General features: G+C 41.6%; 1 protein-coding gene across 1 annotated transcript; it reads right to left on the bottom strand.

Annotated features, from left to right (window-relative positions):
* Positions 1 to 50,815: 50,815 nt before the first annotated feature.
* Positions 50,816 to 54,017, bottom strand: LOC143975611 (vomeronasal type-2 receptor 26-like). Its single transcript, XM_077478089.1, has one exon. The coding sequence runs from the start codon at positions 54,008 to 54,010 to the stop codon at positions 53,120 to 53,122; it is 891 nt and encodes a 296-aa protein (XP_077334215.1). The 5' UTR covers positions 54,011 to 54,017; the 3' UTR covers positions 50,816 to 53,119.
* Between the last annotated feature and the right edge of the window lie 18,072 nt (positions 54,018 to 72,089).

Below are 72,089 nucleotides of genomic sequence, written 5' to 3'. Positions count from 1 at the left end.
CAATTAAGATCAAAATCTACATTAAGACCATCAGGATAAAAAGACCTCATAGTAAAAATCCACCTAGATTCCTTTTGACTAATAGTTCGGATTTTGTGGCTACCCCTCCAAGAGGGGTTATATCTTTCGATGCCCCAAAACTGCAAATGGGAGGGGTCTCGATTATGTACCTGATCGAAATGCCTAGACACACTGTGATTGGGAAACCCCTTGAGGATGTTCTGTATATGCTCTTTTAGCCTAACTTTCAACGCTCTTTTTGTTCTCCCAATATATTGCAACTTGCAACTACATTGGAGGCAATATACTACACCCTCCGTATGGCATCCAATAAAGTCACGTATATTGTGTATTTGTCCAGTGGTAGTACTAGCAAAATCACTTTTTTTATTTTGAAATTTTTTGGCATGTCGACATGCAAAACTGTTTTTACATGGATAAAAACCTTTCCCTGTAAAAAAAGAAAAATCCCTTTTGGGGGGTGGTTCAACAACAGATTTGGCAATAATATCTCTCAGGGTGGGAGCCCTTTTATAAATAACATTCGGTCTTTCAGGTAGGATTTTACCCAAGTCCTTATCATTTTTAAGAACATGCAAATGCCGACTTAATACTCTGGAAACCTCTTTATACTGTACGTTATAGTCAAGAATAATAGAAGGAACCTCGTAATTGTATTTAAGTCTCTTATTAATGTTATCTTGGAGCATGGTACATCTATCCATGCATTTGACATGTTCAATTTCCCTTTTTAGTTGTGAGTCTTCATAACCCTTTTCTTTGAATCTGGTGGCAATTAAGTTAGCCTGTTCTAAAAAGTCATCGGTTTTAGTACAATTCCTTCTTATTTGAACCAACTGTCCTTTAGGTATGTTGTACAACCATGGCTTGAAATGACAGCTGTTAATGGAAATGTAGCTATTCGCATCGACACTTTTAAAATGCGTTTTTGTAATTACTGTGTTCTTATCCAGGGAGATGTTTAAATCTAAAAAATTCATACTTTTTGCATCTATTACCCATTCCAAATGAATATTTTTATCATTATTATTCAATTTGGTAAGGAATTTTTCCAATGCTTCACGGCTACTGTTCCAGACAATAACAATATCGTCAATAAATCTTTTATATAGCGTCAACTCTGCAGGGGTGTCTTTATATACGGCCTTCTCTTCCCAGTGGGCCATAAAGGCATTGGCCACACTGGGCGCAAATTTAGCGCCCATGGCTATCCCAACTGCTTGTCTGTAATAGGTTTGGTTATGCCAAAAAAAGTTATGTTTCAGGCAAAACTCAAGACATTTAATCAGGAATTTCCTATGTTGACACCTCAGTGTGGTAAAGGATCTTAAAAGCCATTTTATAGCAGAACATGCTTCATGGTGTGCCACAATCGTGTATAAGGATGATACATCCGCAGTGGCAAGAAGTGTTCTTCCTTCCAACACTGTCACTGTTTCCAATAGCTGTAGAGTATGCTTCGTATCTTTTAAATAAGCACTGTTTTTTTGCACTGCCGGTTGGATGAAAAAGTCTAAGTAGTCTCCCAGTCTCGATGTGAGTGATTCAATGCTGTTGACGATCGGCCTACCAGGTGGGTTAATTCTATTCTTATGGATCTTTGGAATGATATAAATGATGGGTGTCCTACATAATTCTGGGATAAGATATCTGCTTTCTTTCTTATTTAGAATTGCTTTCTTATTCCCTAGATGTATTAATTGCTCCAATTCCTTCTTATATTTTGTAGTAGGGTTACTTAAAAGTTTAATATAAGTATTGCCATCTTGAAGTTGTCGATCAAGTTCACTCAAATATGCTTCTTTAGCTAGTACAACGACAGCCCCTCCCTTGTCCGCCGGCCGAATGACAATGTCTTTTCTTTGCGTTAAGGATTTGATGCCCTTTCTAATATGACCAGGATCACACACTTTCTTAATTTGCAAAGCTTCCAGATCATTTAGCACCAATTTTTTAAAAACCTCGACATGTTGATTGTTGGTCATTTGAGGGTTAAATACTGAGTTGTTACGTAGTGAACTAAATTGTACAGGATTTTGTTCATTCATTGTTCTAGTAGTGGATTTGATGGGGTTGTTCATAATATACTTCTTAATATTTATCTTCCTAATGTATTTTTGGATGCCTATATAAGTATCAAACTTATTCAGATTTTTAACAGAGGCATACTTGAGACCCTTATCCAAGACTGCTAGCTCTTCTGGGGACATGAGGGTGTTACTTAAATTCACAACACCTTCCCCAATCACTCTCTTTTTCGCTTGGACTCTCTTTCCCGCTCTGCAGCCTCTCTTCTTTCGGGGCTGTTTCGAGTTCTGTCGTTCTCGATCCTTCTTGTGGGAGAGTGATGTGGTTCCTGTAGTGGTCTTCTTGGGGGAGATTCTCTCCTCCAATAAGTCTCTTGAGGTCTTCTCGGAGAATGATCTCTCCTGTCCCGGTCTAAAAAATGATCTTGTGTGTCCCATGAATAATGATGGTAGGGATGCTCATAATAATTCTGTTCGGAGTAATTTCTGATAGGTTCATATCTGTTAGATGTAGGTATGGGACTTCTGTCTCTCCTTCCTTGGTTATCATACTGATAACTAGGTCTTCTAGTATCTCTCTGATGCCAGTTGTTGTTATGCGATTTCTTAAACTTCTTGAAGGGCTTTTTCCAACCTTTTTTGGGGGTTTGTTGTGTGTGGTTCCCCCCATATGTATGATAATCATATGGTACTGGTGTGGTATACTGATTAGTATAGGATGGGTAACGCAACAGGAGGCTTCCCTGTGTCATACCTGGCATTATCTTTTTCCCACATCGAACCATGATTCACATGGGAGGATGTGGGATCCTGTATCCTAACCTCCCTTTCCGGAGTGGATTGTGCAGACTCAGGAATGGCTGGTTCTAATTTCCCTTGCCATTTAAATACCTTATTAGTCTTGTAATCAGTAATATCGCGGTGATATTTTTTCATTTTGCGCTGCTGGACCTCTAGATCTTTAGCAATAAGATCTTTATTGAGTTGTGTAGCCATTTTATTAAAATCTGGCGATTCCTTATGCGACTCAAGTTTAGTTTTAATTTCCTCAATCTGTTTTTCAATCATATGGGTCTTTCTCTGCTTTCTTTTTAATAGAAATGTAACACATTCAATACTTTTGTTGGTAAAAAATTCAAACCATTCCTCCATAGACTCCTTATCGACAAGACCATCATTAGGTGGTAATTCCCACCTGATGCGTCTCTGAGCTATATTTTCTCTAATGTATTGATCAAAAGTGATAGTGTCCCACCATAAACTAATCTTTTTTTCCATATGGTGTCCCAATTTTCTCATTAAACTATCAAGATCAGAATTACGTGCTTTATTGTGTGAAAATATTTCATCTAAATTAATGTTTCTATTTTCCAAAAATGTGAACACTTCCATAATGGCAGCAAAGGAAAAATGTGTCAGAACAAAAAAATGAAAGTGGTCAGCCTTCGCGCCGCTAAGTGGTAATGAGTGACTCAAGTGAAACAAAATCCAAAATCAGAATTAATGAAACACAGATGCTGTGAAAAAGAACCTGAGTGATATAAAGTGCAAATGCTAACTAAAAAATGCAGCAGGACAAAATAGTGAACACAAACTATCAAATAATGGATATAAAGGGGTGGATCCTGCGCAAATCGTGCCACTCAAATAAAATACACAAAATCAAACTAATATAAATATGTGCATACATATAATTGCGTGAAAAATATAGTCCATAAAACAGCACGGATAAAAATATAGTCCATAAAACAGCACGGATAAAAATATAAAAAATGGAGAAGGGATCAATGATAGAATAATGATAGAATGTCCGCTACTCAAGGCTCCCAGAACTCTCACCTTCAAACGAAGTGAATAAGCAAATCAAACAAACTCCAGGATTCTCTTATTTCATTCATAAATAATAGCCATCAGGAAATCCAAAGGAGGGATGTAGTGATACAATTCCGCCAATAGAGGGCCAGTCCCAGCTTATAGAATAGGTAATATGGATAATATGGATATTCACTTCTATTCCACACTGTATGGCTCAAAATAAGAGAGAGGAGGGGGAGAGAGAAAAACAGGAGACTTCCATAGTGTAGTAGTTTAAAAAACAGCAGGTAGATTTATTAAGAAGCAGTAAAGACTCTCACATTTTGATTGCAAAAAACAAACACAATCAGGAAGAGGGTGTAATGCTGTCTTACTCTACTTCCGGTTCGTCCTCTGGCCACTCCCTACACGTTACGTCATGTGACTTCTTCATGGGGATGCTGATAGGACGTTTCTGGCCTCCATAAGTATAATGAGAACCGGAACCGGAAATGCCAGTTCGGCCATTTTGGAAAATGGTAACGCTAGAGGTAAACAAGCGAAAACCGGAAGTGCTGTCTCCGCCATCTTGCTACTCCAACATTACTAGACGGAAGTGTAGAAAACTGCCATCTTGGAGTAGAAGAAAAGCACAGAAATGCAGAAAAAACTAAAATATCCAAAAAATATAAATTACTTTAATGATAAAATTAGCATACATCTTATATCCCAAATGTATCTAAGAAGCAAAACGCTAATTTGAGATTCAGAAAAGCATGACATCATTTAGACTAAATGATCTAGCTTCCTATAGAGGGATAATAGGGAGATAGGATAAAAAATAAATAAAATAGATTGCAGAATGGCAAACCCGCCGCAAAAAAAAAAAAAAAACTAGGACAAGTATATAAAAAATCTGTATATCAATGTATAATAGTAATCATACTAATAAAGGGAAAAAAGAAAAAAAATTAATTTAAAAATTAAAATCAAATTATTAGTAATTAATAATTAAATAAATATGCATACGTGAGATAAATAAAGTCACATACTGGAAATAGAGTAGGATTTTACAAAAATTATCATATAATAATCTATCCGCAATTACATCAATAAATAATCACAGAAAAAAACATAAAAATCGAAAAGATAAAAATATTAATAATTAATTCCATCAATATTAAAAATTACTTAAAAAACAATTAAGATCAAAATCTACATTAAGACCATCAGGATAAAAAGACCTCATAGTAAAAATCCACCTAGATTCCTTTTGACTAATAGTTCGGATTTTGTGGCTACCCCTCCAAGAGGGGTTATATCTTTCGATGCCCGAAAACTGCAAATGGGAGGGGTCTCGATTATGTACCTGATCGAAATGCCTAGACACACTGTGATTGGAAACCCCTTGAGGATGTTCTGTATATGCTCTTTTAGCCTAACTTTCAACGCCCTTTTTGTTCTCCCAATATATTGCAACTTGCAACTACATTGGAGGCAATATACTACACCCTCCGTATGGCATCCAATAAAGTCACGTATATTGTGTATTTGTCCAGTGGTAGTACTAGCAAAATCACTTTTTTTATTTTGAAATTTTTTGGCATGTCGACATGCAAAACAGTTTTTACATGGATAAAAACCTTTCCCTGTACAAAAAGAAAAATCCCTTTTGGGGGGTGGTTCAACAACAGATTTGGCAATAATATTTCTCAGGGTGGGAGCCCTTTTATAAATAACATTCGGTCTTTCAGGTAGGATTTTACCCAAGTCCCTATCATTTTTAAGAACATGCCAATGCCGACTTAATACTCTGGAAACCTCTGGAGGGATTTGGAGGGGTAGCCACAAAATCCGAACTATTAGTCAAAAGGAATCTAGGTGGATTTTTACTATACTTTTTATCCTGATGGTCTTAACCTCCCTAGCGGTATGATTCAGTCTGGAATAAGGTGCTGAAAGCGGTACAATTATTTTGCACGGAAATCTGGCTTTTATTTTGTAGTCCTGTAATTCTTAGGAATAACGCTCTTAAATCTGTTCAAACAAGAGTCTAGCAGACATCCCGGGTATGAAAAAGTTTATAATATAATAAAGAATAATAAAATGTATTCAATAATGTAATAACATCCTAAAACACTGAAAAATTTACACTTTTTGGTTGCTATGGACAATCTCACAATTCCAGGCAGTAAAAAACAGTATTTATAATATAAAAGTGCATGCAGGGCATTGCACAAACCACTAGGGACAAAGGGGGTGTGTATTTTTTAATACAGCACTGTAATCTGTAAGATTAAAGTGCTGTGTGTGTTTAGTGTGTTTTAACTTTTTTTAATTTGCCACCGTTCTCCGATCCCGTGCACCGTAACGTCGCAGGGAACGGAGCTCGGCGGCATTCGGCACTATGAATCGAGCGCAGGACGGCTCGATCGCACAGCGCGGCGGACATCGCTGGATCCAGGGGACAAGGTAAGTAACGATCCCTGTGTCCTCCCCTGCATCGAGCGAAGTCATCCGAGTCTGGCTCGGGGTTACCGCTCCTATCAGTATATTCCTACCCCGAGCCAGACTCAGGATTACCGCTAGGGGGGTTAATGTAGATTTTGATCTTAATTGTTTTTTTAAGTAATTTTTAATATTGATGGGATTAATTATTAATATTTTTATCTTTTCGATAATTATGTTTTTTTCTGTGATTATTTATTGATGTAATTGCGGATAGATTATTATATAATAATTTTTGTAAAGTCCTACTCTATTTCCGGTATGTGACTTTATTTATCTCATGTATGCATATTTATTAAATTATTAATTATTAATAATTTAATTTTAATTTTTAAATTAATTTTTTTTCTTTTTTCCCTTTATTAGTATGATTACTATTATACATTGATATACGGATTTTTTATATACTTGTCCTAGTTTTTTTTTTTTTGCGGCGGGTTTGCCATTCTGCAATCTATTTTATTTATTTTTTATCCTATCTCCCTATTATCCCTCTATAGGAAGCTAGATCATTTAGTCTAAATGATGTCATGATTTTCTGAATCTCAGATTAGCGTTTTGCTTCTTAGATACATTTGGGATATAAGATGTATGCTAATTTTATCATTAAAGTAATTTATATTTTTGGGATATTTTTGTTTTTTCTGCATTTCTGTGCTTTTCTTCTACTCCAAGATGGCGGTTTTCTACCCTTCCGTCTAGTAATGTTGGAGTAGCAAGATGGCGGAGACAGCACTTCCGGTTTTTGCTTGTTTACCTCTATCTTTACCCTTTTCCAAAATGGCCGAACTGGCATTTCCGGTTCCAGTTCTCATTATACTTATGGAGGCCAGAAACGTCCTATCAGCATCCCCATGAAGAAGTCACATGACGTAACGCGTAGGGAGTGGCCAGAGGACGAACCGGAAGTAGAGTAAGACAGCATTACACCCTCTTCCTGATTGTGTTTGTTTTTTGCAATCAAAATGTGAGAGTCTTTACTGCTTCTTAATAAATCTACCTGCCGTTTTTTAAACTACTACACTAAGGAAGTCTCCTGTTTTTCTCTCTCCCCCTCCTCTCTCTTATTTTGAGCCATACAGTGTGGAATAGAAGTGAATATCCATATTATCCATATTACCTATTCTATAAGCTGGGACTGGCCCTCTAGTGGCGGAATTGTATCACTACATCCCTCCTTTGGATTTCCTGATGGCTATTATTTATGAATGAAATAAGAGAATCCTGGAGTTTGTTTGATTTGCTTATTCACTTCGTTTGAAGGTGAGAGTTCTGGGAGCCTTGAGTAGCGGACATTCTATCATTATTCTATCATTGATCCCTTCTCCATTTTTTATATTTTTATCCGTGCTGTTTTATGGACTATATTTTTATCCATGCTGTTTTATGGACTATATTTTTCACGGCATTATATGTATGCACATATTTATATTAGTTTGATTTTGTGTATTTTATTTGAGTGGCACGATTTGCGCAGGATCCACCCCTTTATATCCATTATTTGATAATTTGTGTTCACTATTTTGTCCTGCTGCATTTTTTAGTTAGCATTTGCACTTTATATCACTCAGGTTCTTTTTCACAGCATCTGTGTTTCATTAATTCTGATTTTGGATTTTGTTTCACTTGAGTCACTCATTACCACTTAGCGGCGCGAAGGCTGACTACTTTCATTTTTTTGTTCTGACACATTTTTCCTTTGCTGCCATTATGGAAGTGTTCACATTTTTGGAAAATAGAAACATTAATTTAGATGAAATATTTTCACACAATAAAGCACGTAATTCTGATCTTGATAGTTTAATGAGAAAATTGGGACACCATATGGAAAAAAAGATTAGTTTATGGTGGGACACTATCACTTTTGATCAATACATTAGAGACGCATCAGGTGGGAATTACCACCTAATGATGGTCTTGTCGATAAGGAGTCTATGGAGGAATGGTTTGAATTTTTTAACAACAAAAGTATTGAATGTGTTACATTTCTATTAAAAAGAAAGCAGAGAAAGACCCATATGATTGAAAAACAGATTGAGGAAATTAAAACTAAACTTGAATCGCATAAGGAATCGCCAGATTTTAATAAAATGGCTACACAACTCAATAAAGATCTTATTGCTAAAGATCTAGAGGTCCAGCAGCGCAAAATGAAAAAATATCACCGCGATATTACTGATTACAAGACTAATAAGGTATTTAAATGGCAAGGGAAATTAGAACCAGCCATTCCTGAGTCTGCACAATCCACTCCGGAAAGGGAGGTTAGGATACAGGATCCCACATCCTCCCATGTGAATCATGGTTCGATGTGGGAAAAAGATAATGCCAGGTATGACACAGGGAAGCCTCCTGTTGCGTATCACAATAGGGGCTACCCCGAAACACCTAGAAGGCGTTACCCATCCTATACTAATCAGTATACCACACCAGTACCATATGATAATCATACATATGGGGGGAACCACACACAACAAACCCCCCAAAAAGGTTGGAAAAAGCCCTTCAAGAAGTTTAAGAAATCGCATAACAACAATTGGCATCAGAGAGATAATAGAAGACCTAGTTATCAGTATGATAACCAAGGAAGGAGAGACAGAAGTCCCATACCTACATCTAACAGATATGAACCTATCAGAAATTACTCCGAACAGAATTATTATGAGCATCCCTACCATCATTATTCATGGGACACACAAGATCATTTTTTAGACCGGGACAGGAGAGATCATTCTCCGAGAAGACCTCAAGAGACTTAGTGGAGGAGAGAATCTCCCCCAAGAAGACCACTACAGGAACCACATCACTCTCCCACAAGAAGGATCAAGAACGACAGAACTCGAAACAGCCCCGAAAGAAGAGAGGCTGCAGAGCGGGAAAGAGAGTCCAAGCGAAAAAGAGAGTGATTGGGGAAGGTGTTGTGAATTTAAGTAACACCCTCATGTCCCCAGAAGAGCTAGCGGTCTTGGATAAGGGTCTCAAGTATGCCCCTGTTAAAAATCTGGATAAGTTTGATACTTATATAGGCATCCAAAAATACATTAGGAAGATACATATTAAGAAGTATATTATGAACAACCCCATCAAATCCACTACTAGAACAATGAATGAACAAAATCCTGTACAATTTAGTTCACTACGTAACAACTCAGTATTTAACCCTCAGATGACCAACAATCAACATGTCGAGGTTTTTAAAAAATTGGTGCTAAATGATCTGGAAGCTTTGCAAATTAAGAAAGTGTGTGATCCTGGTCATATTAGAAAGGGCATCAAATCCTTAACGCAAAGAAAAGACATTGTCATTCGGCCGGCGGACAAGGGAGGGGCTGTCGTTGTACTAGCTAAAGAAGCATATTTGAGTGAACTTGATCGACAACTTCAAGATGGCAATACTTATATTAAACTTTTAAGTAACCCTACTACAAAATATAAGAAGGAATTGGAGCAATTAATACATCTAGGGAATAAGAAAGCAATTCTAAATAAGAAAGAAAGCAGATATCTTATCCCAGAATTATGTAGGACACCCATCATTTATATCATTCCGAAGATCCATAAGAATAGAAGTAACCCACCTGGTAGGCTGATCGTCAACAGCATTGAATCACTCACATCGAGACTGTGAGACTACTTAGACTTTTTCATCCAACCGACAGTGGAAAAAAACAGTGCTTATTTAAAAGATACGAAGCATACTCTACAGCTATTGGAAACAGTGACAGTGTTGGAAGGAAGAACACTTCTTGCCACTGCGGATATATCATCCTTATACACAATTGTGGCACACCATGAAGCATGTTCTGCTATAAAATGGCTTTTAAGATCCTTTACCACACTGAGGTGTCAACATAGGAAATTCCTGATTAAATGTCTTGAGTTTTGCTTGAAACATAACTTTTTTTGGCATAACCAAACCTATTACAGACAAGCAGTTGGGATAGCCATGGGCGCTAAATTTGCGCCCAGTGTGGCCAATGCCTTTATGGCCCACTGGGAAGAGAAGGCTGTATATAAAGACACCCCTGCAGAGTTGACGCTCTATAAAAGATTTATTGACGATATTGTTATTGTCTGGAACGGTAGCCGTGAAGCATTGGAAAAATTCCTTACCAAATTGAATAATAATGATAAAAATATTCATTTGGAATGGGTAATAGATGCAAAAAGTATTACTTTTTTAGATTTAAACATCTCCCTGGATAAGAACACAGTAATTACAAAAACGCATTTTAAAAGTGTCGATGCGAATAGCTACATTTCCATTAACAGCTGTCATTTCAAGCCATGGTTGTACAACATACCTAAAGGACAGTTGGTTCGAATAAGAAGGAATTGTACTAAAACCGATGACTTTTTAGAACAGGCTAACTTAATTGCCACCAGATTCAAAGAAAAGGGTTATGAAGACTCACAACTAAAAAGGGAAATTGAACATGTCAAATGCATGGTTAGATGTACCATGCTCCAAGATAACGTTAATAAGAGACTTAAATACAATTATGAGGTTCCTTCTATTATCCCCCCTGATGGTATTCCCGAGTCTGACTCGGGGTGGATTTTTCATACCAAAAGCGGTATCCCCGAGTCAGACTCGGGACTGCATCGCTGGATCCAGGAGGAGGTTTACTTACCTTCTCCCTCGGATCCAGCGTTGTCTCCCCGCTGTACGAGCGAGCCGTGTCTCGCTCGATGCATCACATCGCCGATCTCCGTGCCCTGCGAGCGTTGCGACGCACGGGCACGGAGATCGGCGCCAAATTCAAAAAGTGAAACAAACAGTAAACATACAGTATAATGTAATCTTACAGATTACATTGCTGTATGTAAATATTTCACATCCCCGTTGTCCCTAGTGGTTTGCCCAGTGTCCTGCATGCAGTTTTATATAATAAAAACTGTTCTTTATGCCTGGAAACTGGAGATTGCCCATAGCAACCAAAACTGTCACTGTACATCAAAAATTATTTTAGACCAGCTAGAAAACAGCGATAATAAATTAGAATCACTCGCAGAATTGAGCGATAGCGATTTGTGGGGAGATTCGTCATCAAATACTGAAAAGTAATGACAGTGACAAATCTGCAACTGAGCAAATTTCAGTGTTTTTGATTTGATTACATTATTGAATAATTTTTATTATTGTTATATTATTATTTGGTACAATTATTTATAATTATTTATTATATTATAATTTATGATTTAATTTTTCAAACTTTATCATACCCGGGATGTCTGCTAGACTCTGGTTTGGACAGATTTAAGAGAGTTATTCCTAAGAATTACAGGACTACAATATAAAACGCCAAATTTTCATGCAAAATAATGGTACCGCTTTTAGCACCTAAAATCCGAAATAATCGTACCGCCAGGGAGGTTAATCTTGACTATAACGTACAGTATAAAGAGGTTTCCAGAGTATTAAGTCGGCATTGGCATGTTCTTAAAAATGATAGGGACTTGGGTAAAATCCTACCTGAAAGACCAAATGTTATTTATAAAAGGGCTCCCACCCTGAGAGATATTATTGCCAAATCTGTTGTTGAACCACCCCCCAAAAGGGATTTTTCTTTTTTTACAGGGAAAGGTTTTTATCCATGTAAAAACAGTTTTGCATGTCGACATGCCAAAAAATTTCAAAATAAAAAAAGTGATTTTGCTAGTACTACCACTGGACAAATACACAATATACGTGACTTTATTGGATGCCATACGGAGGGTGTAGTATATTGCCTCCAATGTAGTTGCAAGTTGCAATATATTGGGAGAACAAAAAGAGCGTTGAAAGTTAGGCTAAAAGAGCATATACAGAACATCCTCAAGGGGTTTCCCAATCACAGTGTGTCTAGGCATTTCGATCAGGTACATAATCGAGACCCCTCCCATTTGCAGTTTTGGGGCATCGAAAGATATAACCCCTCTTGGAGGGGTAGCCACAAAATCCGAACTATTAGTCAAAAGGAATCTAGGTGGATTTTTACTATGAGGTCTTTTTATCCTGATGGTCTTAATGTAGATTTTGATCTTAATTGTTTTTTTAAGTAATTTTTTATATTGATGGTATTAATTATTAATATTTTTATCTTTTCTATTTTTATGTTTTTTTCTGTGATTATTTATTGATGTAATTGCGGATAGATTATTATATAATAATTTTTGTAAAGTCCTACTCTATTTCCGGTATGTGACTTTATTTATCTCACGTAGGCATATTTATTAAATTATTAATTATTAATAATTTAATTTTAATTTTTAAATTAAAAATTTTTCTTTTTTCCCTTTATTAGTATGATTACTATTATACATTGATATACAGATTTTTTATATACTTGTCCTAGTTTTTTTTTTTTTTTTTTTGCGGCGGGTTTGCCATTCTGCAATCTATTTTATTTATTTTTTATCCTATCTCCCTATTATCCCTCTATAGGAAGCTATATCATTTAGTCTAAATGATGTCATGCTTTTCTGAATCTCAGATTAGCGTTTTGCTTCTTAGATACATTTGGGATATAAGATGTATGCTAATTTTATCATTAAAGTAATTTATATTTTTTGAATATTTTTGTTTTTTCTGCATTTCTGTGCTTTTCTTCTACTCCAAGATGGCAGTTTTCTACACTTCCGTCTAGTAATGTTGGAGTAGCAAGATGGCGGAGACAGCACTTCCGGTTTTCGCTTGTTTACCTCTAGGTTTACCATTTTCCAAAATGGCCGAACTGGCATTTCCGGTTCCGGTTCTCATTATACTTATGGAGGCCAGAAACGTCCTATCAGCATCCCCATGAAGAAGTCACATGACGTAACGCGTAGGGAGTGGCCAGAGGACAAACCGGAAGTAGAGTAAGACGGCATTACACCCTCTTCCTGATTGTGTTTGTTTTTTGCAATCAAAATGTGAGAGTCTTTACTGCTTCTTAATAAATCTACCTGCTGTTTTTTAAACTACTACACTATGGAAGTCTCCTCTTATTTTGAGCCATACAGTGTGGAATAGAAGTGAATATCCATATTATCCATATTACCTATTCTATAAGCTGGGACTGGCCCTCTAGTGGCGGAATTGTATCACTACATCCCTCCTTTGGATTTCCTGATGGCTATTATTTATGAATGAAATAAGAGAATCCTGGAGTTTGTTTGATTTGCTTATTCACTTCGTTTGAAGGTGAGAGTTCTGGGAGCCTTGAGTAGTGGACATTCTATCATTATTCTATCATTGATCCCTTCTCCATTTTTTATGATTTTATCCGTGCTGTTTTATGGACTATTTTTTTATCCGTGCTGTTTTATGGACTATATTTTTCACGGCATTATATGTATGCACATATTTATTAGTTTGATTTTGTGTATTTTATTTGAGTGGCACGATTTGCGCAGGATCCACCCCTTTACTGCCAGTTTAATGCCATATAGTTTTGCGTGTGATACTGCCAGTTTAACGCCATATAGTTTTGTGCATTACTGTAAGTTTACCACCATTTACTTCTGTGTGCATTACTGTAAGTTTAACGCCATATAGTTTTGTGCGACACTGCCAGTTTAATGCCACATGGTTCTATGTGCGTTATTGCCAGTTTAACATCATATAGTTTTGTGTGTTACTGCCAGTTTAATACCACATAGTTTTGTGTGTGTTACTGGCAGTTTAACACTACATAGTTTTGTGTGTGTTGCTGCCAGTTTAACGCTATATAGTTTTGTGCATAACTGCCAGTTTAACGACATATAGTTCTGTGTGCGTTATTCCCAGCTTAACGCCACATAGTTCTGTGTGCGTAATGCCACGTACACACGATCAGACTATCCGGCGGACTTAGTCTGGCGGACAAACCGCCGGAAAGTCCGCCAAATTTCCGAACGAGTGGACCTGCACACGCACAGGATTTTTCTGGCGGACTAGGTCCAGCGGACATATCCGCCATACTTTTGAAATGAACGGACTTGCCCGCACATGGAGGAAAATCTGTTCATTTTGAACGCGGCTCCAGGTAGCCGGGATTAGCAAAGGAAGTCAATGTGACATGTCGCTGGCCCCGTCACCTAGTATAGACTTAAAGGGGAAGCCCTACGCCGAAAAAACGACGTGGGGGTCCCCCAAGGTCCATATAAGACCCTTATCCAAGCATGCAACCCGGCCAGTCAGGAAAGGGGTGGGGACGAGCGCCCCCCTTCCTGAGCTGTGCCAGGCTGCATGCCCTCAACATGGGGGGCTTTGGGGAAGGGGGGCTGCACAGCCCCCACCCCAAAGCACTTTGTCCCCATGTTGATGAGGATAAGGGCCTCTTCCCGACAACCCTGGCCGTTGGTTGTCGGGGTCTGCGGGAGGGGGGCTTATCGAATCCAGGAGCCCCCTTTAATAAGGGGGCCCCTGGATACTGGCCCCCCACCCTATTTGAATGAGTATGGGGTACAATGTACCCCTACCCATTCACCTGTGAAAAAAATGTAAATAAAACACAACACCCATGTTTAAAAAAAAATGTATTGCACAGCTCCGGGGGTCTTCTTCCATCTTGGGGGTCTTCTTGCCCGACTCCTCTATCTTCTGCTAGCTCTTTTACTAGCGGAGGAGCCCGGGTTTTCTTCTTCTCCGCCACCCGGGGTCTGCTTCCGACTTCGGGGGTCTTGTCCCCCTCGTCGGTTCTTCTTCCTCCACTCCTTCTTCCAGCTCTTTTACTGGTGTTGGCTTGGTCTTCTGTCGCCAATGTCACTGCTGTCTTCGCCGACTTCTGTTCTTCCATTCTTCTCTTCTTCTTCTCTCACCCCCCCATGTTGAGGGCACATGGCCTGGTACGGCTCACAAGGGGGGTGCTCGCTCGTCCCCACCCCCTTTCCTGATCGGCCGGATAGCGTGCTCGGATAAGGGTCTGATATGGACCTAGGGGGACCCCCACACCATTTTTAGCGGTGTAGGGCTTTTCCTTTAAGTCCATACCAGGTGACGGGGCCAGCAACGTATCAATCTCGCCATCAAAGGCGGCAACATTGACTTCCTTCGCTAGTCCCGGCTATCTGGAGCTGCGCTCAAAATGAATGGACTTTTCTCCGTGTGAGAAAGTCCGTTCATTTCAAAAGTATGGCGTACTAGCACACACACGGCCGTATTGTCCGCCGGACTGCGAGTCCAGCGGACAGTTTTTGAGTCAAAACTACTTTTTAAGTCCGCCTGACTTTTCGGTAAAAAAAGTCAGCCGGAGCCCACACACGGGTGGATTTCCCAACAGACTCGAGTCCGCCGGATTTTTCCGCCGGATAGTTTGATTGTGGCATAACCTGAAGTTTAACACAATTTACTTCTATATGCATTACTGCAAGTTTAACGCCATTTAGTTCTATGTGTTACTGCCATATAGTTGTGCGCTACTGCCAGTTTAACGCCACATAGTTCTGTGTGCGTTATTGCCATTTTAACTTCATATAGTTTTGTGCATTACTGCAAGTTTACTGCCATTTACTTCTGTGTGCAATACTGCCAGTTTAACACCACATAGTTCTGTGTGCATTACTGCCTGTTTAACGCCATATAGTTCTGTGTGTGATACTGTCAGTTTAATGTAATATCGTTTTTTGTGTTACTGCAAATTTAACGAGATTTACTTCAGTGTGCATTACTGCCAGTTTAACACTACATAGTTTTGTGTACATTACTGCCAGTTTAACGGCATTTACTTCTGTGTGTGTTACTGCCAGTTTAATGCCATATAGTTTTATGTGCTATACTGCCAGGTTAACACCATATAGTTTTGTGTGTTACTGCAAATTTAGTGCCATATAGTTTTGTGTGTTACTGCCAGTTTAATGCCATAAAGTTCTGTGTGCTTTATGGCCAGTTTAACGCCATATAGTTCTGTGTGTTACTGCAAGTTTAACACCCTTTTCTTCTGTGTGTGTTACTGCCAGTTTAATGTCATTTAGATCTGTGTGTGTTACTACAAGTTTACTGCCATATTGTTTTGTGCATTACTGCCAGTTTAAAGCCATACATTTTTGTGCATTACAGCAATTTTGACTGCCATTTACTTCTGTGTGCGTTACTGACAGTTTAACGCCATATAGTTTTGTGTGTGCTACTGCCAGTTTAACGCCATATCGTTTTGTGCGTTACTGTCAATAAAACGCCATAGAGTTTTGTGCGTTAGTTTAATGCCATTTACTTCTGTGTGCGTTACTGCAAGCTTAACATAATATAGTTCTGCTTGTGCTACTGCCAGTTTACCACCATATAGTTCTGTGTGCATTACTGCAAGATTAACACCATATCATTTTGGTCCTTACTGGCGGTTTAACATCATATACTTCTGTGTGTGTTACTGCAAGTTTAATGCCATATAGTCCTGTGTGCGTTACTGCAAGTTTAATGCCATATAATTTTGTGTGCAATACTTCCAGTTTAATGTCATATAATTCTGTGTGTGTTACTGCCAGTTAACGCCATATAGTTCTGTGTGCTTTTAATGCCAGTTTAACACCATATAGTTTTGTGTGTTACTGACAGTTTAGTGCCATATAGTTTTGTGCGTTACTGCAAGTTTAACCCCATATTGTTTTGTTCGTTACTGCAAGTTTAACACCATTTACTTATATGTGCGTTACTGCAAGTTAAACGTGATATAGTTTTGTGTGTTACTGCAAGTTTAGCGCCATATAGTTTTGTGTGTTACTGCCAGTTTAATGCCCTAAAGTTCTGTGTGCTTTATGGCCAGTTTAACGCCATATAGTTCTGTGTGTTACTGCAAGTTTAACGCCCTTTTCTTCTGTGTGTGTTACTGCCAATTTAAGGCCACATAGTTTTGTGTATGTTACTGCCAGTTTAATATAATTTAATTCTGTGTGTGTTACTGCAAGTTTACCACCATATTGTTTTGTGCATTACTGCCAGTTTAAAGCCATACGTTTTTGTGCATTACAGTAATTTTGACTGCCATTTCCTTCTGTGTGCGTTACTGCCAGTTTAACACCCTATAGTTTTGTGTGTGTTACTGCCAGTTTAACGCCATATCGTTTTGTGCGTTACTGTCAAAAAAACGCCATAGAGTTTTGTGCGTTACTGCAAGTTTAATGCCATTTACTTCTGTGTGTGTTACTGCAAGCTTAACATAATATAGTTCTGCTTGCGCTACTGCCAGTTTAACACCATATAGTTCTGTGTGCATTACTGCAAGATTAACGCCATATCATTTTGGTCCTTACTGCCAGTTTAACACCATATACTTCTGTGTGTGTGTTACTGCAAGTTTAACGCCATATAGTCCTGTGTGCGTTACTGCAAGTTTAACGCCATATAGTTTTGTGTGCAATACTTCCAGTTTAACGTCATATAGTTCTGTGTGCGTTACTGCCAGTTTAACGCCATATAGTTCTGTGTGCTTTTAATGCCAGTTTAACACCATATAGTTTTGTGTGTGTTACTGACAGTTTAGTGACATATAGTTTTGCGCGTTACTGCAAGTTTAACCCCATATTGTTTTGTGCGTTACTGCAAGTTTAACACCATTTACTTATATGTGCGTTACTGCAAGTTAAACGTGATATAGTTTTGTGCATTACTGCCAGTTTAACGCCATACAGTTCTGTGTGCGTTACTGCCAGTTTAAGGCCATTTACTTCTGTGTGCGTTACTGCCAGTTTAACGCCATTTACTTCTGTGTGCGTTACTGCCAGTTTAACGTCACATAGCTTTGTGTGCATTACTGCAAGTTAAACGCCATTTACTATAATATAAATTATATTTATAGTTTTGTGTGTGTTACTGACAGTTTAGTGCCATATAGTTCTCTGTGCATTACTGCCAGTTTAATGCCAAATAGTTTTGTGCGTTATTGCAAGTTTACAGTAATTGACTTCTTTGTTGGTTATTGCCAGTTTAAAGCCAAATAGTTTTGTGTGTGTTACTGCCAGTTTAATACCATTTACTTATGTGTGCCTTACTGCAAGTTTAACACCATATTATTTTGTGCATTACTGCCAGTTTAAAGCCATTTGCATTTTGTGCAAATTTGACTGCCATTTACTTCTGTGTGCATTACTGCCTATATGGTTTAATGCCATATAGTTTTGTGTGCATTACTGCCAGTTTAACGCCATTTACTTCTGTGTGCATTACTGCAAGTTTATTGCCGTATAGTTTTGTGTTTTACGCCATACAGTTTTGTGTGTTACTGTCAATAAATCGCCATATAGTCTGTACATTACCACCAATTTAACGCCTTATAGTTCTGTGTGCGTTACTGCCAGTTTAACGCCATATAGTTTTGTGGATTACTACAAGTTTACCGCCATATAGTTTTGGGCATTACTGCCAGTTTAACACCATATAGTTCTGTGTTCGTTACTGCCAGTTTAACGCCATATAGTTCAGTGTGCGTTACTGCCAGTTTAACACCATATAGTTTTGTGCATTACTGCAAGTTTACAGTAATTTACTTCTATGTTCGTTATTGCCAGTTTAACCCCCCTGACGGTATTCCCGAGTCTGACTCGGGGTGGATTTTTTATACCAAAAGCGGTATCCCCGAGTCAGACTCGGGACAGCGTCGCTGGATCCAGGAGGAGGTTTCCTTACCTTCTCCTTCGAATCCAGCGTTGTCTCCCCGCTGTATGAGCGAGCCGTGTCTCGCTCGATCTATCACATCGGCGATCTCCGTGCCCTGCGAGCGTTGCGACGCACGGGCACGGAGATCGGCGCCAAATTCAAAAAGTGAAATAAACAGTATACATACAGTATAATGTAATCTTACAGATTACATTGCTGTATGTAAATATTTCACATCCCCGTTGTCCCTAGTGGTCTGCCCAGTGTCCTGCATGCAGTTTTATATTGTAAAAACTGTTCTTTATGCCTGGAAACTGGAGATTGTCCATAGCAACCAAAACTGTCACTGTACATCAAAAATGATTTTAGACCAGCTAGAAAACAGCGATAATAAATTAGAATGACTCGCAGAATTGAGCGATAGCGATTTGTGGGGAGATCCGTCATCAAATAGTGAAAAGTAATGACAGTGACAATTCTGCAACTCAGCAAATTTCAGTGTTTTTGATTAGATTACATTATTGAATAATTTTTATTATTGTTATATTATTATTTGGTACAATTATTTATAATTATTTATTATATTATAATTTATGATTTAATTTTTCAAACTTTATCATACCTGGGATGTCTGCTAGACTCTGGTTTGGACAGATTTAAGAGAGTTATTCCTAAGAATTGCAGGACTACAATATAAAACGCCAAATTTTCATGCAAAATAATGGTACCGCTTTTAGCACCTAAAATTCGAAATAATGGTACCGCCAGGGAGGTTAAAGCCAAATGGTTTTGTGTGCATTACTGCCAGTTTAATACCATTTACTTATGTGTGCCTTACGGCAAGTTTAACGCAATATATATTTTTGTGCATTACTGCAAATTTGACTGCCATTTACTTCTGTGTGCATTACTGAGAGTTTAATGCAATATAGTTTTGTGTGCGTTACTGCCAGTTTAACGACATTTACTTCTGTGTGCATTACTACAAGTTTAATGGCGTATAGTTTTGTGTTTTAAAAAATAGCAGGTTTAGGGGCGCTCTTAATTAGCTTAGTTAATTCGCGAAATTCTTAAATATATAAAAAAACTCTAGATAAAAGATATGTATAGACCCCCTCTGATAGCGAGTATCCCATACGGACAATACCTCCGGCTTAGACGGAATTGCAGCAATCATGAGGACTTTAATTTAGAAGCTAGGGAATTGAGACTGCGCCTCTGTCAAAGAGGCTACAGTAACAAAAGCCTTAAAAGGGCATACACACAAGCCAAAAAACAAAATAGGGCTTCTTTAATACACAGTCATAGACCGTCTAGAAACATTGAAGGGGTGAGATTCATCACCACGTTTAACTAACAACATCAGCAAGTCAAGGGAATCCTTCAGAGATATTGGTATCTCCTGAGGGGGGATCCCACCCTAGCTAAACATCTCCCGGAATACCCGGGTATCACATATAGGAGATCACGATCTTTGAAGGATTCTCTAGTACAAAGTCATTTCTCTCCTCCCTCAAAGGTGGGTCCCAAAGCAGGATGCACCCCTTGCCACAAATGTGGCTTTTGCCGATATTTACATGCGTCAAAATCTATACGCCTGCCAAATGGTCACATTTTCAAGCCCAAATTTGCTGTGACTTGTCAGTCAGTGGGAGTGGTATACATCATGATCTGTCAGTGCAATGCTTTTTATGTTGGGAAGACGAAGCGTCCCTTCTTCCACCGCATCAGGGACCATGTGTCCCTGGTGCGGGGGAGGAAGATGGAAACCCCAATCAGCCGAAATTTTGGCTTATATCATCAGTTCAATGATAATGTCATGCATTTCTTCCCCTTGGAACATGTTCCTCCGGGAGAGAGAGGGGGGGACTACAATCATATTCTCTTACAACGGGAGACTCGATGGATACACAATTTGGAGGCTACCCGATCTCCGGGACTCAATGATGCAATTAGTTTTAAACCTTTCCTTGTATAGGAAGGGAGGAAAGAGAGGTAAGGTAAAGAGAAGTTCTAAACATCTTTTTTTTTTTTTTTGCACTGGACAACAATATAATGTAATAAATAAGAAACTTGACGATAATAATGTGGTTATTCGAAAACCACATAATAATGTGGTTATTCGAAAACCGGCGGACTGTGGTAGGGGCTCTGTGTTTAAAAGGGACCCTCTAAATATCTTCTGCCCCCTTTGGTCTGTACGGGCACCCCGGGGCGGGTTTGACCTATAACCCTCTTCAACCAGTTGAGGGTTTGGTCAGCCCGCCCCGTTTCTAATATGGGATATTCCCCTTCTCTGTTTTTGCCGGTTTGTTGCAAGTAAATTAGTTTCCTTTTCCATCTTTAGAAACCAGAGACATATGGTGATCGACATTCGTGTCGGGGTACCTTTGTCCTTATGTACTTGCACTATGACCCATCTGAATTCAAAACCAGGGCATATTGCCCTTAACCATCATGGTTACCTGTCTCTGGCCAAATGGCAAGCCTTGGTCATAGTACAGGCTCTGATGGGTCACTACTGGCAAAATCTCTGATTCCGGCCAGAATCCAAAATGGCCGACGTGCTGTATGGACGTGAAATACGTCCTCCGCGCATGCGCATTGGACATCTGTACGCGCACGAAGGGGATCCTCCCAATAGGTGTGCCCGCAGCCCGGCGGTGACGTCAGACGCCGCCGGGCTGGAGGCGCGAGTTAAATACGCGGGTCCCGGTCAGTGTTATCCAAGTCAGCATTGGAAGCTGACACGTGGAACTGCCAAACGGACGGATGAAACTCTGAAATCTTCCTGAGTGTACCACGGTGCTCTATCTAACAGGTAGGAAAGAAAATGTCTCTACCCGACTAGATGGACATTCCTGAAGTCCAAATTTAGGGCCATGCACTTTTTACTTTTGAAATGGCTATAGAAAATTGATGGAGACATGGTTTCTTCATTTACTCTTTTGTTTCATAGATCAGCACAGAGAAATTTCTCGTGTTTAGAAACATACTCTATACAATCTCTATCTGACAATAAATGGCATACGTGGACATCGGGCAGCTTGAACTGGTTCTATTTTTTTACTGCTTTGGTATTACCAGGTACGTTTATAATATGGACTGTGCCATTTGATAAATACATTCTAATGGCTGAGATATACTATATACACGTTTCTCGTGCCTCTGCAGATCCTTTGGGGATAGAAATGGGGGATCACTAAAAGGGACTCTTATCGCGGTCCGCTGGCTTGATGAATAAAGGAGGAGAAGACTATTTGTCCTCATTTAAGTGCTAATTGATATACGTAATATATGAAAATAACGACAGATAACAAAAGTAACTTACCAGATATATGGGGTAAGATGTCATTTTGCTTAGTATTATGCATATTTTATAGTCCAGTTGCTCATTTTATTTTAGTTTCTTTTTTCTTTTTTAATTTTGACTTTCTACAACCCTGTCTGCAATCTCCATAAAGGAGAATTATACTACCTATGTACCACATCTGGGGATGCCATTCGTGGGAATGGTGTAGTTGCTCCCTTTTTAATAATTAATTTGTTTATCCATCATTGATATGTAAATTATGCCCCTGTGTTTGAAAAAAAAATTTTGGTGATGGTTTCGCTGCTTTTGGGCCGATTTGTTGGACAGGAGCGAATCCACCACTAGACTGATTGAATCAGATATGTCAAACCATGCAGGTAGACATCTCTCATGGCCTTTTTTTTGGGCTTATTGTGTGTACAGAAATACTGTGTATTTGTATTAAAATAAATTTTCTTGTATAATTTCAGTTTTTTTGTTTGCTGTATGCTGCAATTGTCCTGAGGAAGCTCTGAAGAGCAAAACATGTAGGAAAGAAACAATGCAGTCTAAATCATATATGAATGTGGTAACAGATGGAGTAATATAGGCTCACATACCAATTTCTTTATATGTGTACTTTGTATTTTGTATGTTAAATGGATGTAATTGTCTATTTTGTTTGAAAAATGTCTTTTGTACACGAAATAAAAACTTCAATAATCCCTTTTCTTTTGAACAATATAAAAAAACTCACTTTACAACAATTTATAACCAATACATGTGACACCACTACCACAAATTATTGATCAGTAATACAAAACATTATTAAGTTCCCACTTGTGATCCAATAACAAATGAAAATAAACTCTTCACAAATGTATTCAATCAAAAAAGTCTCGTAAATATGCCACTCCAACTTCCTTGATAGATAATCTCAAGCTCCATGCAAAATCTTGCAAACTGTGATAAATCCAGAGAACTTGCATATACCTCCACCAAAAGGACACCGACGCCCAATCGTGATATGCAAATAAAATCTGCTTACCAGATTTGGTTGACCACTTTAATTAAAAAGTTAGTCAAACAACTCCTGTACAGGTATGTGCCTGTTCACATATCACATGGATACATAGGATAGTGCTTCCCCTTTCAGACTTTCAGGCGGTATGTAGAAAAAAACATAGAAGATCCATAGTGTAATACTAATTGTATTAATAAAAAAAGAATAAAAAAGCACAGCCAAGTGGCTCCTTACATTCGTGTATGCCCCACCCGGCACTGGGGCTGCTCGCCTGTTTTGTGCGTTACTGTCAATTAAACGCCATATAGTTTTGTGCGCTACCACCAATTTAATGCCTTATAGTTCTGTGTGTGTTACTGCCAGTTTAACGCCATATAATTTTGTGCGTTAAACTGCAAATTTAACACTATTTACTTCTGTGTTTGATACTGTAAGCTTAACCTCCCTGACGGTATGATTATGTCGGATTTTAGGTGCTGAAAACTTTACAATTATTTTGAATGGATATTTGGCGTTTTATATGGTAGGCCTGTAATTCTTAGAAATAATTCACTTAAGTCCATCCAAACAAGAGTCTAATAGATATCCCAGGTATGATAAAATGTGAAATATGAAATCATAAATTCACGATCCAATGCCTCCGGCTGCTGGGCAGAGACTGTCATGAAGCCGTAGTTGGCTTCATTCCAGTCTCCTAATAGTAAACATGGAAGCGACGTCATGATGTCACTTCCCGTTTACTCGGCTGCCAATAACGCCATTTTTAAAAAATATACAGTATTCAGAATCGCCGTTTTCGGTAATCTGAATACATTGAAGTGTAAAGGAGGGATCGGGGGTCTTTTAGACCCCTGATCCCTCCATAAAGAGTACCTGTCACCACCTATTACTGTCACAAGGGATGTTTACATTCCTTGTGACAGCAATAAAAGTGATCAAAAATTTATTTTTATTTTTTTAATTTATTAATTTTAAAATAAATTAAAAAAATAATAAAATTTTTACCCACTTGCTTACTGGGCACTTAAACCCCCCTCAGTCCCAGACCAATTTTCAGCTTTCAGCGCTGATGCACTTTGAATGACAATTGCGCGGGCATACAACACTGTACCCAAATGAAATTTTTATCATTTTTTTCCCACAAATAGAGCTTTCTTTTGGTGGTATTTAGTTACAGCTCGGAGTTTTATTTTTTGCTAAACAAACAAAAAAAGATGCAAAATAATAAAAAAAAAAAATCATGTTTTAATAGTTTGTTATAAAATTTTGCAAACGGGTCATTTTTCTCCTTCATTGAAGTGCGCTGATTAGGCGGCACTGATGGCTGCATTGGTGGGCACTGATGGGCTGCATTGGTGGGCACTGATGGGCTGCATTGGTGGGCACTGATGGGCTGCACTGGTGGGCACTGATAGGCATAGTTAAGGCGGCACTAATAGGCACAGATAAGGCGGCACCGATGGGCACAGATAAGGCGGCACTGATGGGCAAAGATGGGCACAGATAAGATGGCATGGATGGGTGGCACGGATAAGTGGCACGGATGGGTGGCACGGATGGGCACTGATAGGTACCACTGATAGATGGGACTGATGGGCACTGATAGGTGGCACTGATAGGTGGCTCTGATAGGTGGCACTGCTGGGCACTGATGGGCGGCACTGCTGGGCACTGATGGGCGGCACTGCTGGGCACTGATGGGCGGCACTGGGTCGCAGCACCTTTGAGGCAGATTGTGGGCACTGTGGGTGGCACTGTTGGTGGCACTGCTGGATGGCACTGTGGGTGGCATTGTGGGTGGCACTGTAGGTGGCACTGTGGGCAATATGGGCACTGATGGGGGGCACTGATGGGGGGCACTTACTTTTATTCAGGATGGCACGGCGGTGGGCAGGTGGGCACTGGCAGGGGGCAGGTGGTCAGCTGTATTGCTGGCCGTGATCGGGACTGATGTCCCGATCACGGCCGCCGGTGATCGGCTTTTTTTTTCTCTCCTCGCGCTGTCAGCGCGAGGAGGAATAATAGCCGATTACTGGCTCCTTTCTATCACATGATCAGCTGTCATTGGCTGACAGCTGATCACGTGATAAGGGGTCGGGATCGACCCCTTGCACGGATCGGTGATCAGGCGAGTCTCACGGACTCGCCGATCACAGAGCGCGCCGCGCGCGCCCCTCAGGGGGGCGCGCAGGCCGCTCGTATCCGGGACGACGTCAATAGACGTAGTCCCGGAAATGTAGGTCCGCGCTGATGCCGTCATTTGGCAATAGCGCGGATCTGTAGTGGTTAAAGCACCCACCATCCCCGCGAGGAAAGCAAAGAAAATGCATACGGAGTCTCTGCTAAAAAAATATATATAATGTTTGGGGGTTCCAAGTAATTTTCTAGCAAAAAATATGGATTTTAACTTGTAAACACCAAATGCCAAAAATAGGCTTAATCATGAAAGGGTTAACATAATATAGTTCTGTTTGCGTAACTGCCAGGTTAACAACATATAGTTCTGTGTGCATTACTGCAAGTTTAATGCCATATAGTTTTGGGCGTTACTGCCAGTTTAAAACCATATAGTACTGTGTGCGTTACTGCATGTTTAACGGAATATAGCTCTGTGTGCATTACTGCAAGTTTAATGCCATATAGTTTTTTGTGCAATACTTCCAGTTTAACGCCATATAGTTCAGTGTGATTTACTGCCAGTTTAATGCCATATAGTTTTGTGCGTTACTGCAAGTTTAAAACCATTTACTTATATGTACGTTACTGCAAGTTAAAATGCCATATAGTTTTGTGCATTACTGCCAGTTTAACCCCATATAGTTATGTGTGCGTTACTAACAATTTAATGCCATACCTTTTTTGTGTTACTGTAAGTTTAACGCCATTTACTTCAATGTGTGTTACTGCCAGTTTAACGCCACATAGTTTTGTGTGCATTACTGCCAGTTGAATGCCATTTACTTCTGCGTGCGTTACTGCCAGTTTAACGCCATATAGTTTTGTGTGCGTTACTGCCAGTTTAATGCCATATAGTTTTGCGTGCTATACTGCCAGCTTAACGCCATATAGTTTTGTGTGTTATTGCAAGTTTAGCACCATATAGTTTTGTGCATTACTGCCAGTTTAACCCCATATAGTTATGTGTGCGTTACTAACAATTTAATGCCATACCTTTTTTTGTATTACTGTAAGTTTAACGCCATTTACTTCAATGTGTGTTACTGCCAGTTTAACGCCACATAGTTTTGTGTGCATTACTGCCAGTTGAATGCCATTTATTTCTGCGTGCGTTACTGCCAGTTTAACGCCATATAGTTTTGTGTGCGTTACTGCCAGTTTAATGCCATATAGTTTTGCGTGCTATACTGCCAGCTTAACGCCATATAGTTTTGTGTGTTATTGCAAGTTTAGCACCATATAGTTTTGTGTGTTACTGCCAGTTTAACACCATATAGTTCTGTGTGTGTTACTGCCAGTTTAATGACATATTTTTTGTGTGTTACTGCAAGTTTAACACCATTTACTTCTGTGTGCATTACTACAAGTTTAATGCCATATAGTTTTGTGCGTTACTGCCAGTTTAACGCCACATAGTTCTGTGTGCGTTATTGCCAGTTTAACTCCATATAGTTCTGTGTGCGTTACTGCAAGTTTAACACCATATAGTTTTGTATGCGATACTTTCAGTTTAATGCCATATAGTTTCATGCGTTACCACCAGTTTAACACCATTTATATATGTGCATTACTGCAAGTAAAATGCCATATAGTTTTGTGTGTTACTACAAGTTTAGCGCCATATAATTTTGAGTGTTACTGTCAGTTTGATGCCATATAGTTCTGTGTGCGTTACTGCTAGTCGAACGCCATATCATTTTGTGTGTTACTGCAAGTTTACGCCATTTACTTCTGTGTGCGTTACTTCCAGTTTAACGCCACATAGTTTTGTTTGTGTTACTGATTCTTTAACACCATTTACTTCTGTGTGCATTAGTGTAAGTTTAACATTATATAGTTTTGTGTTACTGCCAGTTTAATGTCATAAAGTTCTGTGTGCGTTATTGCCAGTTTAACGCCATATAGTTTTGTGCGTTACCACCAGTTTAATGCCTTATAGTTCTGTGAACATTACTGCCAGTTTAACGCCAACTAGTTTTGTGCGTTACTGCAAGTTTAATGCCATTTACTTCTGTGTGCGTTACTGCAAGCTTAACATAATATAGTTTTGGGTGTTACTGCCAATTTAACACCATATAGTTCTGTGTGCATTACTGCAAGTTTAATGGGATATAGTTCTGTGTGCATTACTGCAAATTTAATGGCATATAGTTTTGTGTGTGATACTTCCAGTTTAATGTCATATAGTTCTGGGTGGTTTACTGCCAGTTTTTAACGCCATATAGTTTTGTGTGTGTTACTGCCAGTTTGATGCCATACAGTTCTCTGTGTGTTACTGCCATATCGTTTTGTGTGTTACTACCAGTTTAATGCCATATAGTTTTGTGCGTTACCGCCAGTTTAACACCATTTACTTATAAGTGCGTTACTGCAAGTTAAATGCCATATAGTTTTGTGTGTTACATCAAGTTTAGCGCCATATGGTTTTGAGTGTTACTGCCAATTTAACACCACATAGTTTTGTTTGTGTTACTGCTACTTTAACGCCATTTGCTTCTGTGTGCATTACTGTAAGTTATATACTATATAGTTTTGTGTGTTAATGCCAGTTTAATGCCATAAAGTTCTGTGTGCGTTATCGCCAGTTTAACGCCATATAGTTCTGTGTGCGTTACTACCAGTTGAATGCCATATAGTTGTGTGCATTACTGAAAGTTTATTGCCATATAGTTTTGTGTGTTACCACCAGTTTAACGCCATATAGTTTTGTGTGTTACTGTCAATTAAACACCATATAGTTTTGTGCATTACCACCAGTTTAATGCCTTATAGTTCTGTGTGCATTACTGCCAGTTTAACGCCATATAGTTTTGTGCTTTACTGCAAGTTTAATGCCATTTACTTCTGTGTGTGTTACTGCAAGCTTAATATAATATAGTTCTGTTTGCATTACTGCCAGTTTAACACCATATAGTTGCGTTACTGAAAGTTTAACAGCATATTGTTCTGTGTGCATTACTGCAAGTTTAATGACATATGGTTCTGTGTGCATTACTGCAAGTTTAATGCCATATAGTATTGTGTGCGATACTTCCAGTTTAACGCCATACAGTTCTGTGTGCTTTACTGCCAGTTTAATGCCATATAGTTTTGTGCATTACTGTCAGTTTAACACCATATAGTTGCATGCGTTACCGCCAGTTTAATGCCCATATAGTTTTGTGTCCATTTATTTATATGTGCGTTACTGCAAGTTAAACACTATATAGCTTTGTGCGTTATTGCCAGTTTAACTCCATATAGTTTTGTCAATTAATGCAATTTTACCGCCATTTACTTCTGTGTGCATTACTGCCTTTTTAACGCCATATAGTTTTGTGTGCGTTATTGCCAGTTTAACACCATTTACTTCTGTGTTCATTGCTGCAAGCTTAACTCCATATAGTTTTGTGCGTTATTGCCAGTTTAACACCTTACTCTTCTATGTGCGTTAATGCCAGTTTAACGCCATATAGTTATGTGCATTACTGCAAGTTTAATGCCATATAGTTTTGTGTGCGATACTGCCAGTTTAACACCGTATAGTTTTGTGCATTACTGCAAGTTTACAGTCATTTACTTCTGTGTGCGTTACTCGTTTTTTGCATTGCTGACATTTTAAAGCCACATATTGTTGTGCATTAATGCAAATTTGACTGCCATTTACTTGTGTGTGTGTTACTGAGAGTTTAATGCCATATAGTTTTGTGCGTGTTACTGCCAGTTTAATGCCATTTACTTCTGTGTGCATTACTGCAAGTTTAATGCCATATAGTTTTGTGTTTTATGGCCAGTTTAATGCCATATAGTTTTGCATGTTACTGTCAATTAAACGCCATATAGTTTTGTGCATTACTGCCAGTTTAACACCATATAGTTTTGTGCGTTACCACCAGTTTAACGCCATATAGTTGTGTGCATTACCGCCAGTTTAACACCATATAGTTTTGTGCGTTACTGCAAGTTTAACACCATTTACTTATATGTGCGTTACTGCAAGTTAAAAGCGATATAGTTTTGTGTGTTACTGCCAGTTTAACGTCATATAGTTCTGTGTGCGTTATTGCCAGTTTAACGTTATTTACTTCTGTGTTCATTGCTGCAAGCTTAACCCCCCGGCGGTATTCCCGAGTCTGGCTCAGTGTGAACATTTTGTACCATTAGCGGTAACCCCGAGTCAGATCCAGCGATGTCCCCCCACTGTACGAGCGAGCCGTCCTGCGCTCGAGCTATCACGGAAGCTCCGTTCCCTGCGAGTGTTGCGATGCACGGGGACGGAGAACAGCGCTAAATTTAAAAAGTAAAACACACACATTACATACAGTATAATGTAATCTTACAGATTACATTGCTGTATGTAATTATTTCACATCCCCTTTGTCCCTAGTGGTTTGTCCAATGTCCTGCATGCAGTTTTATATTATAAAAACTGTTCTTTATGCCTGAAAACTGGAGATTGTCCATAGCAACCAAAACTGTCCCTGTACAAAAATGGTTTTAGACCAGCTAGAAAACAGAGATAATACATTAGAATCACTCGCAGAATTGAGCGATAGTGATTTGTGGGGAGATCCGTCATCAAATACTGAAAAGTATTGACATTGTCAATTCTGCAACTGAGCAAATTTCAGTGTTTTTGATTTGATTACATTATTGAATATTTGTTATTATAGTTATATTATTATTTGGTATATTTATTTATAGTTATTTATTATATTATAATTTATGATTTCATTTTTCAAACTTTATCATACCCGGGATGTCTACTAGACTCTGGATTGAACAGATTTAAGTAAGTTATTCCTAATAATTACAGGCCTACAATATAAAATGCCAAATTTTAATGCAAAATAATTGTACTGCTTTCAGCACCTAAAATTGGAAATAATCATACCACCAGGAAGGTCAACACCATATAGTTTTGTGCGTTACTGCCAGTTTAACGCCTTATATTTCTATGTGACTTACTGCTAGTTTAACGCCATATAGTTGCGTGCATTACTGCAAGTTTAATGCCATATAGTTTTCTGTGTGATACTGCCAGTTTAACACCATATATTTTTGTGCATTACTGCAAGTTTACAGTCATTTACTTCTGTGTGCGTTACTGCCAGTTTAATGCCATTTACTTCTGTGTGCGTTACTGCAAGTTTAAAGCCATATAGTTTTGTGCTTTCCCGCCAGTTTAACTCCATATAGTTCTAAGTGCGTTCCTGACAATTTAAGGCCATATAGTTCTGTGTGAGCATTACTGACTGTTTAATGCCATATAGTTGTGTGTGTTATTGCAAGTTTAACGCCATTTACTTCTGTGTGCATTACTGTAAGTTTAATGCCATATCATTTTGTGTGCGTTACTGGCAGTTTAACGAGATATAGTTTTGGGCATTTCTGCCAGTTGAACACCATATGTTTTTGTGTGTTCATTACTGCAAGCTTAACACCATATAGTTTTGTGCGTTACTGCTAGTTTAATGCCATATACCTCTATGTGCATTACTGACGGTTTAACGCCATATAGTTGTGTGCATTACTACAAGTTTAATGCCTTATAGTTTTGTGTGCGATACTGCCAGTTTAACACCATATAGTTTTGTGCGCTACTGCAAGTTTACAGTCATTTACTTGTGTGCACTACTGCCACTTTAAGGCCAAATAGTTTTGTGTGCATTACTGCTAGTTTAACGCCATTTACTTCTGTGTGCTTTACTGCACGTTTAATGCCATATCGTTTTGTGCATTACTGCCAGTTTAACGCCATACATTTTTGTGCATTACTGTAAATTTGACCATCATTTACTTCTGTGTGTGTTACTGAGAGTTTAACGCTATATAATTTTGTGTGCGTTACTGCCAGTTTAACGCTATTGACTTCTGTGTGTATTACTGCAAGTTTAACGGCATATAGTTTTGTGTGTTACCGCTGGTTTAATGCCATATAGTTTTGTGCATTGCTGTCAATTTATCATCATATAGTTTTGTGAGTTACCACCAGTTTAATTCCTTATAGTTCTGTGTGTGTTACTGCCAGTTTAACGCCATTTATTGTTGTGCATTACTGCAAGTTTAACGCCATTTACTTCTGTGTGCATTACTGCAAGCTTAACGCCATATAGTTTTGTGTGTGTTATTGTCAATTTAACAACATATAGTTCGGTGCGGATTATTGCAATTTTAACACCATATAGTTTTGTGAGTTACTGACAATTTAACACCATATCATTTTGTGGGTTACCGCCAGTTTAATGCCATATAGTTTCGTGCGTTACCACCAGTTTAACACCATTTATATATGTGCATTACTGCAAGTAAAATGCCATATAGTTTTGTGTGTTACTACAAGTTTAGCGCCATATAATTGTGAGTGTTACTGTCAGTTTAATGCCATATAGTTCTGTGTGCGTTACTGCCAGTCGAACGCCATATCATTTTGTGTGTTACTGCAAGTTTACGCCATTTACTTCTGTGTGCGTTACTTCCGGTTTAACGCCACATAGTTTTGTTTGTGTTACTGATTCTTTAACACCATTTACTTCTGTGTGCATTAGTGTAAGTTTAACACTATATAGTTTTGTGTTACTGCCAGTTTAATGCCATAAAGTTCTGTGTGCGTTATTGCCAGTTTAACGCCATATAGTTTTGTGCGTTACCACCAGTTTAATGCCTTATAGTTCTGTGAACATTACTGCCAGTTTAACGCCAACTAGTTTTGTGCGTTACTGCAAGTTTAATGCCATTTACTTCTGTGTGCGTTACTGCAAGCTTAACATAATATAGTTTTGGGTGTTACTGCCAATTTAACACCATATAGTTCTGTGTGCATTACTGCAAGTTTAATGGGATATAGTTCTGTGTGCATTACTGCAAATTTAATGGCATATAGTTTTGTGTGTGATACTTCCAGTTTAATGTCATATAGTTCTGGGTGGTTTACTGCCAGTTAAATGCCATATAGTTTTGTGTGTTACATCAAGTTTAGCGCCATATGGTTTTGAGTGTTACTGCCAATTTAACACCACATAGTTTTGTTTGTGTTACTGCTACTTTAATGCCATTTTCTTCTGTGTGCATTACTGTAAGTTTAACACTATATAGTTTTGTGTGTTAATGCCAGTTTAATGCCATAAAGTTCTGTGTGCGTTATCGCCAGTTTAATGCCATATAGTTCTGTGTGCGTTACTACCAGTTGAATGCCATATAGTTGTGTGCATTACTGAAAGTTTATTGCCATATAGTTTTGTGTGGTACCACCAGTTTAACGCCATATAGTTTTGTGTGTTACTGTCAATTAAACGCCATATAGTTTTGTGCATTACCACCAGTTTAATGCCTTATAGTTCTGTGTGCATTACTGCCAGTTTAACGCCATATAGTTTTGTGCGTTACTGCAAGTTTAATGCCATTTACTTCTGTGTGTGTTACTGCAAGCTTAATATAATATAGTTCTGTTTGCATTACTGCCAATTTAACACCATATAGTTCTGTGTGCGTTACTGCAAGTTTAACAGCATATTGTTCTGTGTGCATTACTGCAAGTTTAATGACATATGGTTCTGTGTGCATTACTGCAAGTTTAATGCCATATAGTTTTGTGTGCGATACTTCCAGTTTAACGCCATACAGTTCTGTGTGCTTTACTGCCAGTTTAATGCCATATCGTTTTGTGCATTACTGTCAGTTTAACACCATATAGTTGCATGCGTTACCGCCAGTTTAATGCCCATATAGTTTTGTGTCCATTTATTTATATGTGCGTTACTGCAAGTTAAACACTATATAGCTTTGTGCGTTATTGCCATTTTAACTCCATATAGTTTTGTCAATTAATGCAATTTTACCGCCATTTACTTCTGTGTGCATTATTGCCTTTTTAACGCCATATAGTTTTGTGTGCGTTATTGCCAGTTTAACACCATTTACTTCTGTGTTCATTGCTGCAAGCTTAACTCCATATAGTTTTGTGCGTTATTGCCAGTTTAACACCTTACTCTTCTATGTGCGTTAATGCCAGTTTAACGCCATATAGTTGTGTGCATTACTGCAAGTTTAATGCCATATAGTTTTGTGTGCGATACTGCCAGTTTAACACCGTATAGTTTTGTGCATTACTGAAAGTTTACAGTCATTTACTTCTGTGTGCGTTACTCATTTTTTGCATTGCTGACATTTTAAAGCCACATATTGTTGTGCATTAATGCAAATTTGACTGCCATTTACTTGTGTGTGTCTTACTGAGAGTTTAATGCCATATAGTTTTGTGCGTGTTACTGCCAGTTTAATGCCATTTACTTCTGTGTGCATTACTGCAAGTTTAATGCCATATAGTTTTGTGTTTTATGGCCAGTTTAATGCCATATAGTTTTGCATGTTACTGTCAATTAAACGCCATATAGTTTTGTGCATTACTGCCAGTTTAACACCATATAGTTTTGTGCGTTACCACCAGTTTAACGCCATATAGTTGTGTGCATTACCGCCAGTTTAACACCATATAGTTTTGTGCGTTACTGCAAGTTTAACACCATTTACTTATATGTGCGTTACTGCAAGTTAAAAGCGATATAGTTTTGTGTGTTACTGCCAGTTTAACGTCATATAGTTCTGTGTGCGTTATTGCCAGTTTAACGTTATTTACTTCTGTGTTCATTGCTGCAAGCTTAACCCCCCGGCGGTATTCCCGAGTCTGGCTCGGTGTGAACATTTTGTACCATTAGCGGTAACCCCGAGTCAGATCCAGCGATGTCCCCCCACTGTACGAGCGAGCCGTCCTGCGCTCGAGCTATCACGGAAGCTCCGGTCCCTGCGAGTGTTGCGATGCACGGGGACGGAGAACAGCGCTAAATTTAAAAAGTAAAACACACACATTACATACAGTATAATGTAATCTTACAGATTACATTGCTGTATGTAATTATTTCACATCCCCTTTGTCCCTAGTGGTTTGTCCAATGTCCTGCATGCAGTTTTATATTATAAAAACTGTTCTTTATGCCTGAAAACTGGAGATTGTCCATAGCAACCAAAACTGTCTCTGTACAAAAATGGTTTTAGACCAGCTAGAAAACAGAGATAATACATTAGAATCACTTGCAGAATTGAGCGATAGCGATTTGTGGGGAGATCCTTCATCAAACACTAAATCTAATGACAGCGACAATTCTGCAAATTAGCACATTTCAGTGTTTTTGGATTTGATTACATTATTGAATATTTTTTTTTATTATTTGTTATTATTTATAGTTATTTATTATATTATAAACTTTATCATACCCGGGATATCTACTAGACTCTTGTTTGAACAGATTTAAGAGAGTTATTCCTAAGAATTGCAGGCCTACAATATAAACGCCAAATTTCCATGCAAAATAATTGTACTGCTTTCAGCACCTAAAATCAGAAATAATCATACCGCCAGGGAGGTTAATAAATCCACTTCAATACCGGGCCTATTCTGGCACTTCTCTCCTTCATGTAAAATCATAATTTTTTTGCTAGAAAATTACTCAGAACCCCCAAACATTTTTTTTTTTTTATCAGACAACCCTAGGGAATAAAATGGTGGTAATTGCAACTTTTATCTCAAATGGTATTTGCGCAATCATTTTTCAAACTCCTTTTTTTTTTTTTTTTTTTAAATGGTTTCATAAATAAAAAAATAACAAAACAATTCCCCCCTTTTTTAGTATTAAAGTTAGCCCAATTTTTTTTGTATAATCTGAAAGATGATGTTACGCCAAGTAAATAGATACCTAACATGTCACACTTTAAAATTGCACACAATCATGGAATGGCACCAAACTTCATTACTTACAAATCTCCATAGGTGATGCTTTCATTTTTTTTTTACAGGTTACCAGCTTAGAGTTAAAGAGGAGGTCTAGTGCTAGAATGGTTACAAATGCTCTAATGCATGCGGTGATACCTCAGATGTGTGTTTTGAGTGGCGTTTACATTTGTGCGTGGGACTTACTTGTGCGTTCGCTTCTGAGCGCGAGCTGCCAGAGACAGGGCATTTTTTCTCTCCTCTAGGCTGGAAATGAGATTGAAAAAAAAAATTCACGATTTGTTTATTTTCGTTTATTTATGACTAGTGATGGCCGAACGGTTCGCCCGGCGGTCGTTTCGCGGCGAATTTCCGACATTCGCGGTCCGCACGTTCGAACGCCTTTTTCCGTCGTTCGCCGCGGCGGACTTACGTGTTTAATGTATACAAGAACTTTAACCTTTGGTGACACGTTTATCATGTGATACAGGACAGCCAATTGAGACATGACAGCACATGGACACTTGTACATTCCCCCTAACCTATAAATACACCCGATCCGGTGGCCATTTTACATTCTTTCTTCTGTTACGATAGGGACAGGTTCCTGTGTGGAGTAGGGAGAGATAAACCACTAGCTATTTGGTACACAAAAGTTCTTTTCAGGACTGGTATAGGTGTTAGGTGTTGATAGGTTTGCTGTGCTGCTGATTCTTGCAGCAGCCTGAGTGTCTTTTGTTAGTTTAGAGAAAGGGAAAGGACGGTGTATGCTACAGGGACAGCCAGATTAGTCTTTCATCATCATCATCATCATCATCATCATTAGCTGTTACTATCAAGGTCCACAAAAGAGCTGTTCCAGTAACCACTAATCGTTCTCTTTTTTTGCCAATTTGTATAGGGACAGGAAGGAAGCAGTGTTGTCAGGCAGTGAGGGTAATTTTAAAGACTTGCTGTTATTATTAGTTCCACAAAGGTTCTTTTCAGGACTGGTATCAGTGGTACAGTAATAGGCTTGTACATGTATAATATTCTTTCTTCCAAATATAGAAAGGATATTATACTTGACTGCTGCCCTTCTGCTGCAGTCTGCTAAACATTCACAACTCACTTGTTCCACAAAAGTTCTTATAAGGACTGGTAACTTGGTATAGGGTGCTACGGTACATAGGCTTGAGTGCGGTACAGTCTGCTGTTCTGTAAGGACCGCTATCGGTCCACAATAGATAGGGTTGACGTGCACCACTGCTGACCGCTGCCCTATACTGCAGCAGTCCTTCAGCGGTATAGGGACTGACGTACAGTCTGCTAAACACTAATACACAACCTGCTTGGTCCACAAAAGTTCTTATAAGGACTGGTAACTTGGTATAGGGTGCTACGGTACATAGGCTTGAGTGCGGTACAGTCTGCTGTTCTGTAAGGACCGCTATAGGTCCACAATAGATAGGGTTGACGTGCACCACTGCTGACCGCTCACCTATACTGCAGCAGTCCTTCAGCGGTATAGGGACTGACGTACAGTCTGCTAATCACTAACACACAACCTGCTTGTTCCACAAAAGTTCTTATAAGGACTGGTAACTTGGTATAGGGTGCTACGGTACATAGGCTTGAGTGCGGTACAGTCTGCTGTTCTGTAAGGACCGCTATCGGTCCACAATAGATAGGGTTGACGTGCACCACTGCTGACCGCTGCCCTATACTGCAGCAGTCCTTCAGCGGTATAGGGACTGACGTACAGTCTGCTAAACACTAATACACAACCTGCTTGGTCCACAAAAGTTCTTATAAGGACTGGTAACTTGGTATAGGGTGCTACGGTACATAGGCTTGAGTGCGGTACAGTCTGCTGTTCTGTAAGGACCGCTATAGGTCCACAATAGATAGGGTTGACGTGCACCACTGCTGACCGCTCACCTATACTGCAGCAGTCCTTCAGCGGTATAGGGACTGACGTACAGTCTGCTAATCACTAACACACAACCTGCTTGTTCCACAAAAGTTCTTATAAGGACTGGTAACTTGGTATAGGGTGCTACGGTACATAGGCTTGAGTGCGGTACAGTCTGCTGTTCTGTAAGGACCGCTATCGGTCCACAATAGATAGGGTTGACGTGCACCACTGCTGACCGCTGCCCTATACTGCAGCAGTCCTTCAGCGGTATAGGGACTGACGTACAGTCTGCTAAACACTAATACACAACCTGCTTGGTCCACAAAAGTTCTTATAAGGACTGGTAACTTGGTATAGGGTGCTACGGTACATAGGCTTGAGTGCGGTACAGTCTGCTGTTCTGTAAGGACCGCTATCGGTCCACAATAGATAGGGTTGACGTGCACCACTGCTGACCGCTGCCCTATACTGCAGCAGTCCTTCAGCGGTATAGGGACTGACGTACAGTCTGCTAATCACTAACACACAACCTGCTTGTTCCACAAAAGTTCTTATAAGGACTGGTAACTTGGTATAGGGTGCTACGGTACATAGGCTTGAGTGCGGTACAGTCTGCTGTTCTGTAAGGACCGCTATCGGTCCACAATAGATAGGGTTGACGTGCACCACTGCTGACCGCTGCCCTATACTGCAGCAGTCCTTCAGCGGTATAGGGACTGACGTACAGTCTGCTAAACACTAATACACAACCTGCTTGGTCCACAAAAGTTCTTATAAGGACTGGTAACTTGGTATAGGGTGCTACGGTACATAGGCTTGAGTGCGGTACAGTCTGCTGTTCTGTAAGGACCGCTATCGGTCCACAATAGATAGGGTTGACGTGCACCACTGCTGACCGCTGCCCTATACTGCAGCAGTCCTTCAGCGGTATAGGGACTGACGTACAGTCTGCTAATCACTAACACACAACCTGCTTGTTCCACAAAAGTTCTTATAAGGACTGGTAACTTGGTATAGGGTGCTACGGTACATAGGCTTGAGTGCGGTACAGTCTGCTGTTCTGTAAGGACCGCTATCGGTCCACAATAGATAGGGTTGACGTGCACCACTGCTGACCGCTGCCCTATACTGCAGCAGTCCTTCAGCGGTATAGGGACTGACGTACAGTCTGCTAAACACTAACACACAACCTGCTTGGTCCACAAAAGTTCTTATAAGGACTGGTAACTTGGTATAGGGTGCTACGGTACATAGGCTTGAGTGCGGTACAGTCTGCTGTTCTGTAAGGACCGCTATCGGTCCACAATAGATAGGGTTGACGTGCACCACTGCTGACCGCTGCCCTATACTGCAGCAGTCCTTCAGCGGTATAGGGACTGACGTACAGTCTGCTAAACACTAATACACAACCTGCTTGGTCCACAAAAGTTCTTATAAGGACTGGTAACTTGGTATAGGGTGCTACGGTACATAGGCTTGAGTGCGGTACAGTCTGCTGTTCTGTAAGGACCGCTATAGGTCCACAATAGATAGGGTTGACGTGCACCACTGCTGACCGCTCACCTATACTGCAGCAGTCCTTCAGCGGTATAGGGACTGACGTACAGTCTGCTAAACACTAATACACAACCTGCTTGGTCCACAAAAGTTCTTATAAGGACTGGTAACTTGGTATAGGGTGCTACGGTACATAGGCTTGAGTGCGGTACAGTCTGCTGTTCTGTAAGGACCGCTATAGGTCCACAATAGATAGGGTTGACGTGCACCACTGCTGACCGCTCACCTATACTGCAGCAGTCCTTCAGCGGTATAGGGACTAAGAGTTTTGTCACAGGGTCATTTAAAAAATGACATGCAGAGGAAGAGGCAGGCCCTTCCGCAGGGGTGGTAGGGGTAGGGCAGGAGCAACAGGCTTGAGCCAAAGTGGGAAGTTGCAGAAGGTGCGTTCAATTACTTTAAAGGATGCACCAGACTTGGTTGAGTGGCTCGCTCAGCCTTACTCTTCTGCACCCTCCTCATCCTCTCGATCTGCACCCTCTTCTTCACTCTCTGCTATGTGCACCCCCAAAGACACTACCACCAACAACACGACCACCACCACCACCACCACATACCTTCCGCTTGAGTCACTGGAATTATTTTCCGATCCATATCAAGAGGACATTTCTGATGCGCAGCCACTCTTGGTATTGGATCAGGAAGAGGAGGTAGCAACAAGCGCTACTCAGCAGTCTGACGCCAGTACCCAGATCAGCCCAAGGAGGAGGTTGGTCCCCGGTGTTGCTGCCTACTCCGAGATCTCTACTTATAGCGGTGGGGAAGGTGACGTTGATGATGACGTGTCTAGTGATGTCACGTGGGTGCCCACAAGAGAGGAAGAGGAGGGGAGTTCAGAGGGAGATATGGACCAGCAGATAGGGAGGAGAAGCAGCAATGACTTACATTGCACAGCAGGGACAAAGCAGACTGCAAATGTATCAGGAGCGAGTCATCGACCATGTACGGTCACATCTGGCGCTCCCAGGACACCGGCACATGGCTCCGCAGTGTGGGCTTTTTTTAACGTGTCCGCTGCTGACAATAGCGTTGCCATCTGCAATCTTTGCAGTCAACGCGTTAGTCGCGGTAAGCCCAATACTCACCTAGGGACGACCGCCTTAAGAAGGCACATGAGCAGCCATCACCGAGCCCAGTGGGAGCAACGGAACACACAAAGCCACACTGCAGGCTCTCACCGTCCAGCCTCGTCTTCTACTTCTCCTTCTCCTCTCTCCTCACAATTGTCCTCCACTCCACCTTCCATCACGCCAAGCTCACATTTTTCTGCAAAAAGGCAGGCTTCCGTGGGCCTAATGTTTGAGCGTAAAAAAATGATGATGCCGGATAACCCTCTTGCCCAACGGTTGGCGGCTGGCTTGTCAGAACTCATAGCCCGCCAACTACTGCCATATAAACTGGTGGACTCGGAGGCCTTTCGCAAATTTGTGGCCATTGGAACACCACAATGGAAGGTCCCAGGAAGGAAGTATTTCTCAGAGAAGGGCATCCCAGAGCTATATGGCCATGTTCAGCGGCAAGTGAATGTATCTCTGGCACACAGTGTCGGTGCCAAGATACATCTGACCACAGACACGTGGTCTAGCAAACACGGGCAGGGAAGGTATATCAGTTTTACTGCCCACTGGGTGAACCTTCTGACGGCCGTCAAGCATGTAACCCGTGGCACCCGTGTAGATTTGGTTTTACCGCCACGGATTGCATGCAGGCCTGACTCTTCTTCTCCTCCTCCTACTCCATCCTCCTCCCTCTCCTCCTCAGCTGCCTCCTCCTTTTCCGCTGCTAGCGTCTCTTCCACTGCACCGCCCAAGCTCCCCAGAACCTATTCCACATGCCAGGTGAGACGTTGCCATGCCGTGCTGCGTCTGTTGTGCCTGGAAGCAAAGAGCCACACTGGCCCGGCACTCCTTTCAGCTTTGCGTTCACAGGCAGATGAGTGGCTAACACCGCTCAATTTGACAGTTGGTAAAGTGGTGTGTGACAACGGTGCCAATCTGCTTAGCGCATTGAAACAGGGCAAAATCACGCACGTGCCGTGCATGGCACACGTCTTAAACTTGGTCGTGCAGCGATTCCTTGTCAAATACCCTGGGGTCCAGGACATCTTGCGGCAGGCAAGGAAAATCTCGGCCCATTTCAGAAGATCTTACACGGCCATGGCTCGCCTTGCTGACATTCAGCGGCGACACCATCTGCCGGTCAGACGTCTTATTTGCGATTGCCCGACGCGATGGAACTCAACCTTCTATATGCTTGATAGGCTGCTCCAGCAGAAACGTGCAGTTAACGTCTACCTGTATGAACTCTGCGAAAGAAACGGTTCTGGGGAGCTGGGTTTTTTTTCACCGCGCCAGTGGCTGCTCATGCGCGACACATGCAGACTTCTGCGGCCATTTGAGGAGATCACCAAACTGGTCAGTCGCAGCCATGGCGCCATCAGTGACATGGTACCTTATGCCTTCTTTCTGGAGCGTGCATTGCGTCGTGTCATTGATCAGGCTGTGGAGGAGCAGGAGCGGGAAGATGAGGAAGTCGCAATGCTGGATGAATTCCCAGGGGGGGCTACTCTATCTGAGACAAGTCAACAACAGGAGTCTGATGAGGAGTCAGAGGAGGATGGTGCCGGGGCGGATGAGCAGGAGCAAGAAGAGCATGCTTTAAACCTTTCTGGGATCCCTGTTGTGCGTGGATGGGGAGAGGAGAATGAAGAGGACGACATTATCCTGGATGATGAGCAGGAGCCAGGCCACCACACCGCTTCCACTTTAGTGCAAATGGGGGCCTTCATGCTCCAGTGTTTTAATAGGGACCCCCGTATAAAAAGCATGAGGGTCAAGGACCAGTACTGGGTGGCAACGTACTTAGACCCCCGGTACAAACACAAAATGGCGGAAATGTTACCGCCGTCGCAGAGGGCTGTCAGAATGCAGCACTTCCAGGCCTTGCTTCGAGAAATGCTGCATTCTGCTTTTGCGTGCGCTGGCAGAGGAGCAATTCCCACTCCCAGAGAAGGATTTGCGGGTACCAATCCAACAGCGCCTGCAAGAAGAGGCCGGTTTGAAGATGTGTTGGTGACTTCGGATATGAGGTCATTCTTTCAGCCGACCCATCGACAGGTGTCATCCGGATCCAGCATCAGGGAACGCCTAGACCGTCAGGTGTCCGACTACATTGGGTTAACGGCCGATGTGGACGCTCTGAGGAGTGATGAACCCCTAGACTACTGGGTGGGCAGGCTTGACCTCTGGCCAGAGCTTGCCCAATTTGCAATCGAACTGTTGGCTTGCCCCTCATCCAGTGTCCTGTCCGAAAGGACGTTCAGCGCAGCAGGGGGGATTGTGACCGATAAGCGTACTCGCCTAGCTCACCACAGTGTTAACTACCTCACATTTCTAAAAATGAATGAGGCATGGATCTCGGAGGAATTCAACACATGTGACCAGTAGACCATGTATATGTCTATAAACTATTTTTTTAATCAAGCACACAGACCTTCTTAATTCATTTGGCTCACTTCCTTGACCCAAAAAAGCACACCGTACTATATGCCCCTACCCTCCTCTTTGAAGAGGTTGAGCGGTGTCATATTTCTACTGGGGCTGCTTATGATATCCCTGTGCTGTGCTGACTTCCTCCTGGGGGTTCTTATTATGAAGGGATCACACTATCCCTGTGCTGTGCTGACTTCCTCCTGGGGGTTCTTATTATGAGGGGATCACACCATCCCTGTGCTGTGCTGACTTCCTCCTGGGGCTGCTTACGGTGCTGCTGTCAGTGCTGTATGTCACGGTGCTGCTGTCAGCGCTGTATGTCACGGTGCTGCTGTCAGCGCTGTATGTCACGGTGCTGCTGTCAGCGCTGTATGTCACGGTGCTGCTGTCAGCGCTGTATGTCACGGTGCTGCTGTCAGCGCTGTATGTCACGGTGCTGCTGTCAGCGCTGTATGTCACGGTGCTGCTGTCAGCGCTGTATGTCACGGTGCTGCTGTCAGCGCTGTATGTCACGGTGCTGCTGTCAGCGCTGTATGTCACGGTGCTGCTGTCAGCGCTGTATGTCACGGTGCTGCTGTCAGCGCTGTATGTCACGGTGCTGCTGTCAGCGCTGTATGTCACGGTGCTGCTGTCAGTGCTCTGTATTACGGTGCTGCTGTCAGATGCCTCTATCACGGTGCATGTGTCATTCCGGTATGTCACGCTGCTGGTGATCATCTCCTGCACCCTCTTCTTTGCCTACCCTGGTCCCTGACCTTCCCTCTCCTCCATTGCCTTCATTAGCTCCATAGTCCTGAATTGTTAGAACAATTTCCCAAATAAAATAAAAATGCTTGTAGTTATCGATCCCAAATTCACCTCATACATGTATTATGTCATTGTCCAGATGGTGGGACTACGTTTTACCCCCTAATAATTACCACGTGGCCGCAAATTCGACATGAAGGTTTGCAAAGTTCGCCTCCCATTGAAGTCAATGGGGCCCGCGGCGAACGTTCTGTTTCGCGAACGTTTGGGTCCGTTCGCATTTCGCGTTCGCGAAACGTCCCGTCGGAAGTTCGTCCATCACTATTTATGACATCATAATATCGTGCCCAGGCCTCCAACGGTCATAGAGATCATCATAGTGACCATCTGGTCACCGGAAATCTCTATTGTCCTCATCCTTGGCCGGCCATTTCCTTCTCTGGGCGCCCGATGGCACGGGAGACCCTGGAAAAACACAGGATGGTGACGGGAGAGGGGCTGTCCCCTCCTGTCGCCTATAAGAATGATCAAGCAGTGCAACTGCCACTATGATCATTCTTATCATACACAGAATCGCTGGCTACAAATAATGATAACTAAATGATGCCCCTAGCTGCAGGAAATAGTTTTGCTATGGCCCGGTATTGAGGTGGTTAACGCCATAAAGTTTTGTGCATTAATGCAAGTTTACCACCATTTACTTCTGTGTGTGTTACTGCCAGTTTAACGCCATTTACTTCTGTGTGCATTACGCCATATACAGTAGTTTTGTGCATTACTGTCAATTTAATGCCATATAGTTTTGTGCGTTACCACCAGTTTATTGCCATATAGTTTTGTGTGTGTTACTGCCAGTTTAATGCCATTTACTTATGTGTGCGTTATTGCGAGTTTAAAGCCATATTGTTTTGTGCGTTACTGCCAGTTTTTTATTTTTAATTCTTTATTTATTTCCTTTCAAAAAAGATTTTTTTTTTATACAGGCAGAAGTAGGAATAACACAATATTGACAATAAAAGAGCCTATATACAATATTCAATATGAATAAGAATATTCTTTCTCACTACTACTCTTCCCCTAGTACCCTCAAGAAACCAGCCAGCCTATTTCTTTTCATTTCATTCGTGTTCACCTATTTTTCCCTCCCCTCTCCTTCCCCTACCCCTCCTGGCCCTCTCATCCACTCCTAATATAAGTGGACGAGAGGGAGCGGAACCCCCCCTTCCCTCCCCCGTAAAAGTCCCTACACCTCGCTATATTTCCTCGTTAACTTACATTTTTTCCAACCACTCCCTACCTAAGTCCTCTTTGGCTGCTCTAAGTTCTTGCATTCTGCATGTTTTTTCTATTTTCTCTAACCATTCCCTTACTTTTGGGGCTTCTACTTCCTTCCATTTTTTTGGGTATCAGGCTCTTTGCCGCAATTGTAAGAGAGTTTCTATATTCTTTTATTGGGCAATCTATGCAATGAAAAAGGCAAGCCCAGGGATTTTCAGGTATTTGAGTGTTAGTTATCATCTTGTTAGTTATCATCTTTATATATCCTATTATTTCCCTCCAATAGTTCTTAACCTCCCTGGCGGTATGATTTTTTCAGATTTTAGGTGCTGAAAGCGGTACAATTATTTTGCATGAATATTTGACGTTTTATATTGTAGGCCTGTAATTCTTAGGAATAACTCACTTAACCTCCCTGGCGATATGATTCATTCTGGTTTTAGGTGCTGAAAGCAGTACAATTATTTTGCATGGAAATTTGGCGTTTTATATTGTAGTCCTGTAATTCTTAGGAATAACTCTTATAAATCTGTTCAAACCAGAGTCTAGCAGACATCCCGGGTATGATAAAGTTTATAATATAATAAATAATAATAAAAATTATTCAATAATGTAATCAAATCCTAAAACACTGAAAAAGGGACACTTTCTGGTTGCTATGGACAATCTACAAATTCCAGGCAGAAAAAACTGTATTTATAATATAAAAGTGCATGCAGGGCACTGCACAGACCACTAGGGACAAAGGGGGTGTGTATTTTTTTATACAGTACTGTAATCTGTAAGATTACAGTGCTGTGTGTGTTTTGTGTACTTTTACTTTTTTGAATTTGGCGCCGATCTCCGCTCCCGTGCACGTAACGTCGCAGGGAACGGAGTTTGGCAGCATTCGGCACTGTGTGAATCGAGCGGAGGACAGCTCGATTGCAGAGCGCGGAGGACATCGCTAGATCCAGGGGACAAGGTAAGTAACTCTGTGTCCTCCCTGTATCCAGCGATGCGATCCCGAGTCTGGCTCGGGGTTACCGCTTGTGTTAGTAAAATCCCAACCCGAGCCAGACTCAGGATTACCGCTAGGGAGGTTAAATCTGTCCAAACCAGAGTCTAGTAGACATCCCAGGTATGATAAAGTTTGAAAAATGAAATCATAAATTATAATATAATAAATAACTATAAATAATTATACCAAATAATAATATAACAATAATAAAAAATATTCAGGGGACAAGGTAAGTAACCTCTTACTGGATTCAGCGATGCGGTCCTGAGTCTGGCTCGGGGTTACCGCTAATAGTACAAAATTTTCACCCCGAGCCAGACTTGGGAATACCGGCAGGGGCTTTGGGAAATTCCACCATATATGTACCATATTCCTTACCTGTCCACACCCCCCCCCCCCGGATTGCCCTATTTGAAACTTTTCCACGATATCCGGTGTTCTATACCCCCTAGTTAGGCATTTATAGTTTGTTTCTACCATCCTAATTTTTATTGAGGATCCATGTACCAGCTTTAATATTTTCTTTGTACTCTGCTTCTCACCTCGTGGACCTATTTCCTTTTCCCATTTTTCTATTTATGTCAGTACCTCCACCTTATCTTCCTGTACCAGGATCCTATATATCTGCGAGATCCCTGATCGAGCAGTTTTCCCTTCACACATCTGTTCAAACCCTGTCAATTTCCCTCCGTCTCTCAATGGCCATGGTAAATTTGAGACGAAATGTCTAAGCTGGAGGTACCGACATTCATTTAACTCAAAAAACTCTTTTTCTTTTTTTAATATTTCAAATGTGATAATTTTCCCCCCATTTAATATGTGTCTCAATTGAATATTTTCTTTTTTTATCCAGTTCCCTCCCATAATGCTTTTTCCTGGTGGGAAAAGGTTATTCTCTTTTAAGTGCATTAGTAGAGAATTATATTTACATTTATTGTGTTTATGGACTCCGTCCCATATTCTAATCACATTCTTTGTCAGTGTAAGTGTTCTACGCACCAGTACTCTATACTGTGGGGATATCCAAATATTTCTCCCTAAATTTGCTTCTGCCAGTTTAACGCCATATAATTCTTTGCGGGTTATTGCTAGTTTAATGCCTTATAGTTTTGTGCATTACTGCAAGTTTACCGCAATTTAATTCTGTGTGTGTTACTGCCAGTTTAACGCCACATAGATTTGTGTGTGTTACTGCCAGTTTAACGCCATTTATTTCTGTGTGCATTACTGCCAGTTTAATGCCACATAGATTTGTGCATTACTGCAAGTTTAACGCCATATAGTTCTGTGTGCATTATTGCCAGTTTAACACCATATAGTTTTGTGCATTACTGTAAGTATACCGCCATTTACTTCTGTGTGTGTTTCTGCCAGTTTAATACCATTTACTTCTGTGTGCATTACTGCAAGTTTAACGCCATATAGGTCTGTGTGCGTTACTGCCAGTTTAACTTCATATATTTTTGTGTGTTACTGCAAATTTGACCGCCATTTACTTCTATGTGCGTTACTGAGAGTTTAAAGCCATATAGTCTTGTGTGCATTACTGCCAGTTTAACTCCAATTACTTCTGTGTACATTACTACAACTTTAACGCCATATAGCTTTGTGTGTTACCGCCAGTTTAATGCCATATAGCTTTGTGCATTGCCACCAGTTTAATGCCTTATAGTTCTGTGTGCGTGACTGCCAGTTTAATGCCATATAGTTTTGTGCGTTACCACCAATTTAATGCCATAAAATCCTGTGTGCGTTACTACCAGTTTACTAACGCCATATAGTTGTGTGCATTACTGCAAGTTCAATGCCATTTGCTTCTGTGTATGTTACTGCAAGGTTAACGCCATATAGTTTTGTGTGCGAAACTGCCAGTTTAACGCCATATAATTTTGTGTGTTACTGCAAGTTTACACTCACTTACTTCTGTGTGCATTACTGCCAGTTTAATGCCATTTACTTCTGTGTGCATTACTGCAAGTTTAACACCATATAGAGAACCTAAAAATGCAACGCAACAATCACCAGCAATCAAAAATAAAGACTTGTTCACTTTCCACTCAAGGTCCCCACTGTTTAGCTTCCAACCAGCAGTCTGGCCCTACTGAGCCCTAGGAACAGCTCAGATAGTTTAGTGTAGTGAAACCATGGCAGTTATCTTGACATTAGTGTATAGCTAGAGTAGGGACAGTTCAGATAGCATCAGTGTAGTGAAGGATGAACACTGTATATTTGATTGCCTTACTGCAAGTTTAACACCATTTACTTCTGTGTGTGTTACTGCCAGTTTAATGCCATATAATTCTGTGTGCATTATTGCCAGTTTAACACCATATAGTTTTGTGTCTTACTGCCAGTTTACCGCCATATAGTTCTGTGTGAATTATTGCCAGTTTAACGCCATATAGTTTTGTGCGTTACTGAAATTTTTGTGTGCACGTTACTGCCAGTTTAAAACCATATCTTTTTTTGTAAGTTACTGCTAGTTTATCGTAATATTGTTTTGTGCGTTACTGTAAGTTTAACGCCATATAGTTTTGTGTGCATTGCTGCCAGTTTAATGCCATATAATTCTATGTGCGTTACTGCCAGTTTAACGCCATTTACTTCTGTGTGTGTTACTGCCAGTTTAATGCCATTTACTTCTGTGTGCATTACTGCAAGTTTAATGCCATATAGTTTTGTGTGTCTCTGCCAGTTTAACGTCATATAGTTCTATGTGCGTTACGGTCAATTTAACACCATATAGTTCTGTGTGCGTTACTGCCAGTTTAACGTCATACAGTTGTGTGCGTTACTGCAAATTTAATGCCATTTACTTCTGTTGTCGTTACTGCAAGTTTAACGCCATATAGTTTTGTGTGCGACACTGCCAGTTTATCGCCATATAGTTTTGTGCATCACTGAAAGTTTACCGCCATTTACTTCTGTGTGCATTACTGCCAGTTTAACGCCATATAGTTTTGTGTGCGACACTGCCAGTTTATCGCCATATAGTTTTGTGCGTTACTGAAAGTTTACCGCCATTTACTTCTGTGTGCATTACTGCCAGTTTAACGCCATATAGTTTTGTGTGCGATACTGCCAGTTTGAAGCCATTTACTTCTGTGTGCATTACTGCCAGTTTACCGCTATTTACTTCTCTGTGTGTTACTGCAAGCTTAACGATATATAGTTCTGTGTGCGTTATTGCCAGTTTAACACCATTTAGTTCTGTGTGCATTACTGGCAGTTTAATGCCATTTACTTCTGTGTGCATTACTGCAAGTTTCATGCCATATAGTTTTGTGTGTCTCCTCCAGTTTAACGCCATATAGTTATGTGTGTTACTGCAAGTTTAACGCCATTTACTTCTGTGTGTGTTACTGCAAGTTTAACGCCATATAGTTTTGTGTGCTATACTGCCAGTCTAACGCCATACAGTTTTATGCATTACTGCAAGTTTACACTTATTTACTTTTGTGTTTGCTACTGCCAGTTTAACGCCACATAGATTTGTGTGCATTACTGCATGTTTACCGCCATTTACTTCTGTGTGTGTTATATCCAATTTAACAATATATAGTTCTGTGTGCATTCCTGCCAGTTTATATTGTTTTGTGTGTTACTGCAAGTTTAAACCCATTTAATTATGTGTGCGTTACTGCCAGTTTAATGCCATGTAGTTTTGTGTGTGATACTGCCAGTTGAACGCCATATAGCTCTGTGATGCAAGGAGTTTACCCGCCTTATTTCTCTGTGAGTAATGGGTAGCTTTACCGCTTTTGATAAATTATTCATAGTTAGTAGAAGAAGTACCCTAAGTTCATTTCTATAGAGTTGAAGTTCAAAGGTGAGCTTCTGGAATTGGTACAGACGATCAGAATTTCTGATTGGAACTTTTTCCAACCGAAAAATTGAGAACCTGCTTTCAATCTTTTGTTGGCTGGAATTCCGCCATCAAAAGTCCGATAGAGCATACACACGGTCGCATTTTCCGACCAAAAGCTCTCATTGGTCTTTTGCTGGCGGTATGTGTCATTAGAGTGGAGATTTTGAAGCTTTTGCACTCTCTGACTTTTTCCCCTTCAACCATATTAAATGTGAAGGCGACTACAAAAGTCTTTATGTACACACCAAACATTAAAGATATACGATTATGGTTTGATATTGGTTACTATGCTGCAACAGATTCTGTGTTCACCAGTTTTAGTAACTCTCCCATTACATGTCTATTTTTGGTCAAAAAGTCATATGTATTGAGTATCATAAATAAAAACAAAAGGGGTCACAATAATTTTACAATATTAGGTCAGAACATTAGTCCTCATAGCAGGGTTAGTTCTCAATGTGTTTTACAGATAGCTTTATCATGAATTTAGAGGTACTGTTGCAACAATGGAGTTGAAACAATTGAGTAATATAATTTTGGGGTCCAAGCCCATAATCGCATATAATAAATACCAAAGATTGTTTTTACATCTCACATATACTGCATAGCCAAGCCAAAACATTATCAGTATAATTTCAATAAAACATACTAAAAATGGCATGTGGTATGTGCTACAACACTTTTGGGGGGATTTGCTAAAACTGGAGCAGCTGTACACGGCAGTCATTCAGCTTCTAACTTCAGCTTGTTCAATTAATATTTGACAATAAAATATGGGTTGGTTTCTATGCAAAACTGTGCCTGATTTAGTACACTCCAGTTTTAGTAAATTTGAATTTGCTGATTGTTCATACAATCCCTAATCAAACTGTATACCTAATAATCAGGAGTTTTCGCATAATGTTTTTATTGACAGTAACCTTCTGTTATATACATTAGTGGTTTGAAGCCTACAGAAGAACCAATTACATTTTTGTTCATGAAGTGTTGATGAATACCATGGTGATTTTGCCTTTTTTTGTATAAATACATATCTTTGCATCTACAGTGACAATTTGCAATCATACCTAAACATTTTGGTTTTCCATTTTGCTATACAAAAAAATAACCAGGATGTGAAAATGTTACCCAATATTACAATAAGATATCATATCAATGATTCATCCTTAGATGCCAGAGAGGCTGTAATAAACGTTCTATCTGGACCACAGAAGACAGTCCTAATTACTCATGTTCTGGAAAAGCTAAACTTGTGGGTTTTATTGGAGACCATTTTTCAGTGACAACAATTCCAATGGCACAAATATTGGGGCTCTATGGATATACACAGGTGGGTGTCTTAAGTATATTGTATATCCCTAATGGAGCACATTTGGCGCAATACAAATCCCATATCAAATCAAATAAAATCCCAATAACATTTTTACTCCCATTTCCAATATGATGCCATATAAACTGTAAATCCATATTGTCTCATACACAGAAGATGATTTTTAAGGTGAAACACAGGTACATAATAATCATTTCCATTTTGTTTTAGTTTTTTTTTTTGTTGTTGTTTCTTTTCTTCCCAATAAAGTAGTCTAAACTCCAAACTAATCTAATCAGGCATTGGTGTTTAAAAAAAAGAAACAGTGAAAATATTAGAAGATAACACGCTATAATGACTTAATTTTTCTTCATATACAGTATAGACATGTGCAATTTGTTTTGTTATAAATTAATTTATGGATGAAATTCATCATATTCTGAAACATCCAAATGAACGAAAAGACGAATGCATATGAAAACAAATTGTCAAAAGAACAAAAGAACAAAAATCCAAAGGAACAAAAAACGATTCAACCTATGAGCTTAACAATTCGCAAATATGTGGATAATTAATTAATTTTGTATTTTAGATTTTTTTTTTACTATTCGTTATCGCTGAATATAAAGAAATAACAAATACATTTTTGTTCTTTAACCACTTCAGCCCCAGAAGATTAGGCTGCTCAATGACCAGGCCATTTTTTTGTGATTCAGCACTGCTTCGCTTTAACTGACAATTGCGCAGACGTGAGACGTTGTACTTAAAAAAAAATTACGTCCTTTTTTCCCCACAAATAGAGCTTTCTTTTAGTGGTATTTGATCATCTCTGCATTTTTATTTTTTGCAATATAAACAAAAGATAAGCGACAATTTTGAAAAAAACACAGAAGGTTACTTACGAAAGGCAAATCTACTTTGTACTACAAGTGTAAATTACAACTACAAAGTGTACTTGAAATTTCACTGACAGTGCACTTGGAAGTGCAGTCACAGAGTGATTACTTTGTTCTGTGGTAGGCCAGTGGTAGGAACCATTACACCAAGCAGGGGGCAAGGCCTGCAACAAATCCACAGTGTTGGATACTAGACATGTGCAGACTGAAATATTGTGTTTCGGAATTTAGTTTTCGTCTGAAAAATACATTTATTTAGTTACTCCCCAAATTCGTTTTTATTTATTTAATTTTTCGTTAAAAATTGCATTTGTCCAAAAATCCAAATTAATTAAGGTTGAATCTGTCATTGAAGGCTTATGGTGTCTGTCTAATGCTCAAAGAAGATTCGATGGAGCAGCTAAACTGTATGACTCCGCATAGTTTAGCTGCTCCATCGAATCTTCTTAGAACTTTCGACAGACACCATAAGCCAAAGATTCAATGTTTGTATGTTTTTCGCTGCTTTGTCGAATCTTTGTCGTTAATGTTGAATGTATATAGTTCAAACAGAAAATGGACCAGTGATAGTGATCACTGATCAGACAAGTAACAAGATAGGGTATATATAAGTTCAACTGTAGCTTCCTTCACTATTGTTCTGCTGCTGTGCTTATGCTTAATTGCTAAATAATTTAGGGTCTCTGACAAACGGACCAGCTAAGACTGTCTTCTGAAATGATTCAGTGTGTGTGTCTCTCTCTGCTAGCAATCGTTAGTGAAAGTAAGTTGGCTGTACGTGTGTACTTAGTTCTAGCTATTTTACTGCTCCTCCCCTTTGGTTACAATCAGCCAATAACATTCATCATCATCATTATTTTTATTTTACTTCCTCCACCCAATTCCAGCAGCAATCTTTTCTCTCTCTGTGGAATCTTTTCTCTCTGTCAAATCTTTTCTCTCTATGTCAAATCTTTTCTCTCTATGTAGAATAATCCTGGACTAATAGAGTTAAAGGGGTTGTAAAGGTAAATATTTTTTCACCTTAATGCATTCTATGCATTAAGGTGCAAAAACATCTCACAGTGCCGGCGCCCCCAGCCCCCTGATTTACTTACCTGACCTCTTGAAAGTTCACCCTGGATGTCCTCTTCGCCGCTCAGCCTGGCCGCTGATTGGCTGGAGTGGATGGATTGAAAGCAGCGCAACCATTGGCTCGCACTGCTGTCAATCACATCCAATAATGCGGTGCGCCGGGGCGGGGCCGAGTGATACAGCGAGTGGCTATATCATGGGAAGTGCGCCCGCAAGTGCTTCTCACCATGCGAGGGAGCTCACATGAACGTGAGAAGTACTTGCGGGAGGAAGCAGAGACAGCCGCCGAGGGACCCCAGAAAACCAGATTCGGAGGCCACTCGGTGCAAAACAAGCTGCACGGTGGAGGTAAGTATAAAATGTTTGTTATTTAAACAAAAAAAAAACTTTACAACCCCTTTAAGGTTAGGTACATTCGACCACAGGTTAGATAGACACAGATTGTTATTGTCAGCATCATGTTGAATCTCCTATCTGTATTGAAGTGTTGTCACAACGAAAATGAAAATAAAGCATTTATTTATGTCGGATCTTTCATTTTTTCGAATTCTACACTTTCGTTATTGTTTGTTAAAACGATAACGAAAATACCTGAAATTTGGACGAAAATGCATTCGGACAAAAACTAATGCACATGTCTATTGGATACAAGTGGTGTCCAAAGCTCTTCAAGAAAGCAAAAAATTATATGAACTGCCCATTGGAAGAGTAAGTATTAATAATTAAACTTTAAACTTTAACAGTATTCATTCTCTTCCTAATACATTAGTAAAATACTACAATTTACAATGATATAGATATAACTATAATGTTAGCTATATATAGTATAGAAAATATTTTTATTTCCAAGGGTCATCATACATAAAAAAAAATTAAAAAAAGAATTATCCTTTATTTTTAAGCAAACCTGTTTTTGTATTCAGGTCAGGCTTGAACAGAATTATGTAGCATTTTGGGAAAAATATACAGCCAAGAAGTACAACGCTTGATGCCAATATAGCAAAAACCTCCACAGACACCATGTCTTTCCCTTTAGTGCTCAGATAGGCCGGGATCATGGCAATCCAGACACTGCAGAACACCAGCATGCTGAAGGTGATGTACTTGGCCTCATTAAAACTGTCTGGTAATGTTTTGGCTAAAAAAGCTATAATGAAACTCACAGCTGCCAGAAGCCCCATATATCCCAGGACAGAGTAGAAGCCGATAACTGAGCCCTCATTACACTGAATGATGATCTTTCCCTGATAAGAGTGAGTGTCTTTATCCTGAAATGGAGGAGAAATGGATAACCAAGAAATACAGATTATTACTTGAAGCAGTGAAAACATGCAAATGATAAAATTGGGCAGCTTGGCTCCCATCCATTTCCTCCAAGGACTCCCAGGTTTGGTGGCTTTAAAAGCAATACACACCATGATACTTTTAGCAAGTAGAGAAGAGACAGCAACTGAGAAGATGACACCGAAAGAGGTCACACGCAGCATGCAGGTTACATCTACTGGACGTCCGAGGAACAAGAAGACACAGAGGAAGTTCAACATGATGGAGACCAGGAGAAGATAGCTCAGGTTCCGGTTATTAGCTTTAACAATGGGGGTGTCCTGGTAATGTATAAATATCCCCAATATTAAACCAGTCAGAAGACAACAGAGGATGGAGAGAGATGAAAATACTGCAACAATTGTATCATCTGTATAGGAAAGAAATTCCAACAATTTGGGAAGACACCGATCCTTCTTCTCATTTGGCCATTCATCATCAGGACATTTCATGCAGTTTGCACTGTCTGCCGGAAGGAAAATACAAACACAATGAACATCTGGGCCAAAGTTCCTGAGTTAAAAAAATTATACTTGCCTTACCGCTAGCAGCTGGATTTTCATCATTGCATTGTGGGAGAGTAAAATAAAATAAACGAATGCCCTTATATTGTAGAAATATATTTCAAATTAGATAGATAGATAGCTAGATAGATAGATAGATAGATAGATAGATAGATAGATAGATAGATAGATACAGGGCTGAACTGGGACAAAAATTTGGCCCTGGACTTCATCCACATCGAAAAGAATAGAGTAGTATAAAATAGAAAAGAGTAGATAGGAAAATAAAATAATAGAATAAAAAAGTTGAGAATAGACTAAAAAGGAATAAAATAGAATAGAATAAATATAACAACATAACCATTTTCCAAATTTTGAATTTTAAATAGAATGAATTTGAATAAGAAGTAAAGAATAGAATGGAAAAAAATAATAGAATAGAATAGAAAAAACATAATATAGAATATAATGGAAAAGAGAGGATATACAGTAACCATCTTCCAAAAATCTAATTTCAAATAGAATACATTTGATTTCAAATGGAATTTGAATGGAATAAGATTCAAACTTGAATTTAAATGGATTTTGAATCAATTACAATTTTCCAAATTCCATTGAATTCAGAAAAATATAATCAATTTGAATTCAAATAAATAAAACAAATTCCAAAAACAAAACTTTTTTTGTTCTGTAAACTGTCTAGATACCTCTACTCCAGTAATCTCCATTAGCTTATGGGTCCGGTGCTGAGCAGCTGCCCTGCTGCAGGAGCAGGGCCATCTTTAAGGCAGGGCAAGAGGGGCAGCTGCCCTGGGCCCTGCCATTGTTGTGGGGCCCAAATCAGCTGCCTCATACTTGCCAACTATCCCAGTTTAAATTCCTTCCTGCCCTATTGTTGTGTACAGGTGACTCACCTTCAGACCCTGTGTTTATATGTAAATACTGGCACTGATATGTAAATAGCGACTACATTCATATGTAAATAGTGGTGGTATTCATATGTATATCATGCCCCCTGAGGTCATATCCACCACCATCAACTATACTGAATGCTGCCCACTGGGGAGGTAAAGGGGCATGCTTAAAAGTTCTGTCTACAACTGTGGTCATCAAGCCTACCATCAGCCTGATCTCCAAAGTTAAGCAAATTAGTAGGGGGGGGGGGGTAGTGTGGGGTGTGTGGAGGTAGGCAGAGAAGAAATTACAGTTTGGGGTGCACAGATGAGCAAGGAAGGGATGTATAGGGGTAAGGAAGGTGGGTGCAAAGATGAGCAGAGGTGGTAGGTAGAGTTAAAGGGGTGGAGGGTTGGATGGAGAGTATGAGTGAGGTTTGGAGTTATAGGTTACCAGGGGTTTTAGGATGCAAAGGTATACTCACAGGGTGGATAAAGATGTAGGTCACATGTAGGGCAGCCCATTCATTTCAATGGGCTGCTCTATGTGCTACAAATGCGGAAAAATGTCCTAAACCCTTTTTCAAAATCACACAGTGCCAAGGCACATGTCAGCAGATGCGGGAGGAAGTAATTAATGAATAATGGCACTGCTGTGTATCTGCTAAAGGGCAGCAAGTTTCTGTTGTGTCTGGAAAGCGATTCTGCATGCGTTCCCAACACACACACATGTGAATGCAGGCTAAATGTCTCAGTTACATTGGTGGTCAGTGTAAATCCTCTCATTACATTAGTGCTTGATGTAGACTCCTTTCATTCACACTAGTGGCCAGTGTGAAGGTCCCCCTTACATTGGTGGTCAGTGTAAATCCCTCCTTACATTGGTGGTTACTGTGAACGCTTCTATTACATTAGTGGTCAGTGTAAACCCCTATTACTTTGGGGGCCAGTGTTGAAATTCCTCTTTATATTGGTAGTTGGTAAAAAAAAAATCAGCATTGCCATTGATCACACCCTCCCCACCCCCCAGCACTGCCACTGATCCCAGGAGTCCTAGGATCCCTAGGAGTTTTCTGTCTATTAATGGGTCCTTAGCCTCCCCAGTCTATAGTGTGCAGGCAGTGAGGAAATTATGTGCTGCAACCTCTAGCAACCAATCAGTAAGCAGTAATGATGTGCAGTAACCTCTAGTAATCAATCAGTGAGCAGTATTGATGTACAGTAATCTCTAGCAACCAATCAACCAGCAGAAACCATGTTCTGTAACCTCTAGCAACTAATCAGGGAGCCGTAATGTGTGCTGTAACCTCTAGCAACCAGTCAGTGAGTGGTAATGACACACTGTAACATCTGGTAACCAATTGCAATCGCTGCCTGATCTGATTCAGTAAACAGATTTTGAGTCTAGCTGCTATTTATTGTATGTCTCAGAGCAGGTGGAGAGGGAAACTGCATGGAGGGGGGCAAGAAATTTTTTGCCCAGGGTCCAATCAATATTAAAGATGGCCATATGCAGGAGGTCTCTCACTCAGCACAGGCACCATTCAAAGATAGCTTTGCATCTTCTCAATGATTGCAATGTGTTCTCTGACTGAGTGAGGTTGAGTGGTGGGGCAGTGACATCACAATCTCTGTCTCATCCGTACAATTTCTGAATAAGACCTTTTCTGAGCAGATTAACTCCTATGTTCAGTAAGTTGCAGGGAAGCTGCTCAGCATGGGGCCTAGAAGCTAGTGGAGATTATTGCAATAGTGGTTTCTACTACAGTGATTTCCAGCTTCCACAGGGACCAACCAGGTATGATATATACAAGGTTACATTGGTCCAGACTGACCTGGTCCTAACTACTGTACATAAAAATATCCATACTTGGAATTCTTTTTGTACTTGCAGGTTCTTTAAAGCGGAGTTCCACTCAGTTTTGTTTTTATTAAAAATCAGCAGCTACAAAAAGTGTGGCTGCTGACTTTTAATAAACACACTCTTACCTCTCCCACGATCCAGCAATGCGGCCGCCCCAACCCTTGGTTCTCTCTGGTGCCGGCATCACAAGTGTGGGCACCCGGCTGTGACAGCTTTCATTGCATCTTTTCAATGGCTGGCCAATCTTCTGGGACCTATGATGTGTCCCAGAAGATTGCAGGGAAGAAGGAGGAGAGGAGAATTTCCACTCAAGTCGCATAGGCAGAAGAGGGAGCTGGGTACCTGTCAAAACTAGGTACCCTCTCCCCCCCCCCCCAAAAAAAATGACATGCCATACCTATTATATAGTGGTTAGTGGTTACTCAGCACTCTAATTTCCTAGTTTCCTAGTCTCCATAATTATCTAATTGTAGTCAGAGTCTTCAAGCGGGAAAAGTGATACTCCTAAGAACCAAGGCCTGAGGTGTGCCTTGGCCTAGCTGGTCAGTATGCCTGAGAAGAGGGCATACCCTGAATGTAAGAATAAGAACAAAATACTATGAGAATGTATGAAACTGGGGAACGGGTGGGTGGGAACTCAGAAACCATAACGACACTGGCCCTGACAGAGGAGGAGGCTTAAATAGCCCTCTCAGGCTCCTCCTACAAATACAGGCTGGCCTGCGGCCAGCCTTCAACTTGTAGTCAGAATCTTCAAGCGGGAAAAGTGATACTCCTAAGAACCAAGGCCTGAGGTGTGCCTTGGCCTAGCTGGTCAGTATGCCTGAGAAGAGGGCAAAAGACACAAAATTTAGGTGAAGAAGGGAAGGTAATGAACAATCACAGATAAAAGGTGCTCCCGGACGGCAGCAGTACGTATCCCGCAAGTACCCGGAAAGTGTTCGCAACGGCAAAAGAACACACCAACTCCTGCCTTGGCGATGAGAAGGAACCCCCTAACAAACCTGTGACACTCCCCTGAACCCAACTGAACATCCCCTGAAAGATTGAATTGAGCCGGATTCCCGTGACACCCAGACCCGAGAATGAACTGCTTGTGAAATGAGAGGATACGCGAGGGGAAAGGAACAAGGCCTGGCCCAAAGAAATCCCTGCAAAAGATGATGAACTACCCCAATGAAATAGCCCAGAGACATACCCCCCCAAGAGGGTGAGTGGCAAAAAGACCACTAGCAGGAGTGCGAAAAGCTGGAAACCTGATGGATGTGACGGAGTAAGCGGATAAGGCCCCTGCCCATGCAATAATACTGTCAATCTGGAGAAATCAAACCGTACGCAGGACCCAGGTCCCAACGGATACGATCGGGTCATGCTACAGCCTGAACCCAACAGCTGGGACAGAAACCTGAACCAAGGAGGGCCAAACTCCCTCCTGGGGAAATGGTCCCCATGGCATAATAGACATACCCAAGCCCCCCATACTTGGAACAAGCTGGGGATCGGAAAAGACGACTGGACTGATGTCCCTAAGTGGAACTCCAGGCAATAAGTTCAAACAAGATCAGAGCCAAGAGTGGCATCCAAACCATTGTGACATCTGCCCAACCTACACCCCCAAGGACCGTCACGGGGACGTGGCTTAACAAACGCCCTGAGAGAGACTATACATCCCTGGGCAGTAACCGGGGCCTCAACACAACAGGACATCAACTGAAGGAAAAAATTATTGACTGCTTCTGACCCAAGGGTGAGCCCAGTGGTGAAAATACATCAGCACCAACCCACTAGCCCCTAACGGCCGGGCTGAAGGAAGTGATAGCAAGCATGGATGATATTGGTATGGATGCCAAGACGGCCCAACCTGAAACACAAACTAGAGAAATGACAGACAACCAGACATGAGAACAACAATACCCCCCCTGCCTAACTAAGAATGAAACATGAGCAGAAAAGTCAAGACCACTGCACTTAAAAGAACCTGACTGACGGACGGACCCCCCCCCCACCCAACATGTAAGTGGTAAGTGAGCTCGAGTGACCTGCAGTGCAGAGACAGGCAATAACCTGAAAACTCAAGGCTAGTGTACCCACGGACCGTGGTGGGTAGTCGTATGGATGTGGTAAATGAACATGCAACGTATGACGTATGGTATACGGGCGAGAAGATTGAGGACAACAATCAATTAATAAACGAAAAACCTCAGCCCGTATGGATCCATAGACGTGACAGATCCTGACATGTGAGCCCTAGCTACCTGACCCAGGTACAAACATGACACAGACACGATGGGACATGACAATCAACAAGGACGAACGACTACCAGAGTATGCCATGAGTGAACAATGCCCCTCTGAGAAACTCTGAGACTGAATAACCAAGTCTGAAATACCACGACAGGCATGCTGGCAGCAACACAAAGACAGAAAACGCTGAGACAGAAAACGCTGAGACAGAAAACGCTGAGACAGAAAACGCTGAGACAGAAACACAACATGCCATGATGAAAAACACCATGACAGAAAAACGCTGAAACTAACCGCTGAAGCCAACCAATGACAGCAACAACCAAAACTGAAACGCTGAGGCATAAATGAAATGCCAGAAATCCCGGGCCAGAAATGCTATAACAGAAAAACTGCGACAGTGACACAACAGCAGAATCCTGGCCAGCAATGCAAAGCCCGAAAACACGCTGAGACTGAATGCAAAGACAGAAATCCTGGTTCAGAACGCCATGACGGAAATCCTGGTTTAGAACGCCATGAAAGAAATCTTGGTCCAGAAGCCACCGCAGTCCAGGGGCAGCACGCTATGACAGCAGTCCAGGGTCAGAATACTATAACAGCAGTCCAGGGGCAGAACGCTACGACAGACACGTGGAGCTCAGGGGGGGGGACCAATCACGTGGAGCTCGGGATGCCCACCATGTGGAGCTCAGGGGGGGGGGCCCAATCACGTGGAGCTCGGGATGCCCACCACGTGGAGCTCAGGAGGGGGGGGTCCCACCATGTGGACCTCAGGAGGCCCACCACGAGGAGCTCAGGTGGGTGAGGAGAAGGAAACCCACCACTAGGAGCACAGGCGGGGGGAGGACGACCCACCACGTGGAGCTCAGGAGGCCCACCATGTGGAGCTCAGAGGGGGGGGAGACCCAACACGTGGAGCTCAGGAGGCCCACCACGTGGAGCTCGGGGGGGGGGGGGGAGAGACACCCAACTCGTGGAGCCCAGGAGGCCCAGCACGTGGAGCTCAGGAGTATCGTTAGATGTGTGAAATTGCTCCGGGTGCCCTTTGCACATTGTACTTACAGTTTGGTCAGGTCAAACATCATTTAAATGAGCTGCATGGCCTCCTAGAACGCTTCGTGAATAATATTAACGTGTATCTGTAACACATTCCTTTTTTTTTTTTTTTGAGCAATAAGGGACTCAGATCATTATGCGGTTTGTGAGATTTAAAAATATTTTCCATGGAAACCATAATTATGGGTCAGAAAGTGATGAAAAATACAACATGTACTGTTCTCACTAGAAGAAGAGCTGGAGGGGGAATCCTCCAACGGGGACACCCGGTTACAACTGTTTAAATGAAAATAACCACTTCCAGTATTCACAGCCAAAACGCACTCCATCTAAGGATGAAACCTCCAAACGCTAAGTGAAGCATTTTAGCTCCTCTGTGAACCAGAACGTTCACAAGACCTCAGGATGACAAGCAAACTTTTATCCCCCGACATCCAACCCGCACATAGCTCTAAAACTTTACTGCAGGAAAAATGCGGGGGGGGAGGGGGCAGCGCAGCCGAATACCCTCCCCTCCCCCTGCCAGGATAACCAGCGGGTACACTGCATACACTGCATATGTGATTCTCCCACCAGGAGAATCGGTGGAACACAGCACATGCGAGGGGGGGGAGGGGGAGCCGGCGCGGCCGATTACCTCCCCCTCCCCCCCAGGAGAATCGGCGGAACACAGCATATGGGGGGGGGGAGGGGGAGTCGGAGCGGCAGATTATCTCCCCCTCCCCCCCACCAGGAGAATCGGTGGAACACAGCACATGGGGGGGGGGGAGCCGGCGCGGACGATTAGCCTCCCCCTTCCCCCCCAGGAGAATCGGTGGAACACAGCACATGGAGGGGGGGGAGGGCGAGCCGGCGCGGCCGATTAGCCTCCCCCTTCCCCCCCAGGAGAATCGGCGGAACACAGCACATGGGGGGTGGGGGAGGCGGCACGGCCGATTATCTCCCCCTCCCCCCTATGAGGAGAAACGGCGGGTGCTCCGTACCTGCGAGGGAAGAGAGGGAGGCTGACTATCTCCACCTCCCCTCAGCAGGAGATATATGTCCGAGACCCACCAGGAGCGCAGGTCCAGCCAAGCAGGCAGCCAGAGCGCACGGGGAGAGAGGAAACGCCGGGCGGCCGAACACCCCCACCCCCCACTCAGAACCAGCCGACCCTCCGCACATGCGAAGGGGAGGGGGTGCCGCGGCAGCCGACCACCTCCCCCCCCCGCCAGGTGAATCAGCGGCGCCGAGCACAAGGGACCAAGGGGAGCCGGCGGGCGGAACAGATAGGCTCTTTACCGATGGAGAGCAGAGCCAGCCGATCACCCCCTCCCCCGCTGCCACAAGAACAAGGGGAGAGAGGATCAAGCGGCCGCCAAACATCAGGCGGGCTCTTGGCGGCCCCTGGTGACAGCCGTGTATGGGAGCATAACCAGCGGCGGCCGATCGCCCCCTCCCCCCCACACAGGGAGAATCAGCCGGCCGCCACGCGGGTTTGGCGGCCGGCTCCCTAGGAGAGCTAGGAGCATGAGGAGTGGACGGTAAGGGACAGCTGCATCCCCGATCCCCCTGGCACGAACGCGGGCGGGCGGCATGCTATTCAGAGGGAGCGGAGGGTGGTGAAGGATGGCTGGACTGTCGCCCCCCCCCCCACCACTACCAACCACGCTGCAGGAACATGGGCTGCAAATACCCCTGCAGACGGCAGAGCGACCTCCACCCAGGTGACCGCGGTGAAACCCGGGGGGGGGGCAAAAGAAACCGCTAAGCCCAATCCACAGACAAGCTCTTCTGCTGCCGCCCACTCAGAAACCCTAACGACACTGGCCCTGACAGAGGAGGAGGCTTAAATAGCCCTCTCAGGCTCCTCCTACAAATACAGGCTGGCCTGCGGCCAGCCTTCAACTTAACCGATTATTATCTGGGTGTGTATAAATATATATGAGAACACTTTATGTGTTCAGGATTACACTAATTTGCACATATTGCACTTATTTTGCACAGTATGCATGAGAGCACTTTATATTATTGATTATACAAAGCATTTATTGGAAACCTTTTGGAAGGTTATTTCTAACATTTTTTGACCACAATTGATTTTAGCACACTAATATTTTATATAATTTTATTTATTTTTTATTGTTTTTACTGGTAAAGGCGGCAATCTGCCATTTTTAGCGGGACTGTGACATTGTGCTGGACAAATATGACCCCAAATTACACTTTTTGCGGGCCAGTGACATTATTACATTGATCGGTGCTTATAAAATTGCACTGATCGATGCTAAAAATTACACTGGCAGGGAAGGGATTAACAGCAGGGGCAATCAAGGGGTTACGTGTGTTACCTGGGTGTATTCTAACTGTAGGGGGGGATGGGTTGTCAGGGACACAACAGAGATAGCTTCCCCTGATCACTGGGAACAGTAGATTTCTGACATGTACCCTGTCAGAACAGGGATCAGCTTGTTTACACTGGTAGATCCCCGTTCTGCCTCTGTACTAGGCGATCGTGGGTCACCGACGGACATCGAGTCCACCCAATCTGCAGGCACACTCTCGAAGTGTGCAGGGGGCGTGAGCACGTGCTGTCAGCGGTGCACGCCCACCTACTATCACACCTGCGCGGGAGGTCGTACAGCTATGCCGATTTGTGGAGGAGAGCCAAGCTACTGCTGCATAATGACGGAAGCTGTTTGGCTAGTGGTTAAAGAGATAAAACACAGGGAAGTGTGCATAAATTGCAGAAATCTAATGCATATTTTTTTTCCAGATATACAGTGTCTTGAAAAAGTATTCATACCCCTTGAAATTGTCACACTGGAGCGGTGCGCTGGCAGGATGCCAAAAAAAGTCCTGCAAACCATATCTGTGAGGCGCTGTAGGAGCGGTGTATACACCGCTCCTACAGCACCCCTGGCCATTAAAATCAAAGGGCAGCACCGCTGAAGTGCCGGCAAAAGCGCCACCACAGCAGCATTAGTGGGGTAAAAAGGACCGCAAAAACGTCAGTAAAGCGCCATTAAAAATAGCGGCGCTTTACCACCAACATCCCAATGCCCCAGTGTGAAAGTTACGTTAGAGCCTGCAAAAGATTTGAGACTGGGGCAGAAGTTCACCTTCCGGCAGGACAACGACCCTAAACATACAGCCAGAGCTACAATGGAATGGTTTAGATCAAAGCATATTCATGTGTTAGAATGGCCCAGTCAAAGTCTAGACCTAAATCTAATTGAGAACCTGTGGCAACACTTGAAAATTTATGTTCACAGATGCTCTCGATCCAATCCAACACAGCTTGAGCTATTTTGCAAAGAAGAATGGGCAAAAATGTCACTCTCTAGATGTGCAAAGCTGGTAGAGACATCCACAAAAAAACTTGCAGCTGTAATTGCAGGAAAAGGTGGTTCAACAAAGTATTGACTCAGGGGAGCTGAATACTCCACACTTTTCACATATTTATTTGTAAAAAAAAATTGAAAACTATTCATCATTTTCCTTAAACTTCACAATTATATGCCACTTTGTGTTGGTCTATCACATAAAATCCCAATAAATTAAATTGACGCTTTTGGTTGTAACATGACAAAATGTGGAAAATGTCAAAGGGTGTGAATACTTTTGCAAGGCACTGCACACTTTAACTATAATGGCAACTTCTACATAGTCCAAAAGCAGCTTACTAACAAGTACAAATTTTACCAGAAATGTTGGAGATCTCTCCTTCTGGACATGGGACACACTCATAGCAACATTCATAAATTGAAGATCCAAACATTTTTCTGCTGCCAGGTAAACAGGGATCTGAGCATCGAGATACAGGAACCTAAAAGTCAGATATTATTATTATTTTTTAGAGGTCCATCAGGTGCAATGAAGCTAAATTATACAAACTAAGAACAACTGCATATATAAATTCAACACTTCATATACCTGATATGTGCCTGCTATACCATGTACTTGTATGAGAAAGTGCCTGGTTCTCTTTGTCTTTGTATTGCTTCCTTTATGTGAAATCCCTGGTGTTCCTTCTAGTCCCTCTGCTTTCCTATTAAAAACTGACCACACTAAGGAGGAGAACACACAGTGGTCAGTTCTCCAGCTGTGCTAGGAACTCCTCCAATGACCAGACTTGTCCTCGCATGCCTGCCCTTGCACATCCACTCACTGGGAAGACCAGTGCACTGATGTTTCTCCACCCTCACCTCCCTATGCAGCTGGAAACACAGGGTACTGTATGTGATTATTAAATACCAAAAAGAAGGGCACAAAAGTGGTGTCTGAGCTTGCTGCACACCCCATATACAAGACTAGAAAAAGAAAAAGAAATTCCCTGAAAAAAAATTGCCAGACAGGAGCTGGCAATTAGCCGACAGCTGAGCGGTTAGCTCAGAGAAGGAAGGGCTGAGCCCAGCCCTGACAGTACCCCTCCTCAATGATCCCCTTGGAGGCCCACCAGGCTTGAGGGGATAAAGACTATGTAAACGTCACAGAGGAGGACAGGGGCATGTACGTCAGAGGATGAGACCCTAGAGCGTTCCTCCGGCCTGTACTCTTTCCAATGCGCCAGGTACTGTATGCACCTACTGAACCTATGGAAGTCAACAATGGACTGTACTTCATATTTCTCATGGTTCTCAACCTGTAGGATGAGGCAGCGAGGTGGTAAAGCAGTTGCAGACCAAAGGTTTTAATAAGGAGACATTAAATACATTTGAGATACGCATATTAGAAGGAAGGTCTAATGCGTAAGCCACTAGGTTACTCCTGCAGAAGAAAAAAGGCCCAATAAACTGAGGTGCGAACTTCTTTTTTTTTTTTTTTTAATTATTAATCTTTATTAAATTTTCACATTTATACAGACCACATTTTAAAATAACATTACCAGGGTTCAAATACCTCTTTCTTCCCTTCCGAGATCTGAGTTTTAGAGTTCTAGGAAGGGAAGGGGGACATGAAGATACATCCATACATCACATATAATTAGCAAAAAAAAAAAAAAAAAGCACATTATCTAAACAGTACCATATCCCCCCTTCTCCTACCATCACTATTTTTGCAATTCCTACGTTTTTCCTATTGTTATAACCCCACCCCTCCCTCCCATCCTTTCTATCAACCCCGCCCCCCCTCCCCTCCCCTCTTATATATATATTGGTGCTTTTATCCTACAGTATAGCATAATTGTGTTATAATGATTCCCGAACCTTTAATGTACCCTACCCTACTCCTTCCCATTACCCATCCCCCCTCCCCCTCCCCTCTTCCCTTTCCTATCATGGTTTAAACTGGGGTATGCATCACTTCTATCCACTCTCGCCAGTTCCTATTAAACTCCTTTAAGTTATTTCGTTTTGCATATACTGCCCTCTCCTTACATAGATAGTCATTTACCGCCCTTGTCCAATCCTCTACTGTAGGGGGTAGCTTTGATTGCCATCTCCTAGCTATCATCCTTCTAGCTTGAAATAAACATCTTAGGATTGCCGTTGTTGTTCCCTTCCTTTCTACTTCCTCCTCTCTGTAACCTAAAATGCACACTATGGGATTTAACTCTATTACCGTCCCAAAGACCCTACTTATTATCTTTACCACTCCTTCCCAGTATCTAAATAATTTGGGACATTTCCAAAGCATGTGCATTAAATTCCCTGACCCCCCACACCTGGGGCAAAAGTCATCTGTTCTCTTACCAAATTTAAATAATTTCTGGGGAGTATAGTATGCTCTATTAATTACCATTAAATGGGAAATCCTCTGAGGAGGAGAGACCAAGACCTTTGGGCATGCCGCTAGGATATTTTTCCACTGTACTCGTGTTATATTACCTAGGTCTTGCTCCCATTTCCCTTTCTCAACCCTCCCTTTCCTCTCACTATTAATCTGTTCACCCAGCTGGGCATAGAATTTAGATATTAATCCTTTAGTGGGTCCTGCTTGTGCTACTGGGTATAGCAAGGGCATTTCCTCCCATGTTAATAACAGGTTTCCAAACTGGGTCCTTAAAGCATGCCTCACTTGTATATAGGCATAGAATGAATTTTGTGATATCTTAAATTCTCTTTGCAGCTGGTCGAAGGATTTAATACCCCTGCCGCCATATAAATGGCTTAGCCTTACAATGCCACATTTTTCCCAATCTGCAATTTTTCCAACCCGCCATATTTCCTGTAGCTTCTTATTGTTCCATAGAGGCGTATACTTTGTTATTTCACTATATCCCATTTTTTTTTTAACTGTACCCCATAGCTTTAACATCATTTTTACTGTAGGGCATCTACACTGGAATGAGTCCGCTTCCAGGGTCTCAATCAGGGTACTATGTGGGGAGCCTGTTAATACTAATCTCCCATTTGGGGTTCCTCCGTTCTTCTCATCGATCCCCCCTAGCTGTTGTAATTGGGACGCCCAAAAATAGCACTCCGGGTAAGGGACCGCGAATCCTCCTTCCTCTCCCGGTAGCTGAAGCATCCGCAATCTCAATCTAGCCTGTCCTCCCCTCCATATTAGCTCCCTAAACAGCATCTCGATTTTATCAAACCAGCTTTTGTTAATCCATATTGGGGCATTGTGTAATATGTATAAAAGTTGGGGCATCCATATCATTTTTATCAGATTGCATCTGCCAGCGACCGAGAGAGGCATTCGTTTCCATATAGCAATTTTTTGTTTAAACTTAGCCAATAATGGGACTAAGTTATGACTTATATATTGCTTAGGATCCCTTGACAAGGTTACTCCCAGATATTTCAACTTATCCACTATTGGCATTTGGGGGGTTCCCAGGGCCGTTTGCTGACCAATTGGGTCCAAAGGGAGACATTCCGATTTTTCCCAATTTATCTCCAGCCCAGTGAAGCCTCCAAACCCTTGCACCAGTCCCATTGCCCTTGGTAGTGAGTATCTCATATCCCCTAAGAACAATAGGATATCGTCTGCATAAAGTGAGATTTTTTCCTCTCCAGTTTTTCTTACAAAACCGACAATATCCCGGTTTGCTCTAATTGCACATGCCAGGGGCTCTATGGCCAATGCAAAGAGCAGGGGTGATAATGGGCACCCCTGCCTCGTCCCTCTCCCCAACTCTATTTTCCCGGATAACTCATTATTAATTTTTAGTCTCGCACTAGGTTTGTCATATAGCATCCTAATCCATCCTATAAAGGAAGGACCCAGGCCAAATTTCTCCAAAACTTTCCATATATATCCCCATTCTACGCTATCAAATGCTTTCCTTACATCCAATGCCACCACTGCACCCGGAGTATCGTTATCCATTGGGACCTGCAAATTCAAAAAGGCTCTTCTAATATTTATACTCGTTGACCTGTTGGCTATAAACCCTGTTTGGTCCATATGGACCAATCTTGCTATGACTCCATTAAGCCTAGTCGCTAATACCTTGGCCAGTATCTTTGTATCGGTACACAGGAGAGAGATTGGCCTATACGCTGCAACATCTAAGGCGTCCTTCCCTTCTTTGTACAACAGGGTTATAACCGCCTCCATCATTGATGGAGGCAATTTACCCTCCCCATATGCTCCTCTTAACATCTCCAGGAGTTCAGGAATCAGTATCTCGCCAAAGTTTTTATAGACTTCAATCGGTAGTCCATCCGGCCCAGGCGATTTCTGATTTGGCATACTCGCAACTGCTTCCTGAAGTTCTTTCAAAGTTATTGGGGCTTCCAGTTCCTCTCTTTCTTCTTGTTTCAAACATGGTACCTCTAATTGACCTAAAAATGCTTCCATTTGCTCATCCATCCCCACTTTTTGTGCAGTATATAGGTTTTTATAATATCCTTCAAATGCTTGGCAAATACTCCCCGTTTCTGTTATAACCTTTCCCTCAGATATCCTAATCGCCGAGATTGAGGAAGGACCCGAGTTATTCTTCACCAGTTGTGCCAACATTTTTCCCACGCTTTCCCCTTCCGCGAAGGAGGCTTGGCGTTGGAACATATGCTGAATCTCTGCTTTCTTTAGGGTTAATAACCTAAGTTCTTCTTGTTTATCTAACCAGATTTTTTCTTTGCCCTGCGTGGGGTCACTAATAAAATCTCTTTCAGCCTCTAACACTTCTCTCCCTATTTGTACCTCCTGTTCCCTAGATTTTCTGTTTATTTTTGCTATTGATTGGATCATAAGGCCCCTTAGGAAAGCTTTCAGAGTATCCCACAGGATCCCCGATGTTACTGTACCCCGGTTATTTTTTAGAAATTCTTTTAATTCCCACTGTATTCTCTCAGGGCGTTCTTCTGTCTCTTTTTTTATCAGTTCTAACCAGAGCGGGTTCACTTTCCACAACCTCTGTACCTTACGTTCTCTCATTTTTAATACTGCTGTCACTGGGGAATGATCTGAAATCCCCCTGGGCTGATATTCAACCTTTTCCACCATTTGTAAGGCCAGGTCATTCCCCAGTATCATATCAATCCTGGATAACGTAGTATGTGTGGACGAGTAGCAACTATACTGCCGAACTCCCGGGTTCCCAGTTCTCCATAAATCCCGTAATCCTACTTCTTCCAGGTACTGTCCCAACCTCCCCTGCCAAGCTGGTTCCGCCAGTGTTTTTTCTGGGAATCTATCAATTTTAATATCCAATACCGTTTTGAAATCCCCTACTATTATTATAGGGACACCATCTATCCCCACTAAAAATTCCTGTAATTTAAAAAGCACTTCCATTTTAAATGGTGGAGGGATGTAGATGTTTGCCAGCATACATTCTCTATTTTCAATTAGGCACTGTAAGAAAATATATCTGCCTTTTTCATCCAGGCTAACCCGTTTGCATACAAAATTCACCCCCGTTTTTACCAAGACACTCACCCCTCTGCTATATGTCGAATAAACAGAGTGATATTGAAATTGATATTTTCTGCTCTGCAGCCGGTATATTGTATCTCTATTTAAATGGGTCTCCTGTATGCAGAGCAACTCTACTCCACATCCCTCCAACAAGGATAGCACAGCTTTTTGTTTCAGCCGCGTCCCCAGACCCCTCACATTCCAGGAGCCTATCTTAATTTTACCATCCTGCATAGCCATAAACAAATAAAGAGGAGAAAAAGAAAAAAAAAGAAAAACCTAAGGTAGTAAAGAAAGAGAGCGAAATAACCAGTCTACTGATGACACTATTAAGAACCATTTGTCTCCCAGTACCCACCAACTCCCCTCTAACTTCTTTTATTACCTTATACCACACTCCCCATATATTACTCCCTTGTATGATAACAAATTTATTAGGCATCACCATTAACTCGTATGTTATGTGTCTTTGAATATACATTATACTATATGATTGTTTATTACCATTTTCCCCTTTGTGACCAATACATTTTCCTTGTTTATTACCACCCCAAGTTTTACCACCCCACAGTTTGTGTCCTTTTTTGCTTTGAATTATTTCCTGTACTCCATTTATTAGTGCATACTTATATTTTTTTTCCCCCTTCGACCTCCCCCCTATTTTCCCTACTACACCCACCCCCTCTCCCCCCTTTCTACCTCCCTCCCGCCCCTCCCCCACCTTCCTAGGTGTTACCCTAGGGGCTATTAGTGACCTTATACCACTCTCTTCACAACTTATTTACCACCCTCACCTAGTGCGCTCGCCGTGTATTACCTCCCTCCCACCCCCCTCCCATACAGACACAGACAGCACACACCCAGCAAAAAAAAAAAAAAGAAACCCCAAAGACACACATACTTCATCCCCCCCTCTCCTTCCATCTTCCCATCCCACTCAGTACTAGAAACCCCAGCAACTACAACTTTTCTTTATTTTCTTCTATCCATTTTTCCACTTCTATCGGGGAACAAAAAACCTGAGTATGCCCTAGTGCATTAATCCGTAACTTTGCAGGATAAAGCAGAGCATACGGCACCCTGAGCTTCTGTAACCTGCGTTTCACCTGGAGGAACTCTACCCTTTTTCTCTGAAGTTCTGGGGAAAAATCAGAATATAATGAAATTCTAACACCCTTATACAATACATTCCCCATTTCCCTTGCCTTCCGTAATAATACCACTTTATCTTTATAGTTCAGTAATTTCATTAATAATGGTCTAGGACGGCCCCCCTCCAATGGTGCTCTAAAGGGTACCCTATGCGCCCTCTCTATTGAGAACGCTGTTGAAAAAACATCCCTCCCAAACAGTTCAACCAGAAGATGCTCCATAAATTCAGCAGGGTTTACACCCTCACTTTTTTCCGGAAGTCCCACTACTCGCACATTGTCCCTCCTGAGCCTATTTTCCATTTCGTCCATTCTTGTTCTATATCCGCCGAACTGCTCCTTCAGGCTTTCTATTTCTTTTATTAGGAATGTTGTATCGTCTTCCAATCTGCTAGTCCTTAACTCAAGTTCTGTCGTCCTTTCCACCACTTTCTGTAGGTCTTGCCTTACCAGCATTAGATCTTCCTTCACTCCCTTCATTTGATTACAGAGTTCTTTCAGTGAGATGTTACATGCGTTTACGGCCAATAACACGTCCTTAATTGTTGGCTCTTTTTCTAACGGAGGAGAGTCACCCGTTGTGATCTCCATATTCTGTTCCCCTGCACCCGCTTTTTTATTAACTGAGCATTTGGCCACTGCTCCGGCCTGCGTATTAATGTTAATATTCGATTGACCCATGCTTTTCCTTTCAGATATTTCTCCATGCTGCCCCTTTGTCTGCCCTTTTTTTGGAGGGGTCTGCGATGACTGTGCAGGGTTATGAGCATATTGTTCTAATTTAGCTGCTGTGGTAGGCTGTTGCGAGCTTTTTTCCCCTCTTTCCTTTGCAGAGCGCAAGTGCTGCATCTTAATTTCCTTTTCTCGCCCCCTTCCACAGAACAGTCCTGGATATATCGTATTTTAATATATTTTTAACTTTTTAACCCAGCCGCCCCTCGCTCAGTTGATCGCTTAGTGCAATATTAGCCGTATCTTATATCCAGTTCTCCAGTATTCACTTCATGTATCACCAAAACTTCCTGTTTTAATGCTTCACAGCAGGCATTTATTTGCACGCACTTAGTTCAGATACCGTTCAACCTATTGATTTTTAGAGCAGCCACCATCCCTCAGTTAATCAATTAATGCGATACTGATCTTATCTTATAGTCAGTCAGTCCACAAGCACTCCATTCACATATCACAGACTTCCTGGTTCGCTGCTTACAGACGTTTGTTTTTACAGCAGGTACTTCTTTGCTTATACTGCCTGGGTTATCATTCGTTCGTCTTAGAGCACAAAACGAAGCAATGAGTTCCAGGGAACAAGAGCTATAGGTCCTTCTCACCCCCGGCCGGCGCCCTCTTGTTTACTTGTTACCAGTTCTCAGGCATCGCTATGTCCATAACTTGCTCTGCCAGACCTCCACCTACTATGCCCCTCACACCTCCGACTTCTTCCCCCCCCCCGCAATCCTGCCGCTTACCTCCTTCCTGCTATCGCGGCTTACTGGAGAGCCGGAGGGCCTCTTGGTGTCCACAGTGTGCGGCGTCTCTTCGGCAGGGTTCAAAAGCGTTCGGCTTGGTCGGGGGTACTCGTGCTTCTTTGGCCGTGCTCGCTGGGGTTCAAGACCCGGAAGTAAGCGTGGATCTCCGAGGGCTTGGCACAATCGTACAGTAATGCGCTGTCACTCCTCCTCCCGTCCAGCTTCAATGTACAGCTCCAGCCCACCGCACGCTACGTCCGACCGTGGCACTAAGCGCTCCACGCTCTCATCGAGGGGGTCTGGGAGAGAGTCACACACGGCGTCTCACATCTCTCACTCACTCCATCTTGCACATCCGGTCACGCCCCCTAGAGGTGCGAACTTCAGACAGGGAACACGAAGTCGGAGGTTGCGAGATGACAGCCAGACCCTGTCCCCAACCTGGTAGGAAGGTGCAGACTGGCATCTGCAGTCAGCGTGGAGTCTGTACCTATCATTAGCATGTCGTAAAGCCTCCTGGACTTGTGCCCAAGTGGAACGAAGACCACGGAG

This window comes from Lithobates pipiens, unplaced genomic scaffold (genome assembly GCF_037356315.1).
Source record: "Lithobates pipiens isolate NorthernLeopardFrog02 unplaced genomic scaffold, aLitPip1_a1.2 Scaffold_13, whole genome shotgun sequence".
Taxonomy (NCBI): Eukaryota; Metazoa; Chordata; class Amphibia; order Anura; family Ranidae; genus Lithobates; species Lithobates pipiens.
Note: the sequence above shows the minus strand (reverse complement) of the source record. Positions and strands in the feature narration are given on the sequence as shown.

What these genes read in the sequence shown, in the direction of transcription:
- LOC143975611 (XM_077478089.1), bottom strand. Translation starts at nt 54,010, where the DNA reads ATGAAATGTCCTGATGATGAATGGCCAAATGAGAAGAAGGATCGGTGT.